The sequence below is a fragment of the Oncorhynchus clarkii genome, unplaced genomic scaffold (genome assembly GCF_045791955.1).
Source record: "Oncorhynchus clarkii lewisi isolate Uvic-CL-2024 unplaced genomic scaffold, UVic_Ocla_1.0 unplaced_contig_456_pilon_pilon, whole genome shotgun sequence".
Lineage (NCBI taxonomy): Eukaryota > Metazoa > Chordata > Actinopteri > Salmoniformes > Salmonidae > Oncorhynchus > Oncorhynchus clarkii.
The window spans coordinates 67,715-127,544 of NW_027258115.1; the positions used below are offsets into that span (position 1 = coordinate 67,715).

Genomic DNA, 59,830 nt, shown 5'->3' on the forward strand with positions numbered 1-59,830 from the left:
AGCCTTATAATATTATAATGTATTAGCTACCATGGTGCCTTCTTATATTATAATGTATTAGCTACCGTGGTGCCTTATTATATTATAATGTATTAGCTACCATGGAGCCTTATTCTATTATAATGTATTAGCTACCATGGTGCCTTATTCTATTCTACTGTATTAGCTACCATGGTGCCTTATTCTATTATAATGTATTAGCTACCATGGTGCCTTATTCTAATGTATTAGCTACCAATCAGCCTTATTATATTATAATGTATTAGCTACCATGGTGCCTTATTATATTATAATGTATTAGCTACCATGGTGCCTTATTCTATTCTACTGTATTAGCTACCATGGTGCCTTATTCTATTATAATGTATTAGCTACCATGGTGCCTTATTCTAATGTATTAGCTACCAATCAGCCTTATTATATTATAATGTATTAGCTACCATGGAGCCTTATTATATTATAATGTATTAGCTACCATGGAGCCTTATAATATTCTAATGTATTAGCTACCATGGAGCCTTATAATATAATAATGCATTAGCTACCATGGAGCCTTATAATATAATAATGCATTAGCTAACATGGAGCCTTATTCTACTTTTTATTTTTCATTTCTTTCAAAAGTTTAATATTATATTGAGACTGACAAAGACACGTTTTTGTTGATCGATTGGTGAGAATTTAAAATAAACTTCACATCTACTACACATCTGTATTCAATGCAAATTCTGATTTATTCAGTCAACAGATAATATCAAAGTAAACAACTCTATACTGCTTCTACATAGTGGAATTGGTGGGAACATTCATGTTTTTCAGGTCAACAACTTATCAATGTTGTTATAAAAACGCCATCACATTTTCATCGTCCTTTAGCTTGACGACTAGTAAACAAATTATCTAAATGAAACAAAATTACTAAATTCAAGAGGTTTCAATGTTCAAAATCAAGAAATGCACATTCTATTAATCTATTCAATAATTTACATGGTGCAATATCTAAATCATGTATTCAATCAAATTAATTTAGCGAAAAGCCAGATCACATCAAATCCAAGAGGTTTAAGGTTAGAATCAAGAAATCCAAAATTCCATTCATCTAAAAAATAATTAACATTTAGCAATATCCCCAAAACATAATGAACAATATTAGAGGGTTTATACTCGTATGCAATGGATGAATGGTAGTATTTATCATCTCCAGGTGAAAACTTGAAAAGAGTAGGTCTATTTTGTTAATGATTTCATGTTAACAATATGATTTCATTTGGCATAAACAAAAACCTAAATTCTCAGGTCAAAAACATAAGTCAGAACACAGCCTCTCTATTCTCTCATGTGATTTCAGGTCCTCTGCCTGGGAAAATGTCTTTCCACAATGAGAGCACTGGTAGGGCTTTTCCCCTGTGTGTATCTTTTCATGCTTCTTCAGGCTACTTAAGCGGGTAAAACGCTTTCCACACTGGGAACATTGGAAAGGCTTTTCCCCTGTGTGTGTCCTCTCATGCTCCTCCAGGCTCCTTAAGCGGGTAAAATGCTTTCCACACTGGGAACATTGGAAAGGATTTTCCCCTGTGTGTATCCTCTCATGCTCCTCCAGGCTCCTTAAGCGGGTAAAATGCTTTCCACACTGGGAACATTGGAAAGGCTTTTCCCCTGTGTGTGTCCTCTCATGTGTCGTCAGGCACTTTAAGCGGGTAAAACGCTTTCCACACTGGGAACATTGGAAAGGATTTCCCCCTGTGTGTGTCCTCTCATGCCTCTTCAGCCTGCTTAAGCAGGCAAAACGCTTCCCACAGTGGGAACATTGGAAATAATGTGTGTGTGTCCTCTCATGCGCCTTCAGGTTGCTTAAGCGGTTAAAACACTTTCCACACTGGGAACATTGGAAAGGCTTCTCCCCTGTGTGTATCCTCTCATGCCGTTTTAGGTCCCCTGATTTGGAAAATCTCTTTTCACATTGGGAGCAGTGGTGTTGTCTCCCTGGTTTGGGTGTCTCTGGGTCTGGTTCCCCTGAAGGACTCTTTCCGCTGTCAGAGTGAGAGTCTGGTCTCTCTCCTGCCAAAGACAAACAGATTATTTAGTTAAATACTTAATAGAGACCTGAATAAAACTTCTACATGATAAAACTGGCTCCATGTTAGAGGAGGAGCCTGGTGAAGAGCTCCGGTCTGAGTAACTGACTGACGCTGCTCCCTCTGTGACGTCGCTGCCCCCTCTGTGACGTCGCTGCCCCCTCTGTGACGTCGCTGCCCCCTCTGTGACGTCGCTGGTCCCTCTGTGACATCGCTGCTCCCTCTGTGACATCGCTGCCCCCTCTGTGACATCGCTGCCCCCTCTGTGACATCGCTGCCCCCTCTGTGACATCACTGCCCCCTCTGTGACATCGCTGCTCCCTCTGTGACATCTCTGCTCCCTCCTTTTAAACTACTGCCCAGCCTTTCTGAACTGCCTGACTGAACAACACTGTATCATCTGAAGCTGTGGAAGACCATCACTACTATTGTTATACTATCAGGTTTAGTCTAGTTAACACCTTATCATCTGAAGCTGTGGTAGACCATCACTACTATTGTTATACTATCAGGTTTAGTCTAGTTAACACCTTATCATCTGAAGCTGTGGTAGACCATCACTACTATTGTTATACTATCAGGTTTAGTCTAGTTAACACCTTATCATCTGAAGCTGTGGTAGACCATCACTACTATTGTTATACTATCAGGTTTAGTCCCCCAATCACCTCATGAATTAAAATATTACTCTGACATTTTTTATTCATGCCCCCCTTCAGTCCTTGATTTTCCCTCAATAAGTCTAAATAATGATATCATTTTATATATATATATATATATATATATATATATATATATATATATATATGTATGTATATAATGATAAATAATGATATATATATATAAAATGGACTGTCATTGTTACAATCTTAATCTTCATTTCACCTACAAGACTGACATTACCCACTGAGGAGGGCATGTCATGTACCCTTTTAATGTAGACCACATGGCCAATTCAGTAAATTTTTTATATGAATAAAAGCTTGCTAGAATGACCAAATTCAGCATTTTGACATGTCCCTCGGTCAAACATGTATCACTTACAGGATCATTTTAACCCCCCCCCAAAGCCCAAAAGGTTTAATTGCTACCTTTATAGGGTTACTGTTCCCACATGGCCATATTTCCATGTTTCAGCGCGTTGGAGGAAAACAGATGGAAGACAGATGATAGACAGGGGCGTACCTGGCCTAATTAGCTATCAGCGACTCCTAACACCTGTGTGTAAACGGAATACGGACGCCACAAATGTGTTGTCGCTGAAAAACGCTGTCGGCTGCAACTGTGTTAAAACCGGTTAGAACAGTATGCTGCAGTAAGAGTATATTTGTGAAATTATTTTTGATGCGATATGAAAGTGGAGAGATTTATGTTTCTGGAACCGTACCACAATTGAGAATGGATTCACATTTAGATGTAGTATTTGTCTGTTTTGGAGCCACTTCGCCTCAAAGCAGAACATGTCTGGTCCTTGGACTATACTGAGTCACGTCAGACTTCTTTCGTCCATTATTGGGCTAACAGAGGTTGCGATCCTGTTATTAAGAAAGTACTTACTGGTCTTAATCAGATCTTCTGTCTCTTCCTCGTCGTCTTCTTTCAATGTGACAGTCATCTCCCCCTCCTCCCATGCATCCTCCTCTTCTTTTACTGTAACATCCTCCTCCTCTTTCACTCTGAACGCGTCTTCCTCTTCTTTCACAGTAACGTGTTTCTCTTCGTCTTTAACCGGAACAGACTCAACCTCTACTTGTTTTTTAACGGTGACTTCCTCCTCTTCTTTCTCCTCTTTCACAACAACGTTCAGCCACAGACCCTCTTCCTCCGTCCAGCAGACCCCCTCTTCTTTATCAGGAGGAGAGTAGCTCAGTGAACTCATGGTCGGAGATGTTAGCTAGGTAGCATTAGCGACTAGCCTAGCTCTAAGCTAACTTATTAAGCCAGCTAGCTGAGTAACAATGTACATATAACATTAAATAAGGTAACTAGGTAAACGACAGAACTTTAAAACACCAAAACAGTGTAAAGAGCGTGAATGTTGTAGCTATGTTTGCCAGAAAGCAACCGAGGTGTCTGACTAGCTGTTGTTGTGGAAGGAACGTCCCGTCCACTAGATTATACGTCACACTGGCAGCGTCGCCTGAAAGACGCTCATCGCCATCTGCTAACTGGAGTTGGTAAACGCCGTTGAGAGTAAAAGTGTATTTTATTTCATTTAAAACATACTTTCTATCTGCTACGTATCGGACTGCATTTAAGGAAATGTCATATTAATTCAGTCAAACAAACAAATCTGCACCATGGTTTAACAGTGATCTACGTTCTGTGAAAGCGGCTGGGAGCAAACTGGAGAATAGCTAGAGGAAATCAAAGCTAAATGAAAATACATATGAAGAGTGTAAAACAGTATTTAAACATTATTAAAGTGACCAGTGTTCCATTATTAAAGGGACCAGTGTTCCATTATTATAGTGACCAGTGTTCCATTATTAAAGTGACCAGTGTTCCATTATTAAAGTAACCAGTGATTCCATTATTAAAGTGACCAGTGTTCCATTATTAGTGACCAGTGTTCCATTATTATAGTGACCAGTGTTCCATTATTAAAGTGACCAGTGATTCCATTATTAAAGTGACCAGTGTTCCATTATTATAGTGACCAGTGTTCCATTATTAAAGTGACCAGTGATTCCATTATTAAAGTGACCAGTGTTCCATTATTAGTGACCAGTGTTCCATTATTAAAGTGACCAGTGTTCCATTATTAGTGACCAGTGTTCCATTATTATTGACCAGTGTTCCATTAATAAAGTGACCAGTGTTCCATTATTAGTGACCAGTGTTCCATTATTAAAGTGACAAGTGTTCCATTATTAGTGACCAGTGTTCCATTATTAAAGTGACCAGTGTTCCATTATTAGTGACCAGTGTTCCATTATTAAAGTGACCAGTGGTCCATTATCAAAGTGACCAGTGTTCCATTATTAAAGTGACCAGTGTTCCATTATTATAGTGACCAGTGTTCCATTATTATTGACCAGTGTTCCATTATTAAAGTGACCAGTGTTCCATTATTATAGTGACCAGTGTTCCATTATTAAAGTGACCAGTGTTACATTATTAGTGACCAGTGTTCCATTATTAGTGACCAGTGTTCCATTATTAAAGTGACCAGTGTTCCATTATTAAAGTGACCAGTGTTCCATTATTATTGACCAGTGTTCCATTATTAGTGACCAGTGTTCCATTATTAAAGTGACCAGTGTTCCATTATTAAAGTGACCAGTGTTCCATTATTATTGACCAGTGTTCCATTATTAGTGACCAGTGTTCCATTATTAGTGACCAGTGTTCCATTATTAGTGACCAGTGTTCCATTATTAAAGTGACCAGTGTTCCATTATTAAAGTGACCAGTGTTCCATTATTATTGACCAGTGTTCCATTATTAGTGACCAGTGTCCCATTATTAAAGTGACCAGTGTTCCATTATTAAAGTGACCAGTGTTCCATTATTAGTGACCAGTGTTCCATTATTAAAGTGACCAGTGTTCCATTATTAAAGTGACCAGTGTTCCATTATTATTGACCAGTGTTCCATTATTAGTGACCAGTGTTCCATTATTAAAGTGACCAGTGTTCCATTATTATTGACCAGTGTTCCATTATTAGTGACCAGTGTTCCATTATTAAAGTGACCAGTGTTCCATTATTATTGACCAGTGTTCCATTATTAGTGACCAGGGTTCCATTATTAAAGTGACCAGTGTTCCATTATTATTGACCAGTGTTCCATTATTAGTGACCAGTGTTCCATTATTAAAGTGACCAGTGTTCCATTATTATTGACCAGTGTTCCATTATTAGTGACCAGTGTTCCATTATTAAAGTGACCAGTGTTCCATTATTATTGACCAGTGTTCCATTATTAGTGACCAGTGTTCCATTATTAGTGACCAGTGTTCCATTATTAAAGTGACCAGTGGTCCATTATCAAAGTGACCAGTGTTCCATTATTAAAGTGACCAGTGTTCCATTATTATAGTGACCAGTGTTCCATTATTATTGACCAGTGTTCCATTATTAAAGTGACCAGTGTTCCATTATTATAGTGACCAGTGTTCCATTATTAAAGTGACCAGTGTTACATTATTAGTGACCAGTGTTCCATTATTAAAGTGACCAGTGTTCCATTATTAAAGTGACCAGTGTTCCATTATTATTGACCAGTGTTCCATTATTAGTGACCAGTGTTCCATTATTAAAGTGACCAGTGTTCCATTATTAAAGTGACCAGTGTTCCATTATTATTGACCAGTGTTCCATTATTAGTGACCAGTGTTCCATTATTAGTGACCAGTGTTCCATTATTAGTGACCAGTGTTCCATTATTAAAGTGACCAGTGTTCCATTATTAAAGTGACCAGTGTTCCATTATTATTGACCAGTGTTCCATTATTAGTGACCAGTGTTCCATTATTAAAGTGACCAGTGTTCCATTATTAAAGTGACCAGTGTTCCATTATTATTGACCAGTGTTCCATTATTAGTGACCAGTGTTCCATTATTAAAGTGACCAGTGTTCCATTATTATTGACCAGTGTTCCATTATTAGTGACCAGTGTTCCATTATTAAAGTGACCAGTGTTCCATTATTAGTGACCAGGGTTCCATTATTAAAGTGACCAGTGATTCCATTATTATTGACCAGTGTTCCATTATTAAAGTGACCAGTGTTCCATTATTATTGACCAGTGTTCCATTATTAGTGACCAGTGTTCCATTATTAAAGTGACCAGTGTTCCATTATTATTGACCAGTGTTCCATTATTAGTGACCAGGGTTCCATTATTAAAGTGACCAGTGATTCCATGTCTATGTACATAGGGCAGCAGCCTTGAACGAGCAGTGTTGAGTACCGGGCGGTAGCCAGCTAGTGACAGGGATTAAGTTCAGGGCAGGGTACTGGGTGGAGGCTGGCCAGTGATGGCTATTTAACAGTCTGATGGCCTTGAGATAGTAGCTGTTTGGTGCAGTTGCTGTACCAGGCGGTGATACAGCCTGACAGCATGCAATCATGGATTCATTGTAGGACCAGAGGACCTTGTGCATTACAGATAACATAACAACCCAATGTTAATATCCCAGGACAAATTAGCTAACAACAGCAAGCGAACTAGCTAAATTGCCATGAATGCTTTTCGACCTGTCCCAAAATTAATGTACTTGGTTCAGAGTTCATTTTGATATTTCAACCTGCGTGTCCTGATCGCGTCTGGTGTGGATGGACAAAATCAACATGCATAAATTCATTAGACCTAATGGATAAATATACTAGTCAGTATAGGATACATGTAATAGACCTAATGGATAAATAGACTAGTCAGTATAGGATACATGTAATAGACTAGTCAGTATAGGATACATGTAATAGACTAGTCAGTATAGGATACATGTAATAGACTAGTCAGTATAGGATACATGTAATAGACTAGTCAGTATAGGATACATGTTACAGACTAGTCAGTATAGGATACATGTAATAGACTAGTCAGTATAGGATACATGTAATAGACTAGTCAGTATAGGATACATGTATTAGACTAGTCAGTATAGAATACATGTAATAGACTAGTCAGTATAGGACACATGTAATAGACCTAATAGATAAATAGACTAGTCAGTATAGGATACATGTATTAGACTAGTCAGTATAGGATACATGTAATAGACTAGTCAGTATAGGATACATGTAATAGACTAGTCAGTACAGGATACATGTATTAGACTAGTCAGTATAGGATACATGTATTAGACCTAGTGGATAAATAGACTAGTCAGTATAGGATACATGTAACAGACTAGTCAGTATAGGATACATGTAATAGACTAGTCAGTATGTATTAGCTACCATGGAGCCTTATTCTAATGTATTAGCTATCATGGAGCCTTATAATATTATAATGTATTAGCTACCATGGTGCCTTATTCTACTCTACTGTATTAGCTACCATGGAGCCTTATTATAATGTATTAGCTACCATGGAGCCTTATTATAATGTATTAGCTACCATGGAGCCTTATTCTATTATAATGTATTAGCTACCATGGAGCCTTATTATATTATAATGTATTAGCTACCATGGAGCCTTATTATATTATAATGTATTAGCTACCATGGAGCCTTATTATATTATAATGTATTAGCTACCATGGAGCCTTATTATATTATAATGTATTAGCTACCATGGAGCCTTATTATAATGTATTAGCTACCATGGAGCCTTATTATAATGTATTAGCTACCATGGAGCCTTATTCTATTCTACTGTATTAGTTACCATGGAGCCTTATAATATTATAATGTATTAGTTACCATGGAGCCTTATTCTACTCTACTGTATTAGCTACCATGGAGCCTTATTCTAATGTATTAGCTATCATGGAGCCTTATAATATTATAATGTATTAGCTACCATGGTGCCTTATTCTACTCTACTGTATTAGCTACCATGGAGCCTTATTATAATGTATTAGTTACCATGGAGCCTTATAATATTATAATGTATTAGTTACCATGGAGCCTTATAATATTATAATGTATTAGCTACCATGGTGCCTTATTCTACTCTACTGTATTAGCTAACATGGTGCCTTATTATAATGTATTAGCTACCATGGAGCCTTATTCTATTATAATGTATTAGCTACCATGGAGCCTTATTATAATGTATTAGCTACCATGGAGCCTTATTATATTATACTGTATTAGCTACCATGGAGCCTTATTATATTATACTGTATTAGCTACCATGGTGCCTTATTCTACTCTACTGTATTAGCTAACATGGAGCCTTATTCTATTCTAATGTATTAGCTACCATGGAGCCTTATTCTATTATAATGTATTAGCTACCATGGTACCTTATTCTACTCTACTGTATTAGCTACCATGGAGCCTTATTATATTCTAATGTATTAGCTACCATGGAGCCTTATTCTATTCTACTGTATTAGCTACCATGGAGCCTTATTCTATTATAATGTATTAGCTACCATGGAGCCTTAATATAATGTATTAGCTACCATGGAGCCTTATTCTATTATAATGTATTAGCTACCATGGTGCCTTATTCTACTCTACTGTATTAGCTACCATGGAGCCTTATTCTATTCTAATGTATTAGCTACCATGGAGCCTTATTCTATTCTACTGTATTAGCTACCATGGAGCCTTATTCTATTCTACTGTATTAGCTACCATGGAGCCTTATTCTATTCTACTGTATTAGCTACCATGGAGCCTTATTCTATTCTACTGTATTAGCTACCATGGAGCCTTATTCTACTCTACTGTATTAGCTACCATGGTGCCTTATTCTACTCTACTGTATTAGCTACCATGGAGCCTTATTCTATTCTACTGTATTAGCTACCATGGAGCCTTATTCTATTATAATGTATTAGCTACCATGGAGCCTTAATATAATGTATTAGCTACCATGGAGCCTTATTCTATTCTAATGTATTAGCTACCATGGAGCCTTATTCTATTCTACTGTATTAGCTACCATGGGGCCTTATTCTACTCTACTGTATTAGCTACCATGGAGCCTTATTCTACTTTTTATTTTTCATTTCTTTCACTATCTCTATACTGCTTCTACATAGTGGAATTGATGGGAACGTTCATATTTTTCATGTCAACAACTTATCAATGTTGTTATAAAAACGCCATCACATTGTCATCGTCCTTTAGCTTGACGACTAGTAAACAAATTAACTCAATGAAACAAAACGACTAAATTCAAGAGGTTATAAAGTTCAAAATCAAGAAATGCTCATTCTATTAATCTATTCCATAATGTACATGGTGCAATATCTAAATCATGTATTCAATCAAATTAATTTAGCGAAAAGCCAGATCACATCAAATCCAAGAGGTTTAAGGTTAGAATCAAGAAATCCAAAACTCCATTCATCTATATAATAATTAACATTTAGCAATATCCCAAAAACATAATGAATAATATTAGAGGGTTTATACTCGTAATGGATGAAAGTTAGTATTTATCATCTCCAGATGAAAACTTGAAAAGAGTAGGTCTATTTTGTTAATGATTTCATATAAACAATAGGATTTCATTTGGCATAAACAAAAACCTAAATTCTCAGTCAAAAACACAAGTCGGAACACAGTCTCTCTATTCTCTCATGTGATTTCAGGTCCTCTGCCTGGGAAAATGTATTTCCACACTGAGAGCAGTGGTATGACTTCTCCTCCTGTGTATGTATTCTTTCATGTTTATTCAGATGTCTTAAATTGATAAAACTCTTTCCACACAGGGAGCATTGGTAGAGCTTTTCTTGTGCGTGTGTTGTCTCGTGTTCTTTTAGGGTCCCTAACTGGGTAAAACTCTTTCCACACAGGGAGCATTGGTAGGGCTTTTCCCCTGTGTGTATCCTCTCATGCTCCTTCAGGCTCCTTAAGCGGGTAAAACGCTTTCCACACTGGGAACATTGGAAAGGCTTTTCCCCTGTGTGTATCCTCTCATGCTGCTTCAGGCTCCCTAACCAGGCGAAACTCTTTCCACACTGGGAACAGTTGAACGGTTTCTATCCAGAGTGTATTCTCTTATGCTCCCTCAGGTTTCCTAACAAAGTAAAACACTTTCCACACTGGGAACATTGGAAAGGCTTCTCCCCTGTGTGTATCCTCTCATGCCGTTTTAGGTCCCATGATTGGGAAAATCTCTTTTCACATTGGGAGCAGTGGTGTTGTCTCCCTGGTTTGGGTGTCTCTGGGTCTGGTTCCCCTGAAGGACTCTTCCCGCTGTCAGAGTGAGAGTCTGGTCTCTCTCCTGCCAAAGACAAACAGATTATTTAGTTAAATACTTAATAGAAACCTGAATGAAATTTCTACATGATAAAACTGGCTCCATGTCGAGTAGGAGCCTGGTGAAGAGCTCCGGTCTGAGAAACTGACTGATGCTGCTCCCTCTGTGACATCGCTGCTCCCTCTGTGACATCGCTGCCCCCTCTGTGACATCGCTGCCCCCTCTGTGACATCGCTGCTCCCTCTGTGACATCGCTGCCCCCTCTGGGACATCGCTGCCCCCTCTGGGACATCGCTGCTCCCTCCTGTGACGTCGCTGCTCCCTCTGTGACGTCGCTGCTCCCTCTGTGAAGTCTCTGCTCCCTCTGTGACATCGCTGCTCCCTCTGTGACATCGCTGCTCCCTCTGTGACATCGCTGCTCCCTCTGTGACATCGCTGCTCCCTCTGTGACATCGCTGCTCCCCTCGGTGACATCGCTGCTCCCCTCGGTGACATCGCTGCTCCCCTCGGTGACATCGCTGCTCCCTCTGTGACATCGCTGCCCCCTCTGTGACATCGCTGCCCCCTCTGTGACATCGCTGCCCCCTCTGTGACATCGCTGCCCCCTCTGTGACATCGCTGCCCCCTCTGTGACATCGCTGCTCCCTCTGTGACATCGCTGCCCCCTCTGTGACATCGCTGCCCCCTCTGGGACATCGTTGCTCCCTCCTGTGACATCGCTGCTCCCTCGGTGACATCGCTGCTCCCTCCTGTGACATCGCTGCTCCCTCTGTGACATCACTGCCCCCTCTGTGACATCGCTGCTCCCTCTGTGACATCGCTGCTCCCTCTGTGACATCGCTGCTCCCTCTGTGACATCGCTGCTCCCTCTGTGACATCGCTGCTCCCTCTGTGACATCGTTGCTCCCTCCTTTTAAACTACTGCCCATCCTTTCTGAACTGTCTGACTGAACAACACATCATCTGAATCTGTGGAAGACCATCACCAAGACCTGCCAGATCTCTACATGTGTTTTGTTAGTTTTGGCAGTTTTTACAGTCTGAGATTGTCTTTGTGATGAAAAGTGTTGTATATAAAACATGAATTACTACTATTGTTATACTATCAGGTTTAGTCTAGTTAAGTTTAGGTTTATATATATAATGATAAATAATGATGTATACAGTGGGGAGAACAAGTCTTTGAAACACTGCCGATTTTGCAGGTTTTCCTACTTACAAAGCATGTAGAGGTCTGTAATTTTTTATCATAGGTACACTTCAACTGTGAGAGATGGAATCTAAAACAAAAATCCAGAAAATCACATTGTATGATTTTTAAGTAATTAATTTGCATTTTATCCCTATGATTGGGTAACTCCTACCAGTAATCTGCCCTCCTCTTTCCAGAGTTATCCATCCCTGTGATTGGGTAACTCCTACCAGTAATCTGCCCTCCTCTTTCCAGAGTTATCCATCCCTGTGATTGGGTAACTCCTACCAGTAATCTGCCCTCCTCTTTCCAGAGTTATCCATCCCTGTGATTGGGTAACGGCTTTAATGAAGTGGAAGCTGCATTCATGTAGATCAGGTTGTCATACCTGTGGTATTATTGATCAGGTTGACATTCCTGTGGTATTATTGATCAGGTTGTCATTCCTGTGGTATTATTGATCAGGTTGACATTCCTGTGGTATTATTGATCAGGTTGTCATACCTGTGGTATTATTGATCAGGTTGTCATACCTGTGGTATTATTGATCAGGTTGTCATACCTGTGGTATTATTGATCAGGTTGTCATTCCTGTGGTATTATTGATCAGGTTGTCATACCTGTGATATTATTGATCAGGTTGTCATACCTGTGGTATTATTGATCAGGTTGTCATACCTGTGATATTATTGATCAGGTTGTCATACCTGTGGTATATGGGCCTTAATGCTTAAACTATTTATACCCTACGTATTTATCTAGACAGGGAAGATAACAGTTTAATGTGGCTCTGTGTTCCACTACGTATTTATCTAGACAGGGAAGATAACAGTTTAATGTGGCTCTATACTCCACTACGTATTTATCTAGACAGGGAAGATAACAGTTTAATGTGGCTCTATACTCCCCTACGTATTTATCTAGACAGGGAAGATAACAGTTTAATGTGGCTCTATACTCCCCTACGTATTTATCTAGACAGGGAAGATAACAGTTTAATGTGGCTCTATACTCCCCTACGTATGTATCTAGACAGGGAAGATAACAGTTTAATGTGGCTCTGTGTTCCCCTACGTATTTATCTGGACAGGGAAGATAACAGTTTAATGTGGCTCTGTGTTCCACTACGTATTTATCTAGACAGGGAAGATAACAGTTTAATGTGGCTCTATACTCCACTACGTATTTATCTAGACAGGGAAGATAACAGTTTAATGTGGCTCTATACTCCCCTTCGTATTTATCTAGACAGGGAAGATAACAGTTTAATGTGGCTCTATACTCCCCTACGTATTTATCTAGACAGGGAAGATAACAGTTTAATGTGGCTCTGTGTTCCCCTACGTATTTATCTAGACAGGGAAGATAACAGTTTAATGTGGCTCTGTACTCCAGCATGTTAGATTGGAGATCAAATGTTTCATATGAGACAAAGGAACAGAATGTCACCTTTTAGTTGAGGGTATATTCATACATATCAGTTTTACCATTTAGAAATAAAATATCTAGTCCCTACATTTGAATGCCTCATAAGTATTTGGACAAATTCATTTCTATGTGACTTAAAATATTTGGTCCCATATTCCTAGAACACGATGACTACATCAAGCTTGTGACTCTACAAACTTGTTGGATACATTTGCAGTTTGTTTTGGTTGTGTTTCAGATGATGTTGTTCCCAACAGAAATGAACAGTAAATAATTTATCGTATCATACGAGTCACACAAGAATAGAATATGTTTCTGAACACTTGTATATTAATATGGATGCTAACATGATTAGGGATAATCATCAAAGAATCATGAATAATAAAGTGTGAGAAAGGTAGAGCCATAAATACCATACTCCTTATTGGTACTTAAACGTTTTATATCTCCGCTGTCCTAATAAACAGATAGGGGAGAGTAGCTGAGGGTTTGAACAAATGGAACATCTCTAATTCATAGACAGAGCTGTGGATGCAAGGACCCACCATGAGATCAAAATGATGGTTTTAAACACGTTTTGAGTCAAATACAGTGTTTGTTTACAAGCTTATATTTGGGGTTCTGGTGAGGTGCACATTTCAGTGCAATGACCCTTTGGCTTTAAAACCACACATTAGTTCAACAACTGCAGAGTTTCTGGCTGTGTTATTAAGACGGTACTCACTGGTGTTAATCAGATCTTCAGTCTCCTCTTCCTCTCCTTCATCTCCCAAAACATCCTCCTCTTCTTCTTTCAAGGTGACAGCCTCCTCTTCCTCCCTTTTCATTCTGAAAGCTTCTACTTCCTCTTCTTTCACTGTGACTATCTGTCTCTATCCCCTCTTCATCTTTCACTCTAAAATGTTCTGTCTCTTCTTTCACTGTAACATCCTTCTCTTCTTTCAATGTGATACTGATGGCTTCCTCTTCCTCCTCTTTCATTCTGAAAGCTTCTTCCTCTTCTTCCACTGTGACAGCCTCTATCCCCTCCTCTTCTTCCACTGTGACAGCCTCTATCCCCTCCTCTTCTTCCACTGTGACAGCCTCTATCCCCTCTTCTTCTTTCACTCTAAAATGCTCTTTCTCTTCTTTCACTATAATATCCCCCTTCTCTTCTTTCTGGACAATGTTCAGCCCCAGAGCTTCTTTCTCCGCCCAGCAGACCGCCTCTTCTTTAACAGGAGGGTAGTCGTTCAGTGAGTTCATGGTCGGGCTAGCTAGCATTAACGATAAGCTTAGTGCTAGACTCAGTATAATCAACACATTTGTACATTTAACAAGCAAATTACTTTAAGTTAAATAGTAGATACGTAAAGAGGATTGTGTTAAAAACACCGAGATCAATATACACAAAAAGTATTCGTGTTGGTGAAACAGCTTCCGGTGTCGTGTGGTCCACTAAATATGACGTCACCATCTGAAGGTCGCGTATTGCCGTCAGCTGACTGGAATGGGTAACGCAGTTTAGAAAAATACTCACTACATTGTTTATTCATTTAGAGATGAGCAAATATGTTTTGTCTGACTTCTTACAGCCAATACTTTCGTCTATGCAGACGTGTGAATATGTACATTATGAATATATACTGGTAGAATAGTTTAATGCAAACCTACATGTGAATATGTATGTAACGGATGTGGAACGGCTAGCTTAGTTAGCGGTGCGCGCTAAATAGCGGTTCAATCAGTGACGTCACTTGCTCTGAGACCTTGAAGTAGTGGTTCCCCTTGCTTTGCAAGGGCCGCGGCTTTTGTAGAGCGATGGGTAACGATGCTTCGAGGGTGATTGTTGTTGATGTGTGCAGAGGGTCCCTGGTTCGCGCCCGGGTATGGGCGAGGGGACGGTCTAAAGTTATACTGTTACATGTACATTATGAATATATACTGTTAGAGTAGTTTAATGCAGACCTGTAGCTACATGTGAATATGTACGTTACGAATACACGAGGATACATGAGGTGATAATAGTTTCGTGTAGCTCAGTTGGTAAACCATGCCGCACACAACGCCAGGGTTGTTGGTTTGATACCCGAGCGGGACCAGTATGAAAATGTATGCATATACGCTAATGTAAGTCGATCTGCGTCTGTTTAATGAGTAACATGTTAAACAATTAAGACCTAATTCAGGACTTAACTCCAGTCTTGACCGTATACTGTCAGTTGCATGCTACCGAGGTGGCTGACTAGCTGTTGTTGTTGAAGAAGCGTCCTGTCTACTAGATTACACGTCACGCTATAATATATATTTTACTCAACTGCGTTTTACCTTCCGAAATAATATCCTATTGGTAACAGAAGTGTGTTTAAAACACAGCTTTATTGGTTAATCTATTTTGTCTAGCAAGCTACCGAGGTGTCTGACTAACTGTAAATGCAGAGGGTATTTTACTCAGTTATAAAGAATTCTTATCACTTTACAAGGTCCCTGTAACACCTAAAGATTTTGCAATTGTTTTAGATGCCATTCCCTCAGGTGTTGCTATGTTATTCAGGAACGGGTCAAGACCCTCAGAGCCTACCTTCTGTTGACCCTGTTGACTCATCAGTAGGAAAGATTTGTTTCTCTTTTGGTCCATTCAACAACAGAGCGATACGAACCTTGTTTCAGCAGGATGTTTGTTGTATGTCATGCCTTATGTCATGCCTTATGTCATGCCTTATTGGAATGGATTTATTGATAATATCTGTGGGAAAAAAGTTTGGATGTTGCCACACACATACCTACTTGTTAACAAAATTAAGGAAGTTTCCTTTAAAATTATTCATAAATATTATCCTGCCAACCACTATATGAAGAAGTTTAAGGAAAACATCAACTCAAATTGCTCCTTTTGTAATGACCACCCAGAAACAGTTGTGCATCTTTTTTGGCATTGTATGCATGTAAGAAAACTGTGGCAAGACATCAGTAGGTTTATAATTGAACACATTTATGAAGATTTTACACTATTGTGGAGAGATGTACTGTTTGGATTCTTTACATACAATAGAAATAAGCGGAATCATTTTTATGTAATTAATTTCATTATTCTTTTGGCCAAATTTCATATACACAAATGTACATTTGCTAACAGAAAACCACATTTTCGTACCCTACAAAAAGAAATTGAACTGTATTTTAAGACGGTTAAATGCTCTACTAACAAAAAAGCTGTTAGAATTGTAAGTATATGCATGTCCCTTAAGGTCCTTGTGTAATTGTAATGTGATATTGTACCCCCTAGCTCGATTGTCTATTGTTTGTAATCTATGTATGCTTGTGTTCCCTCATGTGCTTTATGTATTGATTTGTTATTAATAAAAAAAATATATAAAAAAAATAAACTGCGTTTTACCCCAGTCAGCAAAAAGCATTGGGACTTTAAGGCGATGCTGCTGGTGTGACGTATAATCTAGTGGACGGAACGCTTCTTTCAACAGCAGCAACAGTTAGTCAGACACCTCGGTAGCTTGATAGACAAAATAGATTAACCAATAAAGCTGTGTTTTAAACACACTTCTGTCGTCTAGTTAGTTATCAGATTTAATTTAATATTTGCGGTGTTGTTATTAGTCAGCTAGCGGGCTGGTTAAGTTAGCATTAGCCTAGCTAGCTAACATCTCCGACCATGCGTTCACTAAGCTACTCTCCTCCTGCTAAAGAAGAGGAGGTCTGCTGGACGGAGAAAGAAGCTCTCGTCAGAGAGGAGGAGGAAGAAGAAGCTGTTACAGTAAAAAGAGAAGTAGAGGGTGAAGCTGTTATAGTGAAAGAAGAGAAAGACGTTTCAGTGAAAGAAGAAGAAGACGCGTTCAGAGTGAAAGAGGAGGAGGATGCCATTTTTGGAGTAAAAGAGGAGGAGGGGGAGATGACTGTTACATCGAAAAGGGAGGAGGAGGAAACTGGATATCTGGGCCCCGTTTCCCAAAGTCATTTTAAGGCGTCTAGGCATGGTTCTACAGATGAAGTTAGCCGTGAAATGCTTTTGGGAAACCTGGGCCTGAAAAACACTAGTAAGTACTGTCTTAAAAACAGAGGCTTAAACTCTGCAGTTGAACTGATGTGTGGTTTTAAAAGGGAAATCTACAGTTGCTTTTAAATTATGTATTTATAGCCATTGATTTTTGAAGATTATAAACTGTGTGGTTCCCGCCCTGAATGCTGATTGGCTGACAGCCATGGTATATCAGACCGTATACCAGGAGTATGACAACTTTTTACTGTTCTAATTACGTTGGTAACCAGTTTATATAGATAAGGCACGTCAAGGGTTTGTGGTGTAAACCAACACTGTGTAGCCTGAAAACGTGGTTAAAACTAGAATGTTGATATCGTGGATAGGAATTTTAGAGTAGTTACATTTCTCCAGCCCCATCCATCATCTTATTACCTAAACAGTGGTGGAATGTGTAATTACATCATCACATCATTGTTACATCATAAACGTTTATGAAGTGGCGGAATGACGCTTTATTGTTTCAACTGCAGGTTGGTTGGTTGATTTGATTGTGGCTTTTTAGGGGGGGGGGGGGGGCAGAGTGACATCTTTGTTATTGAACTTCTACAGGAAAAACTGTCCCAAAGTCTGGACAGTTGCTGCTCTGATTTGTCATCCCGGGGGTCCAGAGATTAAAAATGTAGCGTACTTTTGTGTGATAAAATCGTTTTTTATTACCAGTGTTTTGCATTAATTCCAGACTCTTTCAACTTGCAACAAAACAATGTATGAAATCTAAATCGGCAAAACGTTGTTTAACCCGGGTCAAGTTCGGTTCCTGTGCAAATCCCCCAGACACTCTAGAACACATATGTCAGAGTCAAGGCCCGCGGGCCACATCCGGCCCGCAAGAAGGTTTTTTACGGCCCCTGGGATGATCTTGATTTATTATTAGAACCGGCCCGCAGCAAGCCGGCAGCCCGCAGATCTTTTACACGCACCAATACTACATTTCCCACAATGCAAAGGTGACGCACCGAGCAGTAGGCTGCTTCATTTCAATATTTATTGGCACAGCAGTCGTCAGCATCACAGTAAAATTAACTTTCAGATACCCATCAAAAATGGCAAAACGGAAGGTGGATACTGAGAACCGGGGGTTTCAAACAAGGTGGGAGTCGGAGTATATGTTCACGAAGGTAGCTGGAAAACCTGTGTGTCTTTTGTGTGGAGAAAGTGTGGCGGTACTGAAAGAGTATAATCTGAGACGACATTATGAAACGAAACACGCGGACAAAAACAAGAATATGGACATGGAACAAAGGCTACAAAAGGCAGAGGAATTAAAACGAGGCCTCAAATCTCGACAGGCTCTGTTCAAAAAAGCCAAATCACAAGGCCAGGCTGCTGTCAAGGCCAGTTTTATTTTGGCAGAAGAGATCGCTAAATCAGCCCGGCCATTTACGGAGGGGGATTTCATCAAAAACTGCATGATTAAAGTTTGTGACGAAGTTTGCCCAGAAAAAAGGCAACTCTTTTTAAATGTGAGTCTGAGCAGAAACACCATTGCCGAGAGAGTAGACCAGTTGTCCATCAATCTAAAAGAGCAGCTTGTGAAAAAGGGAAAAGATTTTATTGCATATTCCTTGGCTGTGGATGAGAGCACCGACATTTCTGACATTGCCCAGTTGTCAATTTTCATCCGCGGAGTGGACTCCAACCTAAGCGTGACAGAGGAGTTTTTGGCTTTACGTCCTATGCATGGCACAACTACGGGGCATGATTTGTATGAAGAGGTGTCAAGATGTGTAAATGAGATGGAGCTGCCTTGGGAAAAACTCGTGGGTTTGACAACCGACGGAGCACCTGCGATGTGTGGACACAGGAGCGGACTGGTGGCGAAGATACGGGAAAAGATGCAAGAGGAAAACGCGACAGGTGAGCTGACAGCTTATCATTGTATCATACACCAGGAAGCGTTGTGCGGTAAAGCCTTGAAAATGGAGCATGTAATGAGCATCATCACGCGCACAGTTAACTTTATCAGAGCCAAAGGTTTGAATCACCGCCAGTTCAAGGCATTTCTGACGGAGTTAGAAACGGAGCATGGTGATTTGCCTTATCACACAGAGGTGCGATGGCTAAGCCAGGGAAAGGTGCTTCAAAGATGTTTCGAGCTTCGTGAGGAGATTTGTCTGTTCTTGGACAGCAAAGGGAAAGACACAACACAACTCCGAGACGAAATGTTTCTGTGTGAAATGGCTTTTCTGTGTGACATTACGAGTCATCTGAATGCAATAAACTTGCAGCTGCAGGGTCGGGATCGTGTCATCTCTGATATGTACAGTACAGTGAAGGCATTTAAAACCAAACTGACTCTGTGGGAGACGCAGATGCGGAAAGAAAATTTGAGCCACTTTCCCAGCTGCCAGACCATGAAAGAGAAGCTCTCTACCAGTGCGTTCCCGAGCACACAGTTGGCTGATAAAATAGGTATGCTTGCCGCTGACTTTCGACGCCGATTTGCTGACTTTGAAGCACAAAAAAGCAGGTTGGAACTGCTCGGTAACCCATTTGCTGTTGACGTGGAAAGCTCACCACCAAACCTCCAAATGGAGTTGATTGACCTCCAATGCAATGATGCACTGAGGGCAAAATATGTGGCAGTGGGTGCTGCGGAGTTCGCCCGTTTCCTCCCCGGCACAATGCCCCAGCTGCGCATCCAGGCTGCTCAAACGTTGTCTATGTTTGGCAGCACATACCTGTGTGAACAACTGTTTTCTTTGATGAACCTGAACAAAACATCACACAGAAGTCGACTTACTGCTGAACACCTCCACTCAATTCTGAGGATTTCTTCAGCTCAGAGCCTTACCCCGAACATTGATGAACTTGTGGAAAAGATGGGACACCACCAAGTATCACCCTCAACCTCAAACAAGTGAACATTACTGTGCAATCACATATTTAGAGTTTTTACTCAGTTCAAGTTTAAAAGTTAAAATGTAATATTTGTTTTCACTGCATGTTACTTCTCCTTAAACAAAGTGTTGTTTTTGATTAATAGATTTTTGCACTTTATTTTTTTGTATTTCAATCCAATTATATTTTAAAAATATTTCAGTTGAGTGGATGATAGAAAATTGCTATTATTGTTTTTTCTTTGAAGTAAATTTAGCCCACTTTTGCTAAAATAGAAAATATAGTCTACTGATGGTGCCTTGAATACCGGTTTCTTTCATTTAATGTTCATGTTATGGGGATATTTATATAAAGGAAATTTGTCTTTTGTGTCTGTTGAAAATTAAAGATTACTGACAGAGCCATAAGAAAATATTGCTTTATTTATCTGATCATATTGTAATATATTTGTTAGGTTTTCAGTAGGTTCAATTAGGTTCACTAGACTATATGCGTCATTTAAAAATTTTTCAATGAACATTCGAACAGTCCGGCCCTCGTCTTGTAGCTGATTTTTTTATTTGGCCCTCCGTCCATTTGACTTTGACACCCCTGCTCTAGAACGTCAATTATACCACGAAGGTCAACCACCATTACTCACCAATGAGACGAGCGGTGTTCACTTGATTGACAGTGCGGTTATTAGTTCTGAATATATATATATATATTTTTTTACGGTTGTCATAGGCAACTGTTGTTTTTGTTTTGATTATTACTTGAAACAGTCGCTAAGGTAATATCTTGTATATTTGGTTGTGATATTTGCAAAATACTTTATTCTTGATGCTGATTAACACCAGTAAGTACTTTCTGAAAACATAAACTCAGTTGTTGAACTGATGTGTGGTTGTTAAAAGGGAAATCTGCAGTTGTTGAACTGATGTGTGGTTGTTAAAAGGGAAATCTGCAGTTGTTGAACTGATGTGTGGTTGTTAAAGGGGAAATCTGCAGTTGTTGAACTGATGTGTGGTTGTTAAAAGGGAAATCTGCAGTTGTTGAACTGATGTGTGGTTGTTAAAAGGGAAATCTGCAGTTATTTTTACAATTATTTTTATTAGCTTGAATGCTAACACTCATTGATAGGCTGGTTGCAAAGCCAAAGAGCATTTTTACTGGTTGAGGTATTTTTTTAAAGTATAAATCAAATTTTATTTGTCACATACACATGGTTAGCAGATGTTAATACGAGTGTAGCGAAATGCTTGTGCTTCTAGTTCCGACAAAGCGGTTGATTTGTGACAATGACACAAACATTATATTTTGCAGGACATTATAACGAGCCTTACGATTATAATCCCAGAGTTAAATGTTCTCATAAACAACCTGGAAACGGAGGCTAATTTTGCAGCCTACGATCTTGAGATGATAATGTGCGGTAACATTCAGAATACATTGTGAAAAACTCAAATCTTCGCTCACCATTTTTGCTCCTGGCAGATATACTACATCCATAACTAGTGGTTTCCTCATTAGCAGATATACTACATCCATAACTAGTGGTTTCCTCATTACCAGATATACTATACTACGTCCATAACTAGTGGTTTCCTCATTACCAGATATACTACATCCATAACTAGTGGTTTCCTCATTACCAGATATACTACATCCATAACTAGTGGTTTCCTCATTACCAGATATACTATACTACGTCCATAACTAGTGGTTTCCTCATTACCAGATATACTACATCCATAACTAGTGGTTTCCTCATTACCAGATATACTACATCCATAACTAGTGGTTTCCTCATTACCAGATATACTACATCCGTAACTAGTGTTTTCCTCATTAGCATGTGCAGCCAATGTGATTTATAGGATATTTATTTTCATCAGGATATTTTCAACCTGTGTTCAACTTTTTTTTGTGAATTTTACCTCAATTTCGTTGTATCCAATTGTTAGTAGCTACTATCTTGTCTCATCGCTACAACTCCCATACGGGCTCGGGAGAGACGAAGGTTGAAAGTCATGCGTCCTCCGATACACAACCCAACCAAGCCGCACTGCTTCTTAACACAGCGCACATCCAACCCGGAAGCCAGCCGCACCAATGTGTCGGGGGAAACACCGTGCACCTGGCAACCTTGGTTAGCGTGCACTGCGCCCGGCCCGCCACAGGAGTCGCTGGTGCGCGATGAGACAAGGATATCCCTACCGGCCAAACCCTCCCTAACCCGGACGTCGCTAGGCCAATTGTGCATCGCCCCATGGACCTCCCGGTCACAGCCAGCTGCGACAAATATGGCTATTTTTGATCACTTGACTTTTTAGTTAAAATAAACAGTGGATTTCTGCTGTTGTGGGCCTTTAACCATCTGTTTGACTTTGTTGTTCACACAGGAGAGAGACGTGACTATTGTGGATCCTCTGGGGAGCCTCAACAACAGCATGATGCTGAAGATACAGAGAAGAGTCTCTCCACATCAGAACACCTCAAACACCAGTGGAAACCCACAGGGAAGAAACCTCACCGCTGCTCTGACTGTGGGAAGAGATTCCCCTCTTCAGCTGGCCTTAAAAGACATCTGAGAATCCACACGGGAGAGAAACCTAATAGCTGTGATCAATGTGGGAAGAGTTTTAGTGTTACAAGCAGCCTGAAAGCACACCAGAGAACACACACAGGAGAGAAACCTTACAGCTGTTATCAGTGTGGGAAAAGTTTTACTTCATCTAGCCACCTGACCATACACCAGAGAACACACACAGGAGAGAAGCCTTATAGCTGTGAATACTGTGGGAAGAGTTTTGTTACATCTAGCTGTCTGACCATACACCAGAGAACACACACAGGAGAGAGACCTTACCACTGCTCTGACTGTGGAAAGAGTTTTGTTATCTCAGGAAATTTAACGTCACACCAGAGAACACACACAGGAGAGAAGCCTTATAGCTGTAATCAATGTGGGAAGAATTTTTCTCACTCAGGCAACCTGATAGCACACCTGAGAATACACACTGGAGAGAAACCTCATTGCTGCTCTGACTGTGGGCAGAGATTCATCTTTTTAGCAGATCTTAAAATACATCAGAGAATCCATACAGGAGAAAAACCTTACCACTGCTCTGACTGTGGAAAGAGTTTTGTTTCATCAAAACATTTAAAATCACACCAGAGAACACACACAGGAGAGAAGCCTTATAGCTGTGATCAATGTGGGAAGAGTTTTGGAACATCTAGCAGCCTGAAAACACACCAGAGGGGACACACAGGAGAGAAACTTTATAGCTGTGATCAATGTGGGAAGAGTTTTGTTACATCTAGCAGTCTGACTATGCACCAGCGGACACACACAGGAGAGAAACCTCATAGCTGTAGTCAATGTGACATGAGATACTCTGATAAAAGATCTCTGATTAAACACCAGAAAATACATGAAGGAGTTGTTTCATGATATCAATGAAATAATGTAGAATGTTTTAACATTGTAGTAGGATTATTTTAATGATGTCACAATGTAGAATGTTTTAACATTGTAGTAGGAGTATTTTAATGATGTCACAAATGTAGAATGTTTTAACATTGTAGTAGGAATTTTTTAATGATGTCACAATTTAGAATGTTTTAACCTTGTAGTAGGAGTATTTTAACGATGTTCTGTTAATTTAAGTGTCATGTGGATATGAGCCTCATCAGGGGAAAAATCCAGGCTCTGTATTGAAAGAATATTATTTAACCAATAAAGTGTTACACTTACCTCGTTGGCAACCCACTTGAATTAAAACGCATCCCTCCAAAATGTAGCTGACTGTCTTCTGCAGGTTGTCCTCTAACCAGTGAGGCAAAAGATATCTCCCATTTTCAGGTGTTTTGTTTAGTTGTGTTCGTTTCAACAGCACGTACAACCTGATTTCCCCCCTAATCGATATCAGTGATTTATTACTACCTGTCAAAACAACAGTGTTTTTGGTGCTTGTGCAGTTTATAAGTTGCTTGTTTAAAAAAGATACAAGTAATATGTGTGGCAGATGTTTGTGTATATATCACATTTTATGTTTAGGTTTTCAATATATCACAAACCGTTTCTGCATATTGGTGATTGATTTGGACACGTTAAAACTGTTTTGACATTGGGGCTATCCCACCTAGCAAAATGTCATTGAAAACAAGACTATCCCACCTAGCAAAATGTCATTGAAAACAAGACTATCCCACCTAGCAAAATGACTTTGAAAACAAGACTATCCCACCTAGCAAAATGACTTTGAAAACAAGACTATCCCACCTAGCAAAATTACTTTGAAAACAAGACTATCCCACCTAGCAAAATTACTTTGAAAACAAGACTATCCCATCTAGCAAAATGACTTTGAAAACAAGACTATCCCATCTAGCAAAATGACTTTGAAAACAAGACTATCCCATCTAGCAAAATGACTTTGAAAACAAGACTATCCCATCTAGCAAAATGACTTTGAAAACAAGACTATCCCATCTAGCAAAATGACTTTGAAAACAAGACTATCCCATCTAGCAAAATGACTTTGAAAACAAGACTATCCCTTCTAGCAAAATGACTTTGAAAACAAGACTATGCCGACGTCCAATGTACATTTGGTTTTGTCCAATCTACCTTCGGTTTTGGGATAGTATAATAAATTGGTCTATAATACATTTTATAAACAAATCTACATCACTCCAGTATTTCTTTACAACATTATAGTGCTAATTGTCTTTATTCCGCTACTGAAGAAGCATGTCTCAAATCACCTCATATTTCAAACATTCAGCCTGACAAAATGTACATGTTTTATTATTCCATGCCTCACCAGTAAGTTAATTATTGCGAAGCGAAGGAGTGTACATTCTGTTTTGATATTTCAGCATATTTACAATTCATGTAAAATGTTGTAATCATAAATATTTATGCTACCGACTGAAAAAATGTTGGTTCAATGATGTTGTTTACGAACAATGTTGTACAACAAGTTTATATTGTTCTGTTGGATATTACACCCAGGCCTTACTATTTTAATCAATGTCACTTCCTTAGAATGATCATTAGTCTTGTATTGTTCTGTTGGATATTACACCCAGGCCTTACTATTTTAATCAATGTTATCTCCTTAGAATGATCATTAGTCTTGTATTGTTCTATTGGATATTACACCCAGTCCTCACTATTTTAATCAATGTCACTTCCTTAGAATGATCATTAGTCTTGTATTGTTCTATTGGATATTACACCCAGGCCTTACTATTTTAATCAATGTCACTTCCTTAGAATGATCATTAGTCTTGTATTGTTCTATTGGATATTACACCCAGGCCTCACTATTTTAATCAATGTCACTTCCTTAGAATGATCATTAGTCTTGTATTGTTCTATTGGATATTACACCCAGGCCTTACTATTTTAATCAATGTTATCTCCTTAGAATGATCATTAGTCTTGTATTGTTCTATTGGATATTACACCCAGGCCTTACTATTTTAATCAATGTTATCTCCTTAGAATGATCATTAGTCTTGTATTGTTCTATTGGATATTACACCCAGGCCTTACTATTTTAATCAATGTTATCTCCTTAGAATGATCATTAGTCTTGTATTGTTCTATTGGATATTACACCCAGGCCTTACTATTTTAATCAATGTTATCTCCTTAGAATGATCATTAGTCTTGTATTGTTCTATTGGATATTACACCCAGGCCTTACTATTTTAATCAATGTTATTTCCTTAGGATGATCATTAGTCTTGTATTTGTTCTATTGGATATTACACCCAGGCCTCACTATTTTAATCAATGTTATTTCCTTAGAATTATCATTAGTCTTTCAGGTTTTGTTATTCTTTAGTTTTTTTTATCCTCTTATGTTTGTTGTGGTGTAAATATTTCCGTTTTTATTTTCATAGAGTTGATTAGTTTTCCCTGTGAAGCGCACTGCGTTGCATCCGTGTCTGAAATGTGCTTCATAAATAATGCTCGGTTTGATTTGAACATATCGTACAACAAATTAACCCAATGACCGACCAATCAACAGACTCAAAACCAATGAACCCAATGACCGACCAATCAACAGACTCAAAACCAATGAACCCAATGACCGACCAATCAACAGACTCAACACCAATGAACCCAATGACCGACCAATCAACAGACTCAAAACCAATGAACCCAATGACCGACCAATCAACAGACTCAAAACCAATGAACCCAATGACCGACCAATCAACAGACTCAACACCAATGAACCCAATGACCGACCAATCAACAGACTCAACACCAATGAACCCAATGACCGACCAATCAACAGACTCAACACCAATGAACCCAATGACCGACCAATCAACAGACTCAAAACCAATAAACCCAATGAACCGACAAATCAACAGACTCAAAACTAATGAACCCAATGACCGACCAATCAACAGACTGAAAAACCAATGAATAAACATGTACCAAACGCAACAAAAAATATCTTGGTCCATGAATAGTATCTTAGTATGAATAACAGTATAAATGCAGTCGCTGGTAAAATAGTGCATGATATGTATGTTTAGTATCACTTTTCAACCAATCCCAGGTCATTTGTTGAAGATGAAAAATGTTGAAATCAACCATATGTTAAAGGATTCAACTACTGAAAACTGAAACTAACAAATGGATCAATCCCACTTTTCCAGCCTGCTGAAGGTGTGGTGGAGTGGTAAACACCACCCCCGGCTCTACCAGGGGCTTGAGGTGGTCTCCCACAGCTCTGCTTATGTCATGTTCTGTGGCCTTGCTGTTCTATTTCTTGACTGCCCCTGACACACAGGAACACATTTAGTCATATTATACTGAACAAAATATAAAAGACCCAGAAATGTTCCATATGTAGAAAGAGCTTATTTCTCTCAAAATTTGGCCTCAAATTTGTTTACATCCCTGTTAGTGAGCATTTCTCATTTGCCAAGGTAATCAATCCATCTGACAGTTGTGGCATTTCAAGAATCTGATTAAACAGCATTATCATTACACAGGTGTACCTTGTGCTGGGGACAATATAAGGCCACTCTGAAATGTGCAGTTTTGCCACACAACACAATGCCATAGATGTCTCATATTTTGAGGGAGTGTACAATTGGCATGGGATATCCACCCGAGCTGTTGTCAGAAAATTGAATGTTAATTTCTCTACCATAAGCCACCTCCAACGTAGTTTTAGAGAATTTGGCAGTACGTCCAATGGTGTCGTTTGGGGTTGTGGTACGGGCAGGCATAAGCTACGAAGAGGATTGCATTTTATTGATGGCAATTTGAACACCGTGACAAGAACCTGAGTTCTATTGTTGTGACATACAGTGGGGCAAAAAAGTATTTAGTCAGCCACCAATTGTGCAAGTTCTCCCACTTAAAAAGATGAGAGAGGCCTGTAATTTCCATCATAGGTACACTTAAACTATGACAGACAAAATGAGGGAAAAAAATCCAGAAAAACACATTGTAGGATTTTTAATGAATTTATTTGCAAATTATGGTGGAAAATAAGTATTTGGTCAATAACAAAAGTTTATCTCAATACTTTGTTATATACCCTTTGTTTGCAATGACAGAGGTGAAACGTTTTCTGTAAGTCTTCACAAGGTTTTCACACACTGTTGCTGGTATTTTGGCCCATTCCTCCATGCAGATCTCCTCTAGAGCAGTGATGTTTTGCGGCTGTTGCTGGGCAACATGGACTTTCAACTCCCTCCAAAGATTTTCTATGGGGTTGAGATCTGGAGACTGGCTAGGCCACTCCAGGACCTTGAAATGCTTCTTACGAAGCCACTCCTTCGTTGCCCGGGCGGTGTGTTTGGGACTAACCCCTGCCTCTGATTGACCATATCAGGCCAAACACAGAAACAGACAAACTAGACATACAATATAGAATGCCCACTCAGATCACACCCTGACCAAACAAAACCTATAAACATACAAAGCAAACTATGGTCAGGACGTGACACAAGCCTATTGGGAATTCTTGATCAATTATTGATCCAAAAAAGACACACACCTGTTCTGGGTTAATTCCATAGCTGTTTGCATGGCTTGGTAGTGTATTAGCTGGGTATGAGACATGATAATTAATACAATTGAAGTAAAGTATAAAATAAACAGTATTATCCTAAATTGAGAGATGAATTAAAAATCACATCAACATCATAATCTTTCAGAATGTACCTGTTTTCCGAATAGAATGACATGTATACAGATTATATTACAACTTTTTGTGTTTTGTCTTAGTGGTTGCTTCTTTAGTAAATAGGAAACTCAACAGTGTGTTAGTCCGAGAAACATTATTGAGATGGTTGGTTTATTGTTGTTGAAAAGCTTGAAATGTACACACATTGAGAAGTGATATTGCAGCAACAGTTTTAAAGGGGGTAATTGTATCAAATATATACCCTTGCATGTTTGAATTAGAGCTCCTTTAAAGTGTTTTCATCACAGCCTGGTAAACACATTCTTGTAAGTTGTCTACGTTGACATTTTAGGTTATGTCTCACAATGTAACATAATAATACTAAAGATTATGATAATAATGTTATATTATTTTTAAAATAATACATATCTGCAAACCAAATGTATTTCTGAAAACCCCTTTTTGCATCTTCAATAGTTGTAGATGTTCCAACATTCATAGATGACCCTCAGGGTCATATAACAACCTGGGTTGTTGTAGAGTGGGCATCAACACTCAGGAGTCAATGTCCTATCTTTTGTCTTTTTCATAGCCTGAGAGAGAGAGAATATATTCCACACTTAAATAATAGGTCATCGTTCACGCACACACAGCCCTGTCTTCATAGTTGTTTATAGTTTATTATCATAGTTTTGTCATAGCTTCTAATTATCGTTTCTAATCACAGATTGAATATAGTTGGCCTTGGTTTCTAATCATACTTTCTAATCAATAAGTGGGTCAAGTTGACCCTAAGAGGGCAGAAGCTATTGTTTACAGACAGTATGAATAAAAAACATTGTTTCATTGTATAAATAGTCTTCATTTTTAAAAACACACATGTAAATGCCTATAATTAATACCTATCATTCTTTAAATAATATATATATCTATACACACACATCACCTTGAATATTCAGCTCCCCTTCAAAAAAGTTCCATGAGGAAGGAAGGATTCCCCGATTATCATTTTATCTGTCCTGGGACTGCTGCCTGGTGTTTGGAGTTAGGGTAAGGCCATGAGGAAGGAAGGATTCCCCGATTATCGTTTTATCTGTCCTGGGACTGCTGCCTGGTGTTTGGAGTTAGGGTAAGGCCATGAGGAAGGAAGGATTCCCCGATTATCGTTTTATCTGTCCTGGGACTGCTGCCTGGTGTTTGGAGTTAGGGTAAGGCCATGAGGAAGGAAGGATTCCCCGATTATCGTTTTATCTGTCCTGGGACTGCTGCCTGGTGTTTGGAGTTAGGGTAAGGCCATGAGGAAGGAAGGATTCCCCGATTATCATTTTATCTGTCCTGGGACTGCTGCCTGGTGTTTGGAGTTAGGGTAAGGCCATGAGGAAGGAAGGATTCCCCGATTATCATTTTATCTGTCCTGGGACTGCTGCCTGGAGTTTGGAGTTAGGGTAAGGCCGTCAGTACAAAAACGTAGAATAGCATCTGTTTCATCGGCTCTTCCGAAGTCGTTCAGAGTGCACACTTTTCGTTTTTTAACTATCTAAATATTCTTGGGTATGCGGTTATTTGGACTTACGCCGAAAATTGTGTGATGGTGAAGGGCTACGTAACGGACAGGGTGAAGGTTTGCTTCTGAGAATCCCCGTCTAACAGTCGCTTCCCCAATCACTTATGTCCAGTAGCCTTCAGAAATATCCATTAGGAGGGATTCACAGACTATCTTTTTTTATCTGTCCTGGCCACTATATATTCGGGGCTGTTGGCCTGTGCTAAAGCTGTGCTAACATAGTGTTAAAAGTATGCTCCACTAGACTCGCTCCGCGTTCCGTCCCTAACTAGAGAATGTACGGAATGAGTTTACAGGGCCGTGGTGGCATTTTTTCGGGAGATATCATGTATGTTTGGTTTAGAGAACAAAGGCAGTGAATTCAAACAACAGGAGGGGATGTCGAGACATTTTGTCTACAACCGGGGTGGGGGCATCGGGCGCTTATTAGAAATATCAATGTTTAACCCCGGGGTGGGGGGCACCGGGCGCTGATTAGAAATATCAATGTTTAACCCCGGGGGTCGGCAGATATCTGGACATGCTGTATGCATGATAGTGCAAACCTTGGTTTCAAACGATCTTCCACAGAGATAAAGTGCTCCGAGTGTGTATGCCTGGGCAATGTTATAATTCAACATTTATACGCCCCACACACACAAACATTGGTAATCAGTGTATCAGGCTCCTGTGGCGCAATCGGTTAGCGCGTGGTACTTATACAGCAGTATGCAGCGAAGCAATGCCGAGGTTGTGAGTGCGAGCCTCACCAGGAGCATGCACTTTTCTTGAACCAGAAATTGTCCAGAAAAGGAGCATTTTTCAATCCATTTAGGAGGGCATTTCATAAGTATGTCATTGAGATAACAGGTCAGGGTGCAGGCACAGCTAAATTCATTTGATTTAATTCCCACATTTTTAGTACAAACTTTTTTTTGAGACATGTTAGAATGAATGACCAAATTTGACTCATATTTAAACATACATCACGAGTGTTTTATGTAAAACATTGGAGGCCCCAGTTGTGCATCATTACAAACTTTAACAACCAGTAATGTTTATAACATAACATTGTAGGAAAGACTATAAAATAATACATGTTTTTTTTAAAAGACATTACATTTCTCTGCGACCCTGGCGTGAGGAAAAGACAGCTTCTCCTTTCGTTAAATGGTGAGATACATTTTTAAAACCATTGATTTAATTCAAAATATTTAGTACATTTTAACACACGTTATAATTCAACATTTTTTTTTACTATTTCTTACAGATAAAGGGTCCGGTTAGCCCTGACCGTCATCCGTTTCCAATTCACCATCACAAAGACGCTTCACTGCTCCATCAAAGCTCTGTAAGTTTTCCCTCCATGGGTAGATCATCCATCCGGCATGTAAATCCTGGCTATGCCCACAGCATTAATTAATAAGATGGGTAGAAAACTGTTTAGCCATAAGTAAAGGCCTTTCATAAAGAGGCTGTCATGATTGACTGTGACACATATTTAACACGTATTGCTTGTTACAGAATACCACTGTTGTACATTGAATATCCCCTAGCAGAGGAAACTCAACAGTGTGTTAGGCTGAGAAACATTATTTAGATGGCTGTTTTATTGTTGTTGAAAACTTGAAATGGACACAATGCCAAGGGACCTTGTTTCTAACACACACACACACACACACACACACACACACACACACACACACACACACACACACACACACACACACACACACACACACACACACACACACACACACACACACACACACACACACACACACACACACACACAATGTCACATCAGTAGGGTAGAGAGAGGAAAAAGGGGGGAAGAGGTATTTATGACTGTCATAAACCTACCCCCCCAGGCCAACGTCATGACACCTACATATCAATTCATACACACAAACTATATAGGTCAAATAGGGGAGAGGGGTCGCGAGGTTTGATTTGCTTTTTGAAACCAGGTTTGCTGTTTATTTGAGCAACATGAGATAGAAGGAAGTTCCATGCAATAAGGGCTCTACATAATACTGTACGTTTTCTTGAATTTGTTCTGGAATCTTGGGGACTGTGAAAAGACCCCCAGTGGCATGTCTGGTGGGATAAGTGTGTGTGTCAGAGATGTGTGTAATTTGACTTGTAAGAACTTGATATCTCTACATTATGGGAACACCCGTGATGACAAAAGTACAATGATTCATGTTTTGCTTTAGCTTGAGATTAAGAATCAGTGGTAGTTATCTTGCCAATGCATGAAAAGGTCAACTGTACAAAGCCAGATGTGTGTTGAAACTATATTTTAGGTAACAGATGGATAAAGGGAACTAAGAGTTCCTGTTGATACTATGTTCCAGTCTTCCTTCCAGTCTTACATGATAGCAATAAGGGGAAGAGTCATTGGGAAACTAACTGCCAATAATACAATAAGCTGAACCCTGCCTACCAGAGACATCTTTGTAGTAGCAACTATTAATTATGAGCTTATGTGGTATTAAAGTTAAGGGACATCAGCCTGGGCGGGGTGATCCTCAGTAGGGGATAAAAAGGGAAAACATCATCTTTTGAACTGAGTGTCTTGCTTGCAAATTGCTGTAAGTGTAAACTCCGGGTTGCAATCCTTATTAAACAAACTAACCTCTGATCAAAGAAGTTTTCCTGTGGTCTCTTCTGTGCACATAGGGCAGAATTCCCTTACAGACTATGCAAACAATTTGGGATTTTCAACACATTCATTTTTCTTATAAAAATAATAAGTGATACAGTCAGTCTCTCCTCAACTCTTAGCCAAGAGTGACTGGCATCATAGTAATTATATCAGCCCTCTGTTTACAATTAAGAGCAAAATGTGCCACTCTGTTCTGGGCCAGCTGCAGCTTAACTAGGTCTTTCCTTGCAGCACTGGACCACACGACTGGACAATAATCAAGATTAGACAAAACTAGAGCCTGCAGAACTTGCTTTTTGGAGTGTGGTGTCAAAAAAGCAGAGCATCTCTTTATTACAGATAGACCTCTCCCTGTCTTTACAACCATTAAATCAATTTTGACCAGAACAGTTTACAATCTAAGGTAATGCCAAGTAATTTAGTCTCCTCAACTTGTTCAACAGCCACACAATTCATTTCCAGATTCAGCTGAGGTCAATAACTTAAGGAATGATTTGTACCAAATACAATGCTCTTAGTTTTAAAGATGTTCAGGACCAGTTTATTACTGGCCACGCATTCCAAAACAGACTGCAACTCTTTGTTAAGGGTTTCAGTGACTTCATTAGCTGTGGTTGCTGGTAGCTTATATAGTTGAATCATCAGCATACATGGACACACAGGCTTTGTTTAATGCCAGTGGCAGGTCATTGGTCAAAATAGAAAACTGTTGCAGCTCCCACAATCTTCTTATTATCTATTTTTCTCAACCAATCATCAGTCATTTGTGTCAGTGCAGTACATGTTGAGTGCATGTTGAGTGCATGTTTAGTGCATGTTGAGTGCATGTTGAGTGCATGTTGAGTGCATGTTGAGTGCATGTTGAGTGCATGTTGAGTGCCCTTCTCTATAAGCTGAAAGTCTGTTGTTCATTTGTTTACAGAGAAATAGCATTGTATTTGCACATTTTTTCCAACAGTTTGCTAAGAGCTGGCAGCTGATTGGTCTGCTGTTAGAACCAGTAAAGGCTGCTTTACCACTCTTGGGTAGCGAACTTACTTTGGCCTCCCTCCAGGCCTGAGGACAAAGACTCCTCTAGGCTCAGATTAAAAATATGACAGATAGGAGTGGCTACAGAGTCAGCTACCGTCCTCAGTAGCTTTCCATCTGTTGTCAATCCCAAGAGGTTTGTCATTATTGATCGATAACAATTTTCCCACCTCTCCCACACTAACTTTACAACATTCAATACTTGCACTGTTTTTCTTTCATTATGTTTTTTCCCCCCCATCATTCATTTCCTGCCTAAAAGTTTGGCCACTTTGCCAATGAAATAACCATTAAAATAATTGGCAACATCAAATGGTTTTGTGATGAATAAAGCCATCTGATTGGATGACAGATGGAGTTGAATTTGTCTTTCCGCCCATAATTTCATTTAAAGTACTTCAAAGTGGTTTTCCATCTTTATATCGTTGATCTTGGCTTCATAATACAGTTTCTTCTTCTTTGTGTTGAGTTTAGTCACATAATTTCTCAGTTTGCAGTAAGTCAGCCAGTCAGATGTGCAGCCAGACTTATTAGCCACTCCTTTTGCCCCGTGTCTTTCAACCATACAGTTTTTCAATTCCTCATCAATCCAAGGGGATTTAACAGTTTTTACAGTCCTTTTCTTAATGGGTGCGTGCTTATTAGTAAGTGGAATAAGCAATTTCATAAACGTGTCAAGTGCAGCGTCTGGTTGCTCCTCATTACAGACCACAGACCAGCAGCGTCTGGTTGCTCCTCATTACACACCACAGACCAACAAATATTCTTTACATCAGCAACATGTGAAACACTACAAAACTTATTGTATGACCTCTTATACACAATATTAGGCCCAGCCTTTGTAACTGTGGTTTTCCTAGACATGGCTACTATATTGTGATCACTACATCTGGTGGATCTGGATACTGCTTTAAAACCCATTTCTGCAGAATTAGTAAAGATGTGATCAACACATGTGGATGATTTCATTCCTCTACTGTTTGTAATGACCCTGGTAGGTTGATTTATAACCTGAACCAGGTTGCAGGCACTAGTTACAGTTTGAAGATTTTCTTGAGTGGGCAGCTTGATGAAAAGACAGTCAATATTTAAATCACCCAGAAAATGTGCCTCTCTGTTGATGTCACACACATGATCAATCATTTCACACATGTTATCCAGATACTGACTGTTAGCACTTGGTGGTCTATAGCAGCTTCCCACCAGAATGGGCTTCAGGTGAGGCAGATGAACCTGTAGCCATATGACTTCAACCGTATTTAACATGAGATCCTCTCTAAGCTTTACAGGAATGTGGTTCTGAATATAAACGGCAACCACCTCCACCTTTGGTATTTCTGTATTTTCTGTAGATGTTATAACCTTGTATTGCTACCATTGTATCATCAAAGGTTTCATCTCAGTGAGTTTCAGAGACAAGTCGGTTAATAGCACGTCATCTGTTACAAGCAAGTTATTGACTTTATGAGCCTTGTTTCTTTAAGCTACATATGTTAACTGTTTTTAGTATTTTTATACAGTATACAACAGCTGTAGCATCAGCAGAGGCATGTGGGGCAGTTAACGGGACACAAATTAGGTCACTTACATTGTGTTGTCCAACACCCCTGGGATAATGTACATTTGCTGACACATTGTGACAACTAAGCAACACAATGGCAGAGATGAACGGAACTGGGCTTGGGTCATTGATAAGTCATCGTCTCAGTGCAGCCTTAAAATGCTGTGAAAGGATCAGGCTGTTGATTGTGGCCTGTGGAATGTTGTTTTTGCTAGGTGTGCAGGAACAGTTTGAGATATATTGAAAACCTAAACATACAATGTGCTATATAGACAAACATCTGCCACACATATTACTTGTATCTTTTTTTTAAACAAGCAACTTATAAACTGCACAAGCACCAAAAACACTGTTGTTTTTGGCAAGTAGTAATAAATCACTGATATCGATTAGGGGGGAAATCAGGTTGTTCGTTGAAACGAACACAACTAAACAAAACACCTGAAAATGGGAGATATCTTTTGCCTCACTGGTTAGAGGACAACCTGCAGAAGACAGTCAGCTACATTTTGGAGGGATGCGTTTCAATTATATGTCTCCAAAATTAAACTAACAGCTCAAACACGACACGGAATCTGGGAATAATGTGTACATCACTGGTTAGAGGACAATTTGTAGAAAACAGCTAGCTACATTTTGAAGTAATGCATTTTAATAATTCCAGTGGGTCACCAACGAGGTAAGTGTAACGCAACACTTTATTGGTTAAATAATACTCTTTCATTACAGAGCCTGGATTTTTCCCCTGATGAGGCTCATCTCCACATGACACTTAAATCAACAGGACATCATTAAAATACTCCTACTACAATGTTAAAACATTCTACATTGTGACATCATTAAAATACTCCTTCTACAATGTTAAAACATTCTACATTGTGACATCATTAAAATACTCCTTCTACAATGTTAAAACATTCTACATTGTAACATTATTTCATTGATATCATGAAACAACTCCTTCATGTATTTTCTGGTGTTTAATCAGAGATCTTTTATCAGAGTATCTCATGTCACATTGACTACAGCTATGAGGCTTCTCTCCTGTGTGTGTCCGCTGGTGTTTTTTCAGACAGCTAGATGTAACAAAACTCTTCCCACATTGACCACAGCTATAAGGTTTCTCTCCTGTGTGTCCCCTCTGGTGTGTTTTCAGGCTGCTAGATGTTCCAAAACTCTTCCCACATTGATCACAGCTATAAGGCTTCTCTCCTGTGTGTGTTCTCTGGTGTGTTTTCAGGCTGCTAGATGTTCCAAAACTCTTCCCACATTGATCACAGCTATAAGGCTTCTCTCCTGTGTGTATTCTCTGGTGTGATTTTAAATGTTTTGATGAAACAAAACTCTTTCCACAGTCAGAGCAGTGGTAAGGTTTTTCTCCTGTATGGAATCTCTGATGTATTTTAAGATCTGCTAAAAAGATGAATCTCTTCCCACAGTCAGAGCAGCAATGAGGTTTCTCTCCAGTGTGTATTCTCAGGTGTGCTATCAGGTTGCCTGAGTGAGAAAAATTCTTCCCACATTGATTACAGCTATAAGGCTTCTCTCCTGTGTGTGTTCTCTGGTGTGATGTTAAATTTCCTGAGATAACAAAACTCTTTCCACAGTCAGAGCAGTGGTAAGGTCTCTCTCCTGTGTGTGTTCTCTGGTGTATGGTCAGACAGCTAGATGTAACAAAACTTTTCCCACAATGATCACAGCTATAAGGCTTCTCTCCTGTGTGTGTTCTCTGGTGTATGGTCAGGTGGCTAGAGGAAGGAAAACGTTTCCCACACTGATAACAGCTATAAGGCTTCTCTCCTGTTTGTGTTCTCTGGTGTATTTTTAGTGAATCTAATCTTAAATAACTCTTCCCACAGTCAGAGCAGCGGTAAGGTTTCTTCCCTGTGGGTTTTCGCTGGTGTTTCTTGAGGTGTTCTGATGTGAAGAGACTCTTTTCTGCCTCTTCAGCTTCACAAGGTTGTTGAGGCTCCCCAGAGGATCCACAATAGTCACATCCTTCTCCTGTGTGAACAACAAAGTCAGACAGATGATTAAAGGCCCACAACAGCAGAAATCCACTGTATCTTTCAGCTAAAAGGTGATGCCCAGGATGTTGTGCAACAATTTACATCAGTAATGAATGTTTAAATGCTTTTACAAACTTAATTGACTATTGTCTTAAGACAGTCAAGTGATCAAAACTAGCCATAGTTTAGGCCTCCCGGGTGGCGCAGTGGTCTCTGGGTTCGTGCCCAGGCTCTGTCGCAGCTGGCCGTGACCGGGAGGTCCATGGGACGACGCACAATTGGCGTCGTCGGGGTTAGGGAGGGTTTGACCTGTAGGGATATCCATGTTTCTAGCGACTCTTTCGCCACACTCGTATTAACATCTGCTAACCATGTGTATGTGACAAATAAAATTTGATTTATACTTGTTTTTTAAATACTTCAACCAGTAAAAATGCTCTTTGGCTTTGCAACCAGCCTATCAATGAGTGTTAGCATTCAAGCTAATAAAAATTATTTTAAAAATAACTGCAGATTTCCCCTTTAACAACCACACATCAGTTCAACAACTGCAGATTTCCCCTTTAACAACCACACATCAGTTCAACAACTGAGTTTATGTTTTCAGAAAGTACTTACTGGTGTTAATCAGCATCAAGAATAAAGTATTTTGCAAATATCACAACCAAATATACAAGATATTACCTTAGCGACTGTTTCAAGTAATAATCAAAACAAAAACAACAGTTGCCTATGACAACCACAAAAATATATATATATATATTCAGAACTAATAACCACACTGTCAATCAAGTGAACACCGCTCGTCTCATTGGTGAGTAATGGTGGTTGACCTTCGTGGTATAATTGGTGAGTCATGGTGGTTGACCTTCGTGGTATAATTGGTGAGTAATGGTGGTTGACCTTCGTGGTATAATTGGTGAGTAATGGTGGTTGACCTTTGTGGGATAATTGGTGAGTAATGGTGGTTGACCTTCGTGGGATAATTGGTTAGTAATGGTGGTTGACCTTCATGGTATAATTGGTGAGTAATGGTGGTTGACCTTCGTGGGATAATTGGTGAGTAATGGTGGTTGACCTTCATGGGATAATTGGTGAGTAATGGTGGTTGACCTTCGTGGTATAATTGGTGAGTAATGGTGGTTGACCTTCGTGGTATAATTGGTGAGTCATGGTGGTTGACCTTCGTGGTATAATTGGTGAGTCATGGTGGTTGACCTTCGTGGTATAATTGGTGAGTAATGGTGGTTGACCTTCGTGGTATAATTGGTGAGTAATGGTGGTTGACCTTCGTGGGATAATTGGTGAGTAATGGTGGTTGACCTTCGTGGGATAATTGGTGAGTAATGGTGGTTGACCTTCGTGGTATAATTGGTGAGTAATGGTGGTTGACCTTCATGGTATAATTGGTGAGTAATGGTGGTTGACCTTTGTGGTATAATTTGTGAGTAATGGTGGTTGACCTTTGTGGTATAATTGACATGTTGCGTAGCCAATATGTAATGTAGAATGATGAAACAAGTTTGGTTGTCTTCTAGAGTGTCTGGGGGATTTGCACAGGAACCAAACTTGACCCGGGTTAAACAACATTTTGCCGATTTAGATTTCATAAATTGTTTTGTTGCAAGTTGAAAGAGTCTGGAATTAATGCAAAACACTGGATATAAAAACCAATTTTATCAAACAAAAGTACACTACATTTTTTATCTCTGGGACCCTCGGGATGACAAATCAGAGCAGCAACTGTCCAGACTTTGGGACAGTTTTTCCTGTAGAAGTTCAATAACAAAGACGTCACTCTGCCCCCCCCCTCCCCCCCCCCCAAAGAAAGAAGCCACAATCAAATCAACCAACCAACCTGCAGTTGAAACAATAAAGCGTCATTCCGCCACTTCATAAACGTTTATGATGTAACAATGATGTGATGATGTAATTACACATTCCACCACTGTTTAGGTAATAAGATGATGATGGGTGGGGCTGGAGAAATGTAACTACTCTAAAATTCCCATCCACGATATCAACATTCTAGTTTTAACCACGTTTTGAGGCTACACAGTGTTGGTTTACACCACAAACCCTTGACGTGCCTTATCTATATAAACTGGTTACCAACATAATTAGAACAGTAAAAAGTTGTCATACTCCTGGTATACGGTCTGATATACCATGGCTGTCAGCCAATCTGCATTCAGGGCGGGAACCACACAGTTTATAATCTTCAAGAATCAATGGCTAGAAATAAATAATTTTAAAGCAACTGTAGATTTCCCTTTTTAAAACCACACATCAGTTCAACTGCAGAGTTTAAGCCTCTGTTTTTAAGACAGTACTTACTAGTGTTTATCAGGCCCCCGGTTTCCCAAAAGCATTTCACGGCTAACTTCATCTGTAGAACCATGCCTAGACGCCTTAAGATGACTTTGGGAAACGGGGCCCAGATATCCAGTTTCCTCCTCCTTTTTCGATGTAACAGTCATCTCCCCCTCCTCCTCTTCTTTTACTGTAACATCTTTCACTCTGAACGCGTCTTCTTCTTCTTTCACTGAAACGTCTTTCTCTTCTTTCACTGTAACAGCTTCACCCTCTACTTCTCTTTTTACTGTAACACCTTCTTCTTCCTCCTCCTCCTCCTCTCTGACGAGAGCTTCTTTCTCCGTCCAGCAGACCTCCTCTTCTTTAGCAGGAGGAGAGTAGCTTAGTGAACACATGGTCGGAGATGTTAGCTAGCTAGGCTAATGCTAACTTAACCAGCCCGCTAGCTAACTAATAACAACAACACCGCAAATATGACATTAAAGTGGATAACTAACTAGGCGACAGAAGTGTGTTTAAAACACAGTGGCTAATATACACTAAATCGTCTAAAGATCTTTACTGGTTCGTCTATTTTGTCTAGCAAGCTACCGAGGTGTCTGACTAACTGTTGCTGCTGTTGAAAGTTGAATTTGTCTTTCTGCCCATAATTTCATTTAAAGTACTTCAAAAAAAATTATATCATCGATCTTGGCTTCATAATAAAGTTTATTATTTTTGTGTTGAGTTTGGTCACATCATTTCTCAATTTGCAGTAAGTCAGCCAGCCAGGTGTGTAGCCTGACTTATTAGCCACTCCTTTTGCCCCAACTCTTTCAACCATACAGTTTTTAAATTCCTCATCAATCCATGGAGCCTTAACAGTTGTAACAGTAAGTTTCTTTATAGGTACATGTTTATCAATAATTGGAAGAAGCCATTTCACATGGTAAAAGCAGGTCAACACATTATCAGTCAACAATATAAGACAATGGGAGCACTGTGTATGTTCTCTGATGAATGTTAAGTCAATGTGATGTGAAATATCAATATACACGCTAAGAGAAGTAATTTCTCTCTCCTGTGTGGATTCTCTAATGACATTTAAGTGTAATATGTTATGAGTAATATGTTTTCCCACAGTCTGAGCTTTTGTAAGCCTTCTCCTCTGTGTGCAGTCTCATGTGTTCTTTCATGCTTTCTCAATGGGCAAAAGCTTTGCACCCTGTGAGGAGTGGTTAGGCTTCTCCCCTGTGTGTATTCTCTCATGTTTCTTCAGATCACCTGACCGGCTGAAACACTTTCCACACAGGGAGCAGTGGTAAGGCTTCTCCCCTGTGTGAATTTTCTGGTGAGCTTTCAGGTGTCCTTTCAGTTTAAAACTCTTTCCACACTGTGAGCAGTGGTAAGGCTTCTCCCCTGTGTGTGTTCTCTCATGTTGTTTCAGATCCCATAATAAGTTACAACCCTTTCCACATTGGGAACAGTGGTAAAGCTTCTCCCCTGTGTGTAATCTCTCATGTTTTTTCAAATCCCCTGACCAGTTGAAACGCTTTCCACACTGGGAGCAGTGGTAAGGCTTCTCCCCTGTGTGTATTCTCTCGTGTTGTTTCATGGCTCCTAACTGGTTAAAACACTTGCCACACTGGGAGCACTGGTAAGGCTTCTCCCCTGTGTGTATTATCTCATGAACTTTCAGGTTCCTTAACCGGCTAAAACTCTTTCCACACTGGGAGCAGTGGTAAGGTTTCTCCCCTGTGTGTATTCTCTCATGGGCTTTCATGTGTCCTTTCTGGTTAAAACTCTTTCCACACTGCGAGCAGTGGTAAGGCTTCTCCCCTGTGTGTGTTCTCTCATGTTGTTTCAGCTCCCATAGGAGGTTACAACCCTTTCCACATTGGGAACAGTGGTAAGGCTTCTGCCCTGTGTGTAATCTCTCATGTCGTTTCAGAGACCCTAACAGGTTAAAACACTTTCCACACTGGAAGCAGTGGTGAGGCTTCTCCCCTGTGTGTATTCTCTCGTGTTTGTTAAGGGTTCCTTTATGGCCAAAACTTTTTCCACACTGGGAGCAGTGGAAAGGCTTCTCCCCTGTGTGTATTCTCTCATGTTGTTTCAGCTCCCACAAGAGGTTACAACCCTTTCCACAGTGGGAACACAAGTGTCGTCTTGTTGGTTTGGACGTCCCTGGCTCTGGTTCCTCTGAGTCTGGTCTTTCTCCTGCCAAAGAGAGTGTTTTTTAAAATAGAGACCTGAATGAAACCTCCACATGATAAAACAACCTTGCTACGAGGGTAAATCCTAATCAGATCCCTCCATAACCTGAGGCCAGTTTTAACAATCTTGGTGTGATTTAAAAAATATATTGTAGAGTTTCCTGGTAATTACTGATGTTTACAAGACTTATTTATTCATCCTGTTTTATAAGTCAGAACACAAAAAACGAAACAGTTCTAGAACACTCAAGACACAGACGTCGCTGGATTCCAATCGAGCAGGTGGTTCTAAATATATAACTTTCATAGCTGTATGATACAGAATGCGACCTACAGTCGTGGCCAAAAGTTTTGAGAATGACACAAATATTAAATTTATAATACGTTTGCTGCTTCTGTGTCTTTAGATATTTTTGTTAGATGTTACTATGTAATGCTGAAGTATAATTACAAGCATTTCATAAGTGTCACAGGCTTTTATTGACAATGACATGAAGTTGATGCAAGGAGTCAATATTTGCCATGTTGACCCTTCTTTTTCAAGACCTCTGCAATCCACCCTGGCATGCTGTCAATTAACTTCTTGGCCACATCCTGACTGATGGCAGCCCATTCTTGCATAATCAATGCTTGGAGTTTGTCAGAATTTGTGGGTTTTTGTTTGTCCACCCACCTCTTGAGGATTGACCACAAGTTCTCAATGGGATTAAGGTCTGGGGAGATTCCTGGCCATGGACCCAAAATATTGATGTTTTGTTCCCTGAGCCACTTAGTTATCACTTTTGCCTTATGGCAAGGTGCTCCATCATGCTGTAAAAGGCATTGTTCGTCACCGAACTGTTCCTGGATGGTTGGGAGAAGTTGCTCTCGGAGGATGTGTTGGTACCATTCTTTATTCATGGCTGTGTTCTTAGGCAACATTGTGAGTGAGCCCACTCCATTGGCTGAGAAGCAACCTCACACATGAATGGTCTCAGGATGCTTTACTGTTGGCATTACACAGGACTGATGGTAGCGCTCACCTTGTCTTCTCCGGACAAGCTTTTATCAGGACGCCCCAAACAATCAGAAAGGGGATCATCAGAGAAAATGACGTTGCCCCAGTCCTCAGCAGTCCAATCTCTGTACCTTTTGCAGAATATCAGTCTCCCTGATATTTTTTCCTGGAGAGAGGTGGCTTATTTGCTGCCCTTCTTGACACCAGGCCATCCTCCAAAAGTCTTCGCCTCACTGTGCGTGTAGGTAGATGCACTCACACCTGCCTGCTGCCATTCCTGAGCGAGCTCTGTACTGGTGGTGCCCCGATCCCGCAGCTGAATCAACTTTAGGAGACGGTCCCGGCGCTTGCTGGACTTTCTTGGGCACCCTGAAGCCTTCTTCACAACAATTTAACCGCTCTCCTTGAAGTCCTTGATGAGCCGATAAATGGTTGATTTAGGTGCAATCGTACTGGCAGCAATATCCTTGCCTGTGAAGCCCTTTTTGTGCAAAGAAACGATGATGGCACGTGTTTCCTTGCAGGTAACCATGGGTGACAGAGGAAGAACAATGATTCCAAAGCCCCACCCTCCTTTTGAAGTTTCCAGTTGGGGGGGGGGGGGGGGGGTTCAGTTAATTTGCATGGCAAAGAGGGACTTGGCAATTAATTACAATTCATCTGAACACTCTTCATAACATTCTGGAGTATATGCAAATTGCCATCATACAAACTTGAGGCAGCAGACTTTTCGTGAAAATGTATATTTGTGTCTCAACTTTTGCCCAGGAGTGAACACACATCCTTTCAAGACACAGACTGGATTCCAATTGAACAGGTGGTTCTAAATATATAACATTCATAGCTGTATGATACAGAATGTGACCTACACACTTCCTTAAACATCAAATAACTAAAGAAGTAATTTTGTGTGGAAGTCCAAAACTTGTTTTTACGTCGAAGATACAAAGCACATCAGTAACATCTCCCCGTTGTTGAAAGGGTTCGACACATTGCTCGACCAATTTCTTATTTAGACATTCACAGATTTTCAACATTTTGATTATCGCTGATGTCATATTTTGGGTAAATGTTCCTAAAACTGATAGTAACAACAAAAAACAAAAAATATAAACGCAACATGTAAAGTGTTGGATGTTTCATGAGCATCACTGTTAGTCAACATTTATTATTTGCCAAGATAATCCATCCACCTGACAGGTGTGGCATATCAAGAAGCTGATTGAACAGCTTGGTTATTACACAGGTCCACCTTGTGCTGTGGATAATAAAAGGCCACTCTAAAATGTGCAGTTTTGTCACACAACACAATGCCGCAGATTGTCTCGAGTTTTGAGGGAGCGAGCAATTGGCAATGCTGACTGCAGGAATATCCACTGGAGCTGTTACCAGATATTTGAATGTTAAATTCTCTTCCAGAAGCCTCCTCCAACGTCATTTTAGAGAATTTGGCAGTACATCCAACTGCCTCACAACCACAGACCATCCTAGGATATATGGTATATTCTAGAATTCATCCATGATGTCATAATGACATATAACGATGCCAGCCCAGGACCTCCACATCGTCTGAGACCAGCCACCAGAGTTGTATTCCTCTATGTAATGAAGCCCTTTTGTGGGGAAAAACTAATTCTGATTGTCTGGGCCTGGCCACGCAATGGGTGGGCGTATGCCCTCGAGGGCCCACCAATGGCTGCGCCCCTGCCCAGTCATGTAAAGTCCATAGATTAGGGCCTAATTTATTTATTTACTTACAATGACTGACTTATATGAACTGTAAATCGTTGAAATTGTTGTATATATTTTGGTTCAGTATACACACACACACACACACACACACACACACACACACACACACAGACAGTGCATTTGTTAAGTATTCAGACCCCTTCACCTTTTCCAAATGTTGTTACATATCAGCATTATTCTAAAATTGATGAAATAGTTTCCCCCCTCGTCAATCTAAACTCAACAAAAAAAGAAACGTCCTCTCACTGTCAACTGCGTTTATTTTCAGCAAACTTAACATGTGTAAATGTTTGTTGGAACATAACAAGATTCAACAAAGTTCCACAGACATGTGACTAACTGAAATGGACTAATGTGTCCCTGAACAACTGGGGGGGGGGGTGGAGGATCAAAATCAAAAGTAACAGTGGCCACCAGCTGCATTAAGTACTGCAGTGCATCTCCTCATGGACTGCACCGGATATGACATTACTTGCTGTGAGATGTTACCCCACTCTGCAAGTTCCCGGACATTTCTGGGGGGGAAATGGCCCTAGCCCTCACCCTCCGATCCAAAAGGTCCCAGACGTGCTCAATGGGATTGAGATCCGTGCTCTTCGCTGGCCATGGCAGAACACTGACATTCCGGTCTTGCAGGAAATCACACACAGAACGAGCAGTATGGCTGGTGGCATCGTCATGCTGGAGGGTCATGTCAGGATGAGCCTGCAGGAAGGGTACCACATGAGGGAGGAGGATGTCTTCCCTGTAACACACAGCGTTGAGATTGCCTGCAATGACAACAAGCGCAGTCTGATGATGCTGTGACACACCGCCACAGACCATGACAGACCCTCCACCTCCAAATCGATCCCGCTCCAGAGTACAGGCCTCTGTGTAATGCTCATTCCTTCGACGATAAACGCAAATCCGACCATCACCCCTGGAGACAAAACCGCGACTTGTCAGTGAAGAGCACTTTTTGCCAGTCCTGTCTGGTCCAGTGATGGTGGGTTTGTGCCCAGAGGCGACGTTGTTGTCAGTGATGTTTGTTGAGGACCTACCTTTAAACAGCCCTACAAGCCCTCAATCCAGCCTCTCTCAGCCTATTGCGGACAGTCTGAGCACTGATGGAGGGATTGTGCGTTCCTGGTGTAACTCGGGCAGTTGTTGTTACCATCCTGTTCCTGTCCCGCAGGTGTGATGTTCGGATGTACCGATCCTGTAGAGGTGTTGTTACACGTGGTCTGCCACTGCGAGGACGATAAGCTGTCCGTCCTGTCTCTCTGTAGCGCTGTCTTAGGCATCTCACAGTACGGACATTGCAATTTATTGCCCTGGCCACATCTGCAGTCCTCATGCCTCCTTGCAGCATGCCTAAGGCACTTTCACGCAGATGAGCAGGGACCCTGGGACGTCTTTCTTTTGGTGTTTTTCCAGAATCAGTAGAAAGGCCTTAATTGCCGTCTGTAAGCTGTGGGTCTTAAAACCTGTTGAATCTAGAGGGCACTATTTTCCTTTTTTGAAAAATAACGTTCCCAAAGTAAACAGGCTATTTTGTCAGGACAAGATGCTAAAATATGCATATAATTGACAGCTTAGGATAGAAAACACTCTAAAGTTTACAAAACTGTAAAAAAATATTGTCTGTGAGTATAACAGAACTGATATTGCAGGCGAAAGCCTGAGAGAAATCCAATCAGGAAGGGACTCTTATTTAGAAAGCTCTGCGTTCCTATGCGTCCCTATTGAGCAGTGAATGAGATATCAACCAGATTTCTTTTTCTATGGCTTCCCTAATGTGTCTAGTGTCACAATACATAGTTTCGGGCTTTTATTTTGAAAAATGAGCCTGAAAGTCAACATTGCGTCAGTGGTCAGCTGGAGGCTCTCAGAGTGTTTTGTGCGTAAAAGACAAATGCGGCCATTGTTTCTCTCTTTCCTACTAAGAAGCCACCTGTCCCGGTTGATATATTATCGAATAGATATTTGAAAAACACCTTGAGGATTGATTATAAACAACGTTTGCCATGTTTCTGTCCATATTATGGAGCTAATTTGGAATATTTTTCGGCGTTGTCGTGACCGCAATTTCCGGTCGTTTTCTCAGCCAAACGTGAAGAACTAACGGAGCTATTTTTGGCTACAAAAATAATTTTTCTGGAAAAAAGGAACATTTGCTGTCTAACTGGGAGTCTCGTGAGTGAAAACATCCGAAGCTCATCAAAGGTAAACGATTTAATTTGATTGCTTTTCTGATTTTTGTGACCAAGCTTCCTGCTGCTAGCTGGACATAATACTATGCTAGGCTATCGATAAACTTACACAAATGCTTGTCTTGCTTTGGCTGTAAAGCATATTTTCAAAATCTGAGATGACAGGGTGATTAACAAAAGGCTAAACTGTGTTTCAATATATTTCACTTGTGATTTCATGAATATGAATATTTTCTAGTAAGATTTATTTTATTTATAGGTTTTTTGTCCGTTGCGTTATGCTACTTAGTGTCAGTTGATGACAATTCTCCCGGGTTCGGGATGGGTAGATCCAAGAGGTTCGACCGTTCCACAGGTGCGTGTTCATGCATGGGAAACCGTTTTTAAACCCTTTGCAATGAAGATCTGCGATGTTATTTTGATTTTTTTTTACGAATAATCTTTGAAAGACAGGGTTCTGAAAAAGATCCGTACATTTTTTTTGCTGAGTTTATTTTGTATATGTTTTCTGTTGAAAAGTGTTTTTTATTCTCAGACATAAACAAACAACTCCAGGTGAAAGACAAAGGCCACAGCTGTAATAAAATAACAAATTAACTGGCAAAGCAGCAGAGTGAGGCCCGCATCCAGCAACGTCACGAGTCACGTTTTGCAGCTGTTTCAGTACAGCACTACAGGGAGAGAGAGGGGGAGAGCAGCTGTTTCAGTACAGCACTACAGGGAGAGAGAGGGAGAGCAGCTGTTTCAGTACAACACTACAGGGAGAGAGAGGGGGAGAGCAGCTGTTTCAGTACAGCGCTACAGGGAGAGAGAGGGAGAGCAGCTGTTTTAGTACAGCACCACAGGGAGAGAGAGGGAGAGAGCAGCTGTTTCAGTACAGCACTACAGGGAGAGAGAGGGAGAGCAGCTGTTTCAGTACAGCACTACAGGGAGAGAGAGGGAGAGCAGCTGTTTCAGTACAGCACTACAGGGAGAGAGAGGGAGAGCAGCTGTTTCAGTACAGCACTACAGGGAGAGAGAGGGGGAGAGCAGCAGTTTCAGTACAACACTACAGGGAGAGAGAGGGAGAGCAGCTGTTTCAGTACAGCACTACAGGGAGAGAGAGGGAGAGCAGCTGTTTCAGTACAGCACTACAGGGAGAGTTAGGGAGAGCAGCTGTTTCAGTACAGCACTACAGGGAGAGAGAGGGAGAGCAGCTGTTTCAGTACAGCACTACAGGGAGAGAGAGGGAGAGCAGCTGTTTCAGTACAGCACTACAGGGGCACTACAGGGAGAGAGAGGGAGAGCAGCTGTTTCAGTACAGCACTACAGGGAGAGAGAGGGGGAAAGGGAAAAAATCCACTGGACTAGTTTCAATGTATGGAATCACTTAGGAGTTCCTGGATGTTGGGTAAACTTCTCCTTTAAAGCATCAGACTCCATAGTAATTAAGACTCCATAATGTTTCATCATTAGATGCTACAGTCCTCCTTTAAGACTCCATAATGTTTCATCATTAGATGCTACAGTCCTCCTTTAAGACTCCATAATGTTTCATCATCAGATGCTACAGTCCTCCTTTAAGACTCCATAATGTTTCATCATTAGGTGTTACAGTCCTCCTTTAAGACCCCATAATGTTTCATCATTAGATGCTAGTCCTCCTTTAAGACCCCATAATGTTTCATCATTAGATGCTACAGTCCTCCTTTAAGACTCCATAATGTTTCATCATTAGGTGTTACAGTCCTCCTTTAAGACCCCATAATGTTTCATCATTAGATGCTACAGTCCTCCTTTAAGACTCCATGTTTAGAATGTGTCTGGAAGCGCTACTCTATTCTACTCTCATCCTTTCAGTTTTAATAATATTTAATAATAATAATAATAATAATGTTATAATAGGTAATAACTAACTTTAATAACTAGGGTTAATAGCTGCCTGGCGCACCAACAAAATATTTATTTTTCCCCCCTCTAACAATACCGCTACAGAATTAGCATAGTAGGCCATGTAACTTAAGGTAATCTGAAATATTTAGGACTAACTTATTCCTTGCCACCCATTCTGAAACTAACTGCAGCTCTATGTTAAACGTTGCAGTCATTTCAGTCGCTGACGTGTACAGTGTTGAGTCATCCGCATACATAGACACACTGGCTTTACTTAAATGTCATTGGCATGTTGTTGGTAAAGATTGAAAAAAGTGAGTGCCAAACAGCTGCCCTGGGGAATTCCTGATTCTACCTTGATTTTGTTGTACAGGCTTCCATTAAAGAACACTCTTTGTGTTCCGTTAGACAGGTAGCTCTGGGGCGGCAGGTAGCCTAGTGGTTAGAGCGGTAGGCCAGTAACCGAAAGATTGCTGGATTGAATCCCCGAGTTCACAAGGTAAAACTCTGTCGTTCTGCCCCTGAACAAGGCAGTCCTAGGCCGTCATTGAAAAAAATAATTTGTTCTTAACTGACTAGCCTACTTAAATAAAGGTTACATTTAAAAAAAAAAACTATTTATCCACAATATAGCAGGGGGTGTAAAGCCGTACGTTTTTGTCAACAGCAGACTACGATCAATAATGTCAAAAGCAGCACTGAGTCTAACAAAACAGCCCCAACAATATTTTTATCATCAATTTCTCTCAGCCAATCAGTCCTTTGTAAGTGCTGTGCTTATTGAATGTCCTTCCCTATAAGCTGAAAGTATCAATTTGTTTACTGTAAAATAGCATTGTATCTGGACAAACTATTGTTTTTTTTAAATTGTAAGGGTTGGTAACAGGCTGATTGGTCAGCATGTTAGGGTTGGTAACAGGCTGATTGGTCAGCATGTTAGGGTTGGTAACAGGCTGATTGGTCGGCATGTTAGGGTTGGTAACAGGCTGATTGGTCAGCATGTTAGGGTTGGTAACAGGCTGATTGGTCAGCATGTTAGGGTTGGTAACAGGCTGATTGGTCAGCATGTTAGGGTTGGTAACAGGCTGATTGGTCGGCATGTTAGGGTTGGTAACAGGCTGATTGGTCGGCATGTTAGGGTTGGTAACAGGCTGATTGGTCGGCATGTTAGGGTTGGTAACAGGCTGATTGGTCGGCATGTTAGGGTTGGTAACAGGCTGAGTGGTCGGCATGTTAGGGTTGGTAACAGGCTGATTGGTCGGCATGTTAGGGTTGGTAACAGGCTGATTGGTCGGCATGTTAGGGTTGGTAACAGGCTGATTGGTCGGCATGTTAGGGTTGGTAACAGGCTGATTGGTCGGCATGTTAGGGTTGGTAACAGGCTGATTGGTCGGCATGTTAGGGTTGGTAACAGGCTGATTGGTCGGCTATTTAAGCCAGTAAAGGGAGCTTTACTATTCTTGGGTAGTGGAATGACTTTAGCTTCCCTCCAGGCCTGAGGGCACACACTTTCTAGTAGGCTTAAATTAAAGATAAGGCAAATAGGAAGAAGATGATGCGAATAGAACTGGCAATATCGGCCGCTATTATCCTCAATTTTCCATCCACGTTGTCAGACACCAGTGACTTGTCATTGTGGATTTTTTTGCCCAAAATATCATTGAAGATGCTCCAAAGATTTTTACTATCATTCTTCATGTCATTTATCTTTGTTTCATTGTGTACTTTCTTTTTATTCAGTTTAGTCACATGATTTCTCAATTTGCAATAGGTTTGCCAATCAGTTATACAGCCAGACCTATATGCCATCTCTTTTGCCTCCCTCTTCATCATACCATTTTTTTAATTCCTCATCAATCCACGTGGATTTAACAGTTTTTACAGTCATTTTCTTAATAGGTACATGCTTATTAGTAACTGGGATAAGCAGTTTCAAATGTGTCAAGGGCAGTGTCTGGTTGCTCATCATTACACACCACGGACCAACAAATATTATTTACATCAATAACATAGGAATCACTACAAAAAATGTATGACCTCTTATACACAATATTAGTCCCAGCCTTTGGAACGGTGGTTTTCCTAGACATGGCTACTATATTGTGATCACTACATCTGATGGATCTGGATACTGCTTTAAAACCCATTTCTGCAGCATTAGTAAAGATATGATCAAACCATGTTGATGATTTCATTCCTCTACTGTTTGTCACTACCCTGGTAGGTTGATTGATAACACAGGTTGCAGGCACTGGTTACAGTTCGAAGCTTTCTCTTGAGTGGGCAGCCTGATCACAGCTTTCCTCCAGTATTAGTTAATTAATTAACAGTGTCTAGAGTTTAGTTTGCCTGTCCTACAGTCTTGTAAAGATAGGGGGGTTGACTGGGACAGGCAATGTAACATCCATAATGTTTTAAGGAAAAGCTTTTGTAAAACAAGCACCTTTTTTATTTTTTATTTTTTTACCTTTATTTAACTAGGCAAGTCAGTTAAGAACAAATTCTTATTTTCAATGACGGCCTGGGAACAGTGGGTTAACTGCCTTGTTCAGGGGCAGAACGACAGATTTGTACCTTGTCAGCTCGGGGGTTTGAACTTGCAACCTTCCAGTTACTAGTCCAACGCTCTAACCACTAGGCTAACTGCTACCCTGCCGCCCTTACATCAGATCATCTTGAAACTTTCTCTCTAAATCTAACTTTCATCAAGGTTTTATATGGTCTATCGGTTTCTCTCTTTTCATTGGCAGAATCCTTTTTCAGTGTTATGATATTCATAACATCCATATCCACCAGTCTATCTTCCTGTCAACTAACAGAACTCTGCTGGTTGTCCTGGTAACAGATACCAGTCCACCTTCCTGTCAACTAACAGAACTCTGCTGGTTGTCCTGGTAACAGATACCAGTCCACCTTCCTGTCAACTAACAGAACTCTGCTGGTTGTCCTGGTAACAGATACCATTGGGCAGATCTATTGTATTTGTTCAAACTAAACTACTTACTTTGATGAGTCAAATCTGATCCTTTCTTCTCTTCTCCTCCTCTCACAGTTCCACTCAGCCCCGTTGTTTTCCTGCAGTCCACCAGCAGCACAGACAACCTCTTCATACCCAGCAGTAAGGTGCTACCGGGAGAGGCATGCCACGGGGACTCCGGGAGGGAGGGAGGGCTAGCGTTGTCCTGGTAACCATAAAGAGGGGACACAGACACATATCATTATGGATGCTGATGTCACTGTTGTCATAAAGTGACTTACAGAAATCCAGCCCGATAGAGCAAGCTGTATGCTAGACCAGACTTGGTCTGGTCTATCGACGTCACCGCACGAAGAGGCAAAAACAGACTTACCCCCCCCAAGGCTAACTTTCTAGCCCCTGCTATCTGCTTGCTTGCTAACCCGGTCTGCTAACTGCTAAACTGCCGGGCCCTGGTCTGCTAACTGCTAGCTTGCCTGCCCGGTCTGCTAACTGCTAGCCCTTGCTAAATGCTTGCTTGCTAAGCAGGTCTGCTAACTGCTAGCTTGCCAGCCCGGTCTGCTAACTGCTAGCCCTTGCTAACTGCTTGCTTGCTAAGCAGGTCTGCTAACTGCTAGCTTGCCTGCCCGGTCTGCTAACTGCTAGCCCTTGCTAACTGCTTGCTTGCTAACCAGGTCTGCTAACTGCTAGCTTGCATGCCCAGCCTGCTAACTGCTAGCTTGCCCTGGTCTACTAGCTGCTAGCTTGTTTAGCTCCGGCCTACTAACTGTTAGCTTGTTAGCCTGCTAACTGTCTGAATCGCCGTGTCCCCAGCCAGCCCAACCACTCACTGGACCCATATGTTCACTTGGCTACGCATGCCTCTCTCTAAAATCAATATGCCTCGTCCATTACTGTCCTGGTTAGTGATTACTGTCTTATTTCACTGTAGAGCCTCTAGCCCTGCTCAATATGCCTTAACCAACCATGTTGTTCCACCTCCTACATATGAGATCACATCACCTGGTTTAAACATCTCTAGAGACTATATCTCTCTCTTCATTACTCAATGCCTAGGTTTACCTCCAATGTACTCACATCCTACCTTACCTTTGTCTGTACACTATGCCTTGAATCTATACTATTGTGCCCAGAAACCTGCTCCTTTTACTCTCTGTTCTGAACGTGCTAGGCGGCCAGTTCGTATAGTCTTCAGCCGTACCCATATCCTACTTCTCCTCTGTTCCTCTGGTGAAGTGGAGGTTAATCCAGGTCCTGCAGTGCCTAGCTCCACTCCCACCCCCCCAGGTGCTCTCATTTGTTGACTTCTGTAAACGTAAAAGCCTTGGTTTCATGCATGTTAACATTAGAAGCCGACTCCCTAAGTTTGTTTTACTCACTGCTTTAGCACACTCTGCCAACCCAGATGTCTTAGCCGTGTCTGAATCCTGGCTTAGGAAAACCACCAAAAACCCTGAAATCTCCATCGCTAACTATAACATTTTCCGCCAAGATAGAACTGCCAAAGGGGGCGGTGTTGCAATCTAATGCAAAGATAGAAAGTAATACAGAACTCTGCAGGCTAAGTCCTCCTACCTCCCTCTGCCCCCAGCTGTGCCCTCGATACTACACTGCTCAAAAAAATAAAGGGAACACTTAAACAACACAATGTAACTCCAAGTCAATCACACTTCTGTGAAATCAAACTGTCCACTTAGGAAGCAACACTGATTGACAATACATTTCACATGCTGCTGTGCAAATGGACTAGACAACAGGTGGAAATTATATGCAATTAGCAAGACACCCCCAATAAAGGAGTGGTTCTGCAGGTGGTGACTAGACCTGAATCCAATTGAGCACATCTAGGACATCATGTCTCACTCCACGTTGCACCACAGACTGCCCAGGAGTTGGCGGATGCTTTAGTCCAGGTCTGGGAGGAGATCCCTCAGGAGACCATGCGCCACCTCACCAGGAGCATGCCCAGGCGTTGTAGGGAGGTCATACAGGCACGTGGAGGCCACACACACTACTGAGCCTCATTCCTGGAATGACATTGACCTCATCCCGTCAGTAGATAATGCCTGGCTATTCTTTAAAAGTGCCTTCCTCACCATCTTAGCATGCCCCTCTCAAAAAATGTTGAACTAGGAATATAGTCCTTGGTTCACACCAGACCTGTCTGCCCTTGACCAGCACAAAAACATCCTGTGGCGTTCTGCATTAGCATCGAATGCCCCCATCGATGCTCAACAAACTGGATGCAGTCTATCACAGTGCCATCCGTTTTGTCACCAAAGCCCCATACACTACCCACCATTGCGACCTGTACACTCGTTGGCTGGCCCTCGCTTCATACTCGTCGCCAAATCCACTGGCTACAGGTTATCTACAAGTCTCTGCTAGGTAAAGCCCAGTCTTATCTCAGCTCACTGGTCACCAGAGCAGCACCCACTCGTAGCACGCGCTCCAGCAGGTATATCTCACTGGTCGCCCCCAAAGCCAATTCCTCCTTTGGTCGTCTTTCCTTCCAGTTCTCTGCTGCCCTTGACCGGACCGAATTGCAAACATTTCTGAAGCTGGAGACTCCCTCACTAGCGTTAAGCACCAGCTGTCAGAGCAGCTCACAGATCACTGAACCTGTACTTAGCCTATCTGTAAACAGCCCATCTATCTACCTACCTCATCCCCATACTGTATGTATTTATTTATCTAGCTCCTTTGCACCCCAGTATCTCTACCTGCACATACATCTTCTGCACGTCTACCATTCCAGTGTTTAATTGCTATATTGTAATTATCCATGGCCTATTTATTTCCTTATCTTACCTCATTTGCACTCACTGTATATAGACTTTTTGTTTTCTTTTGTTCTACTGTATTATTGACTGTATGTTTTGTTTATTCCATGTGTAACTCTGTGTTGTTGTATGTGTCACATTGCTGTGCTTTATCTTGGCCAGGTCGCAAATGAGAACTTGTTCTCAACTGGCCTACCTGGTTAAATAAAGGTGTTCTCAACTGGCCTACCTGGTTAAATAAAGGTGTTCTCAACTGGCCTACCTGGTTAAATAAAGGTGACATAAAAATAAATACATTTTAAAAAGCTGTACCAAATGGCTAGCGTTGTCCTGGTAACCATAAAGAGGGGACACAGACACATATCATTATGGATGCTGATGTCACTGTTGACATAAAGTGCTTTACAGAAACCCAGCCCAGAGCACAATAGAGCAAGCTGTATGCTAGACCAGACCAAAGCTGTATGCTAGACCAGACCAAAGCTGTACCATCTGGTGTTCTGATCTGGAGAGACTCTTCTCTTCCTCGTCAGCATCAGGATGTTGTTGAGGCTCCCCAGAGGATCCACCATAGTCATGTCTCTCTCCTGTGTGAACGAGAACATCAAAAAGATTGTAAACTTATGACCATCTACTGCAATCACAGAGTCTTACAAGAGGCATGAATATGTATAAAAAAAGTGCCTATAATGGCCACTTTCCTCATGATTTCCTAAAATATTGTTTGTGTTGCAAATGTAAAAAGGGTCTTTCCACGAAAAGGGTGCCTTTCGCGTTTGACAATTTAAGTAGAAATTATGCACCAATGTTGAATTCTGAAAAGCCTGTTAGATGAAGTGCACTTTAAACGTGGACTACACAAATATTTCACTAAATCTAATAGAAAAGTCACAAAAATATATGTACCAATGACGGATAGCACCGTTAACAATGTATTGAGTACTGAACAACATATTCAAGTGTAGAACTTCAGTAGAATGCCCCTTTCAAACCCCACATTAGTTCAACAAATGCATATTTTGGGCCCGTTTTTAAGTCAGTGCTCACTGGTCTTACTCGAATCTTCAGCCTCATCCTTTTTCACTCCCAAAACGTCTTCCTCCTCCACTTTAATTGAGATAGCCTCCTCTTCCTCTTTTACTCCAAACGGTTCTTCCTCTTCTTTCAAAATTACGGCATCTTCCTCCTTTTTGATTCTGAAAGCTTCTACCACCTCCTCCTCTTCCACAACCTCTGTCCCATATTCCTCTTTCACTGTAATATCATCCTCTTCTTCTTTCAACGTGATAGACTCCTCTTCCTCCCTTTTCATCCTGAAATCTTCTTCCTCTCCTTTCACCAGAGCTTCTTTCTCCGTCGAGATTAGTGAGCTCATGTTCCGGGCGATTAGCCTAGTGCAATATAAATGTACCACATTAGCTAATTTAACAAGCAATCTACGTTTCAAAGAACGAGTAGATATGTACACAGAATTGTGTTTAAAACACAAAGAGTAATATACACAAGATTTGTCTTAAACGCTTCAATGTTTCGGTTTAATGTTCGCTAGCAAACCACCGCGTTGGTGGAAAAAGAAGCCTTTTTGTCGTTGTTGAAAGAAGCCTCCCGCCCGTCCACTAGATTGTACGTCACGCAAGAAGCATCACCTGAAATACTCATATCGCCATCTGCTGACTGGAGTGGGTAACGCAGACTGGAGAAAAATCTCAATTATAATGTTAATTCTGGCAAGCAATGTCATAAGAAGTCATTTTAAAACAATCAGATGTTATGTTTTCTCTTCCTTCTACAGCCAATACTTTAATCCAGGGCTGGCCTGCCCATCAGGCAGGATTAGGTGACAGATTGACGAGGGCGGCATATTCCTAACTAAATTGGCTCATCATCATCGGTAAGAACACATAATAACACCTCACATTATGCTGCCCAAAAATAATGAAAACTTCTCTCACCCAGTGGCATATGGGCTATTGAGGTGAGTGTTGCTGTTGCCACATGAAGCAGTGCCCGCTTTGTTTAAGGACAGATAGGAGGTGGACAGACAGGGCTCTACCTTTGTAGAGCACATGCCCCTTTGCCCTTCCAGTCTCTGAAGTGCCCTTTGGGTGGGGGTATAATCTGTATTCATTTTTGGTCATAGTTATTCTTAACCCACTGCCTGCAAGTCATTGTTAAATTCACCTACCTGAATATCTTACAGGTAGACCCTCTCTCACTCACTCTCATCATGTCACAAGCTGTCAGGCTCCAAGAGGAAGGGCAATAAAAGGCCCCAGCTCACTCAACTGCCCCTCCCCTCTCCAACAGCCATCAACCTAGAACATCCTAAAGACAGAACATCTAAAAGATAATCTGGGAATTGTAAGATTAGTGGAATCTGTGTGGGTAGCTGGACAGGTAGGATGACTGACAGTGAAGGTGAACAGGTGGTCACGTGTCAGGTGACAGAGGAATGGATGAGACTGAGGCAGGAATTCCTTTAACCATAAAGTGGCATATTTACTGAGTAGTGTGGATTCATGGACGCACAGAACTTCTGGATCAGATGGAGTTAAGGAAGAGAAAGCAGCGAGATCAGGCGATGGCAATTTCCTCCTTTTATGGAGTTGAGATCTGTCGGACATTTCCACCTGACCTAATTAAAGCGCCCCTGGCCCAGCTGAGTAAATGGCAATGAATGAAAGGAGTATTCCACCAAGTCCATGGGCCTTTTCTACAGGAATCCTTTTTTCCCTCATGGAGCTTTTCATAAGTGAGGTGAATATTCAATGTGATGTTTGTACAGTGCATTCGGAAAGTATTCAGACCCCTTGACTTTTGCCACATTTTGTTAAGTTACAGCCTTATTTTAAGATGGATTTAAAAAAATGACATATTCTGAACTGGTTCTCTATCAGCAATCTACACAATACCCCAATATGAGAAAGCAAAAACAGGTTTTTAGAAAATGTAGCTAATTTATTAAAAGATAAAAAGCAGAAATACCTTATTTATATAACAGTAAGTATTCAGACCCCTTGCAATGAGACTGTCAGAGCAAAAACCAAGCCATGAGGTAGAAGGAATTGTCCGTAGAACATCGAGACAGGATTATGTTGAGGCACAAATCTTGGGAAGGGTACCAAAACACTTCTGTAGCATTAAAGGACCCTAAGAACACACTGTGGCGAAGAAGGCGCAACAGAGCCTCTTCAACATCAGGAGGCAGAAGAAATGTGGCTTGTTGTCACGAATCCCGCCGAAGATGGTGCCTCTTCCTGTTCGGACGGTGCTCGGCGGTCGTCGTCATCTACTAGCTGCCATCGATTCCCTTTTTTTGTTTCTGTTAGTTTGGTCTGATTGGTTAAACCTGTTTTGAGTTGAGTTTTGTTTCAAATCAAATCAAATGTTGTGTCACATACACATACACATGGTTAGCAGATGTTAATGCCAGTGTAGCGAAATGCTTGTGCATTTAAGGGCACTAGGCCCATCGGCTTTTGTGCGGGCTGGTTTCTCTGTTCGTTTTGTGGATGTGTTATTGTCTGTATTTCTCCGGACTGTTTGTGTCCTGTTTTTTGGGCCGGTCATTGTATGCGCCTGGTGTTTTGGCGTGACCTACTTTTCTCCGGAATAAACACAGTGTTCCTTTACCCTCTGCTCTCTGCGCCTGACTCCGCACCCACTACTCCTAGAAGTCGTAACACTTGTCACCTAAAACCCTCACACAGTTTTACACAATGCACAATGAAAGCATCCTGTCGGGCTGTATTAACGCCTGGTACGGCCGAGCCTCTTCAACATCAGGAGGCACAAGAAATTTGGCTTGTCACCTAAAACCCCCACACAGTTTTACAGATGCACAATGAAAGCATCCTGTCGGGCTGTATTACCACCTGGTACGGCAGGCAAGAAATTTGGCTTGTCACCTAAAACCCTCACACAGTTTTACAGATGCACAATGAAAGCATCCTGTCGGGCTGTATTACCACCTGGTACGGCAGGCAAGAAATTTGGCTTGTCACCTAAAACCCTCACACAGTTTTACAGATGCACAATGAAAGCATCCTGTCGGGCTGTACTACAATACAAGCCATAGAAAATTGGTTGTAATTTCAGTTTAATCCACCAGAAAAGACAGAACACATAAAACTTTAAAAATTCTGGTTATGCCTCCCGGGTGGCGCAGTGGTTAAGGGCGCTGTACTGCAGCGCCAGCTGTGCCATCAGAGTCCTGGGTTCGCGCCCAGGCTCTGTCGGAACCGGCCGCGACCGGGAGGTCCGTGGGGCGACGCACAATTGGCCTAGCGTCGCCCGGGTTAGGGAGGGCTTGGTCGGTAGGGGTCTCCTTGTCTCATCGCGCACCAGCGACTCCTGTGGCGGGCTGGGCGTAGTGTACGCTAGCCAAGGTGGCCAGGTGCACGGTGTTTCCTCCGGCGCATTGGTGCGGCTGGCTTCCGGGTTGGATGTGCGCTGTGTTAAAGAAGCAGCGGCTTGGTTGGTTGTGTATCGGAGGACGCATGACGCATGACGCATGACCTTCGTCTCTCCCGAGCCCGTACGGGAGTTGTAGCGATGAGACAAGATAGTAGCTACTACAACAATTGGATACTACGAAATTGGGGAGAAAAAGGGGTAAAATTAAAAAAAATAAAAAACAAAAAAAATTCTGGTTAAACTCAAATATACTAATTGGTAAAAAAAAATAATAATAATTGAATACGTAAATTATATCATAAATAGGAACTGGTGGAGTTGTCACACATGCAGCTAACAAAAATATATGGAAATGTCTGCACTACCCAAAATTACAACCAACTAATTGCAGCATTACCACAAAAATGGTGTCAAGGGGAAAAAGTAAGAAACTTGTCTGCATTAAAGACCAAAATTGGTTAAAGAAAACTATGAATGACGCAAGATTCAAAACTTGGAACTTTTCAATTTGAATTATTATACAAAATTATTTCAACCAATACAATGTTCTATATATATATACAATGAACCTCTGCAGATTTAGCTGTGAAGAGACAGAATCATTAGATAATTTGTTTTAGTACTGTAATTATGTAGCTTGTTTTTGGTCACATGTCAAGGAATGACAACATTTACCTGGAGCTAACTCTGCAGACAGCACTACTGGGGGATTTGAAAAGTCATAGTCAATTGATCAATAACATAATAATACTTTTAGCAAACATGTTTATTTTTAATTTACTATCCGCAGCAACTATGAGAATATAAAGGTCAATAACTTTTGTGAAACAGCACAGTTAAAAATATATGGCAAATAGAAATCAAACGGGGTGGTCTTCAGAGATAGATGGGAGAGGTTTAGGGTAACTGAAGGATAGGACTGGATGGTCTTCAGAGATAGATGGGAG

General features: G+C 40.8%; 3 protein-coding genes, 1 non-coding gene and 1 pseudogene across 4 annotated transcripts; 2 read left to right on the plus strand and 3 right to left on the minus strand.

Annotated features, from left to right (window-relative positions):
• Positions 1 to 713: 713 nt before the first annotated feature.
• On the minus strand, positions 714 to 4,185 carry LOC139395719 (zinc finger protein 3-like). The gene is made up of 2 exons (XM_071143062.1): positions 3,633 to 4,185; positions 714 to 2,058 (listed from the first exon to the last, which is right to left on the minus strand). The coding sequence occupies exons 1-2, from the start codon at positions 3,952 to 3,954 to the stop codon at positions 1,298 to 1,300; spliced, it is 1,083 nt and encodes a 360-aa protein (XP_070999163.1). The 5' UTR covers positions 3,955 to 4,185; the 3' UTR covers positions 714 to 1,297.
• A 6,064-nt stretch (positions 4,186 to 10,249) lies between these two features.
• Positions 10,250 to 14,842, minus strand: LOC139395720 (zinc finger protein 501-like; annotated as a pseudogene).
• A 2,124-nt stretch (positions 14,843 to 16,966) lies between these two features.
• LOC139395718 (oocyte zinc finger protein XlCOF22-like) lies at positions 16,967 to 24,142 on the plus strand. Its single transcript, XM_071143061.1, has 2 exons — positions 16,967 to 17,562; positions 22,793 to 24,142. The coding sequence occupies exons 1-2, from the start codon at positions 17,181 to 17,183 to the stop codon at positions 23,845 to 23,847; spliced, it is 1,437 nt and encodes a 478-aa protein (XP_070999162.1). The 5' UTR covers positions 16,967 to 17,180; the 3' UTR covers positions 23,848 to 24,142.
• Positions 24,143 to 30,794: 6,652 nt separating this feature from the next.
• trnai-uau (transfer RNA isoleucine (anticodon UAU)) lies at positions 30,795 to 30,888 on the plus strand. The gene is made up of 2 exons: positions 30,795 to 30,832; positions 30,853 to 30,888. It is a non-coding gene; the product is annotated as a tRNA-Ile (tRNA).
• Positions 30,889 to 37,210: 6,322 nt separating this feature from the next.
• LOC139395715 (zinc finger protein 436-like) lies at positions 37,211 to 56,032 on the minus strand. The gene is made up of 6 exons (XM_071143057.1): positions 55,515 to 56,032; positions 54,957 to 55,054; positions 51,712 to 51,889; positions 40,900 to 41,895; positions 39,813 to 40,057; positions 37,211 to 37,375 (listed from the first exon to the last, which is right to left on the minus strand). The coding sequence occupies exons 1-6, from the start codon at positions 55,840 to 55,842 to the stop codon at positions 37,211 to 37,213; spliced, it is 2,010 nt and encodes a 669-aa protein (XP_070999158.1). The 5' UTR covers positions 55,843 to 56,032.
• Positions 56,033 to 59,830: the final 3,798 nt, after the last annotated feature.

Coding starts and splice junctions, on each gene's coding strand:
- LOC139395719 (XM_071143062.1), bottom strand. CDS start 3,954: ATGAGTTCACTGAGCTACTCTCCTCCTGATAAAGAAGAGGGGGTCTGC. Junction 2,059..3,632: donor AGAAGATCTGATTAAGACCA/GTAAGTACTTTC, acceptor TGTCTTTGGCAG/GAGAGAGACCAGACTCTCAC.
- LOC139395718 (XM_071143061.1), top strand. CDS start 17,181: ATGCGTTCACTAAGCTACTCTCCTCCTGCTAAAGAAGAGGAGGTCTGC. Junction 17,563..22,792: donor CCTGGGCCTGAAAAACACTA/GTAAGTACTGTC, acceptor TTGTTCACACAG/GAGAGAGACGTGACTATTGT.
- LOC139395715 (XM_071143057.1), bottom strand. CDS start 55,842: ATGAGCTCACTAATCTCGACGGAGAAAGAAGCTCTGGTGAAAGGAGAG. Junction 51,890..54,956: donor CCAGATCAGAACACCAGATG/GTACAGCTTTGG, acceptor TATGGTTACCAG/GACAACGCTAGCCCTCCCTC. Junction 40,058..40,899: donor GCCTAACCACTCCTCACAGG/GTGCAAAGCTTT, acceptor CTCCTGCTAAAG/AAGAGGAGGTCTGCTGGACG.